Here is a 72089-nt window from a genome sequence, read left to right on the forward strand (position 1 = left end):
CCTAAGATCAACCTGTACCAGGAATGATGGGAGGAAGAAAGTATGGAGATGGCTTGGAACAGCTCATGATCCAAAGCACACTACATCCTCTGTAAAACATTGTGGAGGCAGTGTGATGGCATGCGCATGCATGGCTGCCAAAGGCACTGGGTCAAAAGTGTTGATTGATGATGTAACTTAGACAGAAGCAGCCGGATGAATTCTGAAGTGTTCAGGGATATACTTTCTGCTCAGATTCAACCAAATGCAGCAAGGTTGATTGGATGTCGCTTCACAGTACAGATGGACAATGACCCAAAACATACTGCAAAAGCAACCCAGGAGTTTTTTTAAGGCAAAGAAGTGGAATATTCTGCAATGGCCAAGTCAATCACCAGATCTGACCCCGATTGAGCATGCATTTCACTTGCTTGAGACAAAACTTAAGGCAGAAAGACCCACAAACAAGCAACAACTGAAGACCGCTGCAGTAAAGGCCTGGCAAAGCATCACAAAGGAGGAAACCTAGCGTTTGGTGATGTCCATGGGTTCCAGACTTCAGGCAGTCATTGCCTGCAAAGGATTCTCTACAAAGTATTAATAAAAACCATTTTATTTATGGTAATGTTAATTTGTCCAATTACTTTTGAGCCCCTGAAATGAGGAGGCTGTGTAGAAAAATAGTTGCAATTCCTAAAGGTTTCACAGGATATTTTTGTTCAACCCCATAATTAGAGCTGAAAGTCTACACTTCAATTGCATCTCAATTGTTTCATTTCAAATCCAATGTGGTGGCATGCGGAGCCCAAATCATAAAGATTGTGTCACTGTCCAAATAATTCTGGACCTAAATGTATGTCTATGTAGGAGATATGGAGCTCCGTATTACCACTGAATTTTTCAAACATTTTATAAAACAAAATGTCATTTAAAAGCGGACATTCATTTTGCTCTAAGGCTACATTGAAATTACTGTACTAGGGCTCTGTGTGTGAGATATACACTACCGTTCAAAAGTTTGGGGTCACCCAGACAATTTTGTGTTTCCCATGAAAACTCACACTTATATTTATCAAATGAAATGCAAAATGACTAGAATATATAGTCAAGACATTGACACGGTTAGAAATAATGATTTTTATTTAAAATAATAATTTTCTCCTTCAAACTTTGCTTTCGTCAAAGAATGCTCCATTTGCAGCAATTACAGCATTGCAGACCTTTGGCATTCTAGCTGTTAATTTGCTGAGGTAATCGGGAGAAATTTCACCCCATGCTTCCAGAAGTCCCTCCCACAAGTTAGATTGGCTTGATTGGCACTTCTTTCGTACCATACGGTCAAGCTTCTCCCACAACAGCTCTATGGGGTTGAGATCTGGTGATTGCGCTGGCCACTCCATTACAGATAGAATACCAGCTGCCTGCTTCTTCCCTAAATAGTTCTTGCATCATTTGGAGGTGTGCTTTGGGTCATTGTCCTGTTGTAGGATGAAATTGCCTCCAATCAAGCGCTGTCCACAGGGTATGGCATGGCGTTGAAAAATGGAGTGATAGCCTTCCTTATTCAAAATCCCTTTTACCTTGTACAAATCTCCCACTTTACCAGCACCAAAGCAACCCCAGACCATCACATTACCTCCACCATGCTTGACAGATGGCGTCAGGCACTCTTCCAGCATCTTTTCAGTTGTTCTACGTCTCACAAATGTTCTTCTGTGTGATCCAAACACCTCAAACTTCGATTCGTCTGTCCATAACACTTTTTTCCAATCTTCCTCTGTCCAATGTCTGTGTGCTTTTGCCCATATTAATCTTTTCCTTTTATTAGCCAGTCTCAGATATGGCTTTTTCTTTGCCACTCTGCTCTGAAGGCCAGCATCCCGGAGTCGCCTCTTCACTGTAGACGTTGACACTGGCGTTTTGAGGGTACTATTTAATGAAGCTGCCAGTTGAGGACCTGTGAGGCGTCTATTTCTCAAACTAGAGACTCTAATGTACTTGTCTTGTTGCTCAGTTGTGCAGCGGGGCCTCCCACTTCTCTTTCTACTCTGGTTAGAGCCTGTGTGTGCTGTCCTCTGAAGGGAGTAGTACACACCGTTGTAGGAAATCTTCAGTTTCTTGGCAATTTCTCGCATGGAATAGCCTTCATGTCTAAGAACAAGAATAGACTGTCGAGTTTCACATGAAAGCACTCTTTTTCGAGTCATTTGGAGAGTTTAATCGAACCCACAAATGTAATGCTCCAGATTCTCAACTAGCTCAAAGGAAGGTCAGTTTTATAGCTCCTCTAAACAACAAAACTGTTTACAGCGGTGCTAACATAATTGCACAAGGGTTTTCAAGTGTTTTCTAATCATCCATTAGCCTTCTAACACAGTTAGCAAACACAATGTACCATTAGAACACTGGAGTGATGGTTGCTGGAAATGGGCCTCTATACACCTATGTAGATATTGCATTAAAAACCAGACGTTTGCAGCTAGAATAGTCATTTAGCACATTAACAATGTATAGAGTGTATTTCTGATTAATTTAATGTAATCTTCATTGAAAAAAACTGTGCTTTTCTTTCAAAAATATGGTAATTTCGAAGTGACCCTAAACTTTTGAACGGTAGTGTATACTGTATTTAGTGGCAAAATAGCATCAGATACTATCATGGAAAAACAGTAAAACCTTGCCCATGCAATAGCTGATACAGGAGCAAAAAATGGGGCTGGGGGGGTAAATTAAAAATATGGAAATAACAAAGGATGTGGAGGAGAAATAGGTAGCGAAAGAATAGATAGTGGAAGCAGAAAAGAAAACTGGTAAGAGAAGGAACCATGGGTGAAGACAAAGTAAAAGTTGGGCATTAGTGAAGGGCAATGTTTCTGTTTGCAGGTAAACATATACAGTGTTTATAAAAAATATCCAACTTCGTTTGGACTTTTTAATCTTTATTGTGTATCAAGAGTGAATCAGATGGGTTTTAGTTACAACTTTTTGGCACTGACCAACAGGAAAGGCTCTTTAATGTCAATAAAAGCTAATCTCTACAAAAAAATCTACATTGTGATTCAATATTGTTATACAATAAAACATGGTGGGGGTTAATACTTTTTTTTATAGCCGCTCTCTCTCTCTGTCTCTTTATGTATAAATATATATATATATATATATATATGTAGCGTCCATGGTCGTGGACCGGCGGGTTTACTCACCACCCCGGTGACGGTAGCCATGGATTTGTGAGCGCTGGCTCGCATCTCCTTCCCAGGAGACACCAGCGTTCACTTCCGCTCCGGTCCGCTGTGTCCCGTAGGGTGTGTGTGCACGCTCGTGCCCGTCCACACATGGGAATCATCATCATCAATTAGCCATGATTCTCTGGACTATAAGAAGGGCCCTGCCCCTTTGCTCATTGCCAGTTTTTGTTAGTATTCCCATAGTCAGTCTTGCAAATGGTCCCTTAGTGTTATCCTGTTCGCGTTGTTTCCCGTGCCCTGCTACATGTATCCTGTATCCCGTGTTGTGTCCTTGTTCCTGAGCCTGTTAGTGTTGGAGTCGTGTCCTAGTGCACCTGCTGTCATCTGCCACGTCTGGCAACCTGCTGTACCTGCTGTCATTCGCCACGTCTGGCGTAACCTGCTGCACCCACCTCCATCCGTGCTAAATCCTCAGCCAATGTCTGGACTATTCAGGTACCCTAGGGCGGGGCTTTGTATTGATTGGGTGCTCTGTTGCTTGGCCAGCTGCCCCCCCGCTATGGAGGTGTGGCCTAGTGGGTCCACGTACACACAGACCGTGACAGTACGCTCAGGCCATGGATCCCGCTGGTTAACATGAGACCTTGACAACACAAGCCATGCTGGCAGAGATGCAAGACCTTCAGTCACGGCAAGACCAACTCCTCCTGTCGGTGAACACCATTGCACATCGGCTGGTTGCTCAAGCCACAGTTGTCACCGCACCTATTCCTGCTGTTCCTCCTGCTACACCTCCTGTCTGTACCAGTGCCGATCCCCTATGCTTCTTGCTGCTACCTCCTCCTACGACCGAGACACGAGGTCCTGCAGGGGATTTCTGAATCAGTGCCAGATCTACTTCAGACTACATGCCAGGGCCTTCTCCTCTCATGACGCTAGGATCACCTTCATAATCTCTTTCCTTACTGGCAAAGCCCTGGCATGGGCAAATCCTCTGTGGGAACATCAGGGACCAGATACTCATGACTTGTGGTGCTTTTTACGGATTTACCGTTTGATACTTGAAGAACCTGGGAGAGTTTCTTATGCTGCTGCATCCCTGTTGACCCTACACCAGGGAGACCTCTCTGTGGGTGAGTATGCCATTAAGTTTCGTACCCTGGCTGCTGAACTAACCTGGAACAACGAGGCCTTGGTGGCCACATTCTGGCAGGGACTGTCTTCTGGGATTAAGGATGAGCTGGCCACTCGTGATCTGCCACCTACCCTGAATGATCTCATCCTACTAGCCACCCGGGTTGACAGGAGGATCTGGGAGCGTTCCCAAGAGGTTCTCCGGGAGAGAGGATTTCCTAGGCTGGCTTCTACTTTCCAGCAATCCCTACTGTTTTCTTCAGTTGTTCCACCAGAGGAGCCTATGCAGATGGACCGGGCCAAATTGTCTACCCAGAAGAGACAACGCAGCCGCACTTCAGGACTTTGTCTGTATTGCGGCCTCGGAGGCCATGTTGTGCATTTGTGTCTCCAGAAGCCAGAGAGACCCCAGCGCTTAGGATTGGTTGGAGATACAACCCTCCGGGGACGACTTTTACTCGGGTTGGAGACAGGAAAATAATTCTCCGTTGGGGACACAGCTCTAAACTGGCTGGGCACGCTTGTGTTCGTAAAACCCGAGACCTGATTATTCATCATTTCTGGTGGCCCACGCTACCCAAATATGTTGTGGACTTTATCTCTTCCTGCACGGTGTGTGCTTCTAACAAGGTTGCTCCCTCCAAGCCTGCCGGCCTGCTCCAACCTCTGCCTGTACCCAATGTCCCCTGGCAGCACATTGCAATGGACTTTGTCACATACCTTCCTCCCTCAGCAGGATGCAACACTGTCTGGGTGTTGGTGGACCGGTTTTCGAAGATGGCACTTTTTATCCCGCTGACCGGCCTACCTTCTGCTCCCCGACTGGTGAGTGTCTTCATTCAGCACATCTTCCGCTTGCATGGCTTGCCCCTTCACATCGTGTCCGATCAGAGGGTTCAATTTACCTCAAAATTCTGGAGATCCCTCTGTAAACTCTTGGATGTGCGATTGTAATTTTTCTCAGCCTATCACACCCAGTCCAATGGGCAGGTCGAGAGGATTAACCAGATCATGGAAAATTATCTCCGCCACTTCATCTCCATGCAGCATGATAACTGGGTATAGCTTCTTCTATGGGCCGAATTCTCATATAACAACCACACAAGAGAGTCCACCACTTCCACACCATTCTACATTGTATACAGCCAACATCCTAGAGTCCCTCTTCCTGTGCCGGCTACATCTCAGGTACCCGCTGCTGACTATGCATTTGGGCACTTTCTGCAAATCTGGCAACAGACCAGGTCCTCTATTTTGCTAGCAGTCAATCGCATGAAGCAAAAAGCGGATATAAAAAGAAGAGAGCCACCTCAGTATCTTCCAAGTACCAAAGTCCGGCTGTCCTCACGGAATATTCATTTAAAGGTGCCTTCATACAAAGTTACTCCCAGGTTCCTCGGACCTTTTGAGGTACTACAACAGATAAACCCTGTTTCCTATAACCTTCAGCTGCCTCCTACCCTCAGAATCCCCAACTCCTTTCATGTGTCCCTCCTGAAATCAGTGGTCCTGAACCGCTATATTAAGACTCCCAGTCCCACAGTTGCTCCCAGTGATTCATCTGATGTTTTTGAGGTGAGTGAGATGCTGGACTGCAAAAGGGTAGGAGGAAGGACTTTCTATTTGGTGGACTGGAGAGCGTTTGGTCCTGAGGAGAGGTCCTGGGAGCTGGAAGAGAACCTCAGTGCCCCTGCTCTCATTAAGAAGTTCCTCTCTCGCTCTGGCCCCAAGAAGAGGGGGCGTAGGAGGTCGCGCACCCTCGGGTTTACTCACCCCCCAGCGGCCGCAGCCATGGATCTATGAGCGCTGGCTCGCATCTCCTTCCGAGGAGACGCCAGCGCTCACTTCTGTGTCCCGTAGGGTGCACGCGTACGCTCCTGCCCGGCCTTAAAGGGCCAGCAAGCGCACACGGGAGTCAAAATCATCAATTAGCCATGATTCCCTGGACTATAAGAAGGACCCTGCCCCTTTGCTCATTGCCTCATTGTTAGTATTCCCATGTCAGTCTTGCAAATGGTCCCTTAGTGTTATCCTGTTCCCGTTGTTTCCCGTGCCCTGCTACCTGTATCCTATATCCCGTGCTGTGTCCTCGTTCCAGAGCCTTTTAGTGTTGGAGTCATGTCCTACTGCACCTGCTGCATCTGCCATGTCCAGTGTCATCTGCCACATCCAGTATTATCCGCCACGTCTGGCGTAACCTGCTGCACTCGCCTCCATCTTTTCTAAATCCTCGGCCACTGTCTGGACTATTCAGGTACCCTAGAGCGGGAAGTTGTATTGATTGGGTGCTCTGTTGCTTGGCCAGCTGCGTCCCAGCTACGACGGTGCGGCCTAGTGGGTCCACATACCCACAGACCATGACAGTTTATATATATATACCAGTGGTCCTGAACCGCTACAGTAAGACTCCCAGTCCCACAGTTGCTCCCAGTGATTCATCTGATGTGTTTGAGGTGAGGGAGATCCTGGACTACAAAAGGGTAGGAGGAAGGACTTTCTATTTGGTGGACTGGAGAGCGTTTGGTCCTGAGGACAGGTCCTGGGAGCTGGAAGAGAACCTCAGTCTACACTAGTCCTTCTCAATGAATTAGAATATCATCAAAAAGTTATTTCAGTAATTCAAATCGAAAAGTGAAACTCATGTATTATATAGATTCATTACACACAGAGTGATCTATTTCCAGCATTTTTTTTTTTTTAATGTTGAAGATCATGGCCAACAGTTAATGAAAACCCAAAATTTTGTGTCTCAGAAAATTAGAATATTATATTAGCCCAATTTCAAAAATTATTTTTAATACCGAAATGTTGGCTTACTGAAAAGTATGTACAGTATATGCCCTCAATACTCGGTCGGGGCTCCTTTTGCATGAATTATTGCATCAATGCGGTGTGGCATGGAGGCGATCAGCCTGTGGCACTGTTGAGGTGGTATGGAAGCCCAGGTTGCTTTGATAGCAGCCTTTAGCTCGTCTGCATTGTTGGGTCTGGCATCTCATCTTCCTCTTGACAATACCCCATAGATTCTCCATGGGGTTTAGGTCAAGCGAGTTTGCTGGCCAATCAAGCACAGTGATACTGTGGTTATTAAACCAGGTATTGGTACTTTTGGCAGTGTGGCAGGTGCCAAGTCCTGCTGGAAAATGAAATCAGCATCTCCATAAAGCTTGTCAGCAGAGGGAAGTATGAAGTGCCCTAAAATTTCCTGGTAGACGGCTGTGTTTACTCTGGACTTGATATAACAGAATTGAATTTCTGAAATAAATAAACTTTTTCATGATATTCTAATTCATTGAGAAGGACTAGTATATATACAGTATATATGTAGCTTGAGAAAGGCAGTTGCATCTGCCGAAACGTCGCTCACTTGAGGTAAATAAATCCACCCTGTTTCAACTATTCTGAAGTCCTGGTGCCGTTACTTTGTTCTATATCTATCTATCTATCTATCTATCTATCTATCTATCTATCTATCTATCTATCTATCTATCTATCTATCTATCTATCTATCTATCTATCTATCTATCTATCTATCTATCTATCTATCTATCTATCGATATATATCTATATATATCTATATATATATCTATATATAGATCTATCTCTCTCTCTGTCTATATATATAGCAGAAAAAGAATGGCGACAGCACACTGCGACACTAATGCCACCTAAACCACTAAATATAAATAAATATGCACTAAAGCTAAATCTACTTATAATTGGGAGGTTCTTAGTGTTTGCCCATCTGCCACGACAAGGCAACCTCTGTAAGGTGGGAAACTACGCTGCACATACACCCAGAACTGGGACTAAGCCTACATATATACCTGGGGATGGTAGGATCCAGCATTGAACTAATTAAAATCACCCAGGGCAGAATGGGAGGAGTGAAAGAACAAAAATGGAGGCAGTCACTAACCCCACATATATGAATCATATAAACACAACAAAAATTTGAACAGCACATTCCAACTAAATGATACAAAATGTGTATGCAGGTGCAGGTGTCTATATATATATATATATATATATATACACACTAGTGTGTTTATATATATATATATATATATATATATAAATATATACATACACTACTGTTCAAAAGTTTAGGGTCACTTAGAAATTTCCTTATTTCTGAAAGAAAAGCACAGTTTTTTTCAATGAAGATAATATTAAATTAATCAGAAATACACTCTATACATTGTTAATGTGCTAAATGACTATTCTAGCTGCAAACGTCTGGTTTTTAATGCAATATCTACATAGGTGTATAGAGGCCCATTTCCAGCAACCATCACTCCAGTGTTCTAATGGTACATTGTGTTTGCTAACTGTGTTAGAAGGCTAATGGATGATTAGAAAACACTTGAAAACCCTTGTGCAATTATGTTAGCACCGCTGTAAACAGTTTTGCTGTTTAGAGGAGCTATAAAACTGACCTTCCTTTGTGCTAGTTGAGAATCTGGAGCATTACATTTGTGGGTTCGATTAAACTCTCAAAATAGCTAGAAAAAGAGAGCTTTCATGTGAAACTCGACAGTCTATTCTTGTTCTTAGAAATGAAGGCTATTCCATGCGAGAAATTGCTAAGAAACTGAAGATTTCCTACAACGGTGTGTACTACTCCCTTCAGAGGACAGCACACACAGGCTCTAACCAGAGTAGAAAGAGAAGTGGGAGGCCCCGCTGCACAACTGAGCAACAAGACAAGTACATTAGAGTCTCTAGTTTGAGAAATAGACGCCTCACAGGTCCTCAACTGGCAGCTTCATTAAATAGTACCCTCAAAACGCCAGTGTCAACATCTACAGTGAAGAGGCGACTCCGGGATGCTGGCCTTCAGGGCAGAGTGGCAAAGAAAAAGCCATATCTGAGACTGGCTAATAAAAGGAATAGATTAATATGGGCAAAAGTACACAGACATTGGACAGAGGAAGATTGGAAAAAAGTGTTATGCACAGACGAATCGAAGTTTGAGGTGTTTGGATCACACAGAAGAACATTTGTGAGACGCAGAACAACTGAAAAGATGCTGGAAGAGTGCCTGAGGCCGTCTGTCAAGCATGGTGGAGGTAATGAGATGGTCTGGGGTTGCTTTGGTGCTGGTAAAGTGGGAGATTTGTACAAGGTAAAAGGGATTTTGAATAAGGAAGGCTCCATTTTGCAACGCCATGCCATACCCTGTGGACAGCGCTTGATTGGAGACAATTTCATCCTACAACAGGACAATGACCCAAAGCACACCTCCAAATGATGCAAGAACTATTTAGGGAAGAAGCAGGCAGCTGGTATTCTATCTGTAATGGAGTGGCCAGCGCAGTCACCAGATCTCAACCCCATAGAGCTGTTGTGGGAGCAGCTTGACCGTATGGTACGCAAGAAGTGCCCATCAAGCCAATCCAACTTGTGAGAGGGCCTTCTGGAAGCATGGGGTGAAATTTCTCCCGATTACCTCAGCAAATTAACAGCTAGAATACCAAAGGTCTGCAATGCTGTAATTGCTGCAAATGGAACATTCATTGACGAAAGCAAAGTTTGAAGGAGAAAATTATTATTTCAAATAAAAATCATTATTTCTAACATTGTCAATGTCTTGACTATATTTTCTAGTCATTTTGCAACTCTTTTGATAAATATAAGTGTGAGTTTTCATGGAAAACACAAAATTGTCTGGGTGACCCCAAACTTTTGAACGGTAGTGTATATACTGTATATACTCAGTTAAACGGGATCTACTCTGGTTATAAATGAACTGACATAGAACATTGTAATTTAGACTGTCTTAGAATTTTTAAGCAAACAATGACTCTGAGAAATCAGGATTGGTAAGATGCGTCATATTGAACTCAGCAGCGCCAGTATATGTAGCTTCGTCCCATACATAAATACATGATACATTTGTTGCAGTTTCTAAGCATGGTGGTTGGAATATAACTATAGCTGCAATTACTGTTACAGCAGTAAATTATATTGACTTCTACTTTACTGTAGGTTACAGGGTTTAGTTCGCACCACTGGTTTCTTGCTATGAGGCATTAAACTATCTTAACAACCTTGAAAAGAACAGTCACATTTCATGTGGGCGATCAATGTCTATAAAGTCAATGTCTTGATCAGGATATGTTCAGATGGATTTAATCATTGTACAAAACTGCATATTTAACATCTATGAAAAAACATAGAGCGTCGTACAAAAAGCCTTTAATTACACGATATTGTAGCACATTTATTTCACAATTTGTGTTAACAATATATTTCAGAAAACATAAAAATAATTTTACAAATGGAACTCGTACAGTGTGGTAAATTGTTTCAATAAATTAACAATATATACATATTAGTCCTTTTAAGTGTAGAACTGTATTGACAATTCATATTATTTCTAAGCCAGTCTTGTATGACATGGAGTCCTGGACATGTGTTTATTTAAATTCCTAGATTTCGGTATTATCTTGAATTGTTAGATGCCATTGCTTGGCTTGTCATCCAACTGGAACCCTGAATTTGCCTCTCCATTAAGTGATTCTGGTTTAGTTACTTCATCGTTATTCTCTGTCTTGTTTTTACTAAAATACAAGATCAGTCGGTATCCTAAGAGAGAGGTTATAATTCGTTAGATAATAATTTAGACATCTAGAATGTAATGTGTTTTATAGATAAAAACAAGAAAATGACCTGTTGAAAAAGCAGACATTTCATAGCAATATGCCCCTGGCTTTCAGCTAAATAATGATATATTTGAGTGTTCAATAAAATTAACCTAAGCACAATATGATGAGACACACACGTTTCTATGATACTAAACTATATTTGACTACACAGTGCTTTAAATGTGTTCAGAGAGAAAAACGTTGCATTATTTCTAATTGTATCAGGCTAGGTGTAGTGAAACATATAGTGCAGTAGAGCATGGAAGTTGAGCTAGATTATAGGAGTAGGGGGTTGTCATCAAAGAAGAGGAAGTCATGTATGAGTGTTTGCCGATAGGTTGTTCACATGTAACTTCCTGTCAGTCAGATGGAGCACCTCAAAAGAATAAAGTGTCACAGGGACCATAGAAGTAGTGACTGTCACAGGGCCTACAAAGGATGGTGTTGATCCATGGTGTTGCCAACTGATTTGACATGAAGCTAAACTGGGGAGCGGAGTCTAAGAGATAGCTAGGAGTTCACCCTGTGTACATAGATGTGTACTTGGCCGTTAGTATCCCCAGGTCGCTACCTCAAGAGTAGTTTCCGTAAGGTACAATAACAGCAGTCAATATGCAGGGTCTGGTATAGCATAGTTTAGGGCAGGCGGCAGACGCTCACTCATAGTTAGCAAAGCCAGAGGTCAGGGCAGGCGGCAGACAATCATCACAGTAAACAGGCAAAAAGTCAGTGCTGGTGGCAGACTGGGTTGGTCAAGTACAAGCAGGGTCAGTAGCAGTAAATCAAATACCAATCGCAGGAAAGCAGAACTGGCTACCTTGACAAAGAAACCTAATTGCTCAGGCATAGTGTAAAGTGGGAGGTACCCTTATATACTCTGGAAAGCTGGGCGCACTAGAGGCAGCAGGAGGATAGCCAGGAGGAGAGCGGCAGCAGGTAAGGATGCCAACAAAGTGGAGGAGAGATGCGACGCCGGGCAGGAGGCAAAAGATGCTGCTGACTGATGAGTACAAGGCGGCGGAAGTGGGCAGCGGCCATTACATAATGCAAGTAAGTGTTCTGTTCTTTGTAGTAATACTATGGCTGACTTTTAATGGGTCACTACAGCTGTAACTACACTGTCTAATTTTTTTTTTAAAGTGCACTGGCTGACAAATTTGTGCTATTGATGTTATTATGTGAGTACCATGACTATCATTATTATAAATGCAATATAGCTGACCCCACTATGCATACTATGGCAGATATTATTTTTAAGTATAACAACATTGACTGACTCTCCCAATATATGTTAATGTAGTGCTGTGGTGTCTTTTAATACGGTTATACATTTCAGCATTATAAGGAAGAATTGGGTAAATCATTATAAGGGCAAGTAAGACTGCTCAAGCTTCCAACTAAACAGGTTATGTAAAGTAACTCACCGAGTAGTAGTAAAACTGCAAACAGAATCTGGAAAATGCTGTAGATAAGTGGGAAGGTGAACATCATGCTAAGCTGCTCTGGAGTAAAGGAAAGCTGGATAATTGTAGTACATAGTTGAGTATTTTGCATTCCAGTTTCCAAAGAGACTGTGCGGCATCTAAATACGGAAAACAAAAATTAAGAATTTTGTGTTAAGCATTGTAACCTAGTCTAATATGAATATGCATCATTTATATTAATCTATAGTATAACTTTTAGGGCATACTAGGCCAACATTAGCTCTGATTAGGACAAGTATCATACTGGCCCTCCATGGGACTAGAGGTCTTATGAAGTTAAGAGGGAAGACTCTGGCAAAAACATTACAAAACCGCGACTGTCAGATAATACTAAGGTTACAAACAAAACACAAAATGCCCTGAAAACAATATTTTTGTCCATTCCTGGGCAACTGTATTATGCAGGGAGGAATTTTAAATAAAGTTGCTCATTCTGACAAATGGAACATTTCTGAGAATTATATTATTTTAGTGAACCGCTAATAAGCAATTGACTTCAAAGTAATAATAATAATAATAATTTTTGTATAGCGCCAACATATTCCATAGCAATATACAATTCAGAGGGATCATGTACAGACAAAATCAGACATTACGTGACAAAACAAATTAACAATTCAAACAGAGGAGTGAGGACCCTGCTCACAAGAGGTTAATATCTAATTTTGAAAGGGAGAGCCTCATTTTAAAAATGTGGACAGGAATAAAAAGCAGCCACGACTCATAGGCAGTTATTTACACACTAGTTTTGAGATGATAAAATATTTCACAATATTATATTATAAATATGTATATAGTTGGCATACCTGCTCCATGTCTGATTAGATATATAAGCCAACAAGAAGCCAAAAATATAACCAGCAGCTGGAAATATTGTTCCTAAAATCCACAGTTTAGGGGCAATATCCCATGATCCTTTGTATAGAACTCCACCTATTACAGCAATAAGTACAATAAGGATACCTCCTGTAATGGATCCTACCTGCAAGGAAAATAGCATTATTAATTTATGTTACATCGTATTGTAGTAACTTTGAAGCACATAGCATGTTTATATTACTAAACTAACACATTTGTATTTTTTGTGTGACACGACTATACAAAAGAGACCAATGAGATCAGGGGGATCTGCCATATAAATCCACACCCTCTGGGGCAGAGATAAGGGTAGCTGGAGTAGATTGGACTTTCTGGCACTCGGACGTCCAGAGACGGCATGCACCTCTTAATAAATTAGGCGCCTTTTAATCCAGTGATCTTTATATTAAGACTCCCCCCAAGTGTTTATTAAGGAGGGATACATTGATACCTGTCTCCAGGAACCTAAGAAGACCAACTAGATATAACAGTGGTCCATAATGACATTTGGGTTCTATCTTTTGGTCTTCAGATGCCATTATAAAGTCATAGACAATGGGGAGTGCACTTCAAAAACTTGCATTACGCTAGTAATAATCGGACCACTTTGTTTGAATAAGATTTTTTTACCGAATAATAAAACTGTCTTGACAATTTAGAACATAGCCGTATTACACACCCTTAATTATTCTTCTGTAGCAAGGCTCCTCTTTTACTAGGCCTCTTATCCAAGTTGCATAGGCTGATATAGCTGAACCTAAACGTATATATATGAGAACTACATAAAGAGCATGTGGAAGTGCCAGCTGCCCTGTGAAGTTATTATCCAAACCTTTCCATTAATAAAGTGAGCAACAATAATAAATAAATATGTTAAAAATTATAATTGCTGTTTATTCTATTGCCCAATAGATAAGTAAAAACCACTCAGCCATAACATTAAAACCACCTGCCTAATATTGTGTAAGTACCACTCGTGCCGCCAAAACATCTCAGACCCGTCGAGGTATGGACCCCACAAGACCTCTAAACCTGTCCTGTGGTATCTGGCTCCAAGACGTTACCAGCAGATCCTTTGAGTCCTGTGATTTTCAAGGAGGGGCCTCTATGGATCTGACTTTTTTTTCCCAAGCACAACCCACAGATTCTGGATCGGATTAAGATCTGGGAAATTTGTAGGCCAAGTCAACACCTTGAACTTTTGTCATAGTTATAAAACCATTCCAGATCAATTTTTGCAATGTGGCAGGGCATATCATCCTGCTGAAAGAGGCCACTGCCACTAGGGAATACCATTGTCGAAGTAATATTTACATGAATTTTAGGATTTTCCAGCAGAACATTGCCCAGGGCATCACACTGTCTCCGCCAGCTTGCCTTCTTCCCATAATGCATCCTTGTACATGTAACGATGCTGGTTCACACTTCTGGAATCCAATAGGAGGTCAAATGTTACAGTACTCAATTATAGTCCAATGTAATTGGGCGGTATTGCCTTGTCGCCAGTTCACCAATTGTCCTTCCTTGGACCACCTACGGTAGGTGCCAACCACTGCATACCAGAAACACCCCACAAGACCTGCCGTTTTGGAGATGTTCTAACACAGTCGTCCAGCCATCATAATTTGGCCCTTGTCAAAGTCATTCAGATCCTAACACTTGGCCATTTTTCCTGCTTCTAACACATCAGTTTTAAGAACTGACTGCTCAATTGCTGACTAATATATTTTACCCCTTGACAGGTACCATTGTAACAAAATAATCAATGTTGTTCACTTCACTTTTCAGTGCTTTTAATGTTATAGCTGACTATGTAGATTCACTAAGTCTGGGCTCACATGTTGCAGTCATGTTTGGGAAAATCGAGGCAATATGCCACGATTTTGCCACCAATTGCCGCACAAAAATGCATTTTGACTGCAACGTGAAAACCCAGCCTAAGGTTGGTTTTGCACATTCCATTTTGATGCAGTTTACACACACAGCATTTGGGTGCATTCTTCATAGCCAGATATTCGCTGTTAATTTATAAGAAAATGTAAATATCCCTACACACATAAGCCCACATGTATCAAAGGGGTGTAAGTTTAGCCAATGCCAAAGTTTAAGGGGTTGTCCAGGATTGGAAAAACATAGATGCTTTCTTCCAAAAACAATGCCACACTTGTCCACAGGATGTGCGTGGTATTGCAGCTCAGCCCATTTACTTCAGTGTCACTGAGCTGCTACACCAGACACATCCTATGGACAGGTGTAGCACTATTTCTGGAGGAAAGCAGCCATGTTTTTATAATCCTGGACAATTCCTTTAAAGCTTGGCTAATTTATTAACATTTGCAACAACAAATTTATGATTGCCTATAAAAAAACAAACAAACAAACATATTTCTCTACCATTAAAAGGGCTTGTTCACATCAGCATCGGGCTTCCGTTCATCGGTTCTGTTGGACCTTTCCGTCGGTGGAGCCGATAAACGGAAAGCCAAATGGAAACCATAGCTTCCGTTTGCATTATCATTGATTTCAATGGTAATGCTTACGTACCTGTTGGTCTCCGTTTGTTTCCGTTCCGTAAGGTTTCCATTTTTTCTGTGGAAACAATAGCATAGTCGACTGCGCTATTGTTTCCGCAAAAAACCCCAGAAACTTTATGGAACGGAAACAAACGGAAACTAACTGCACCGGAAGCATTACCATTGAAAACAATGGTAATGCAAACAGAAGCTATGGTTTCTGTTTGGCTTTCTGTTTATCGGTTCCTCCAACGGAAAGGTCCAACAGAACCGATCAATGGAAGCCCGATGCTGATGTGAACATGCCCTTAATTCTAGTCAAACAGTAAGTCATGCCCACTTTTCACTACTACTTTTATCCATTCCCATCACAGCCATTTTTTCGATTTTGGTTTTCATTTTTTCTTCCCCACCTTCCAAAATCCATAACTTTTTTTGTTTTTCTGCGATAAAGCCATTTGAGGTCTTGTTTTTTGTGGGACAAGTTGTAGTTTTTCACGGCACCATTTATTGTACCATATAATGTATTGGGAAACTGGAAAAAAAATATTTGTGGGGTGGAATAGGAAAATAACAGTGATTCCTCAATCTTTTTGAGGGGTTTTGTTTTTACGGCTTTTACCGTATGGTAAAAATGTCATGTTAACTTTATTCTACTGGTCAATATGATTAATGCGATACCAAATTTATAACGTTTTTTTTATGTTTTACTACTTTTACAAGGAAGAAACTAATTGTTAAAAATAAAATTTGCGCTTTGTCGCCGCATTCTCAGAGCCGATTGAGCGTTATGAGGGCTTATTTTTTGCGGGCCGAGCTGTAGTTTCTATTGTTTGTGTTTTAATTTTTAATTTTTTACGATGTTCACCATGCGGGTTAAATAGTGTTATAGTGTAATAGATTCGATTTTGATGGATGCAGCGATACCAATTTTGTTTATTTTCTTAATTTTTGACATTACTTTAGAGAAAAAATATTTATTTATGTTTGTTACACTACTAAAAACTTTATGAATTTTTTTTACACAGTTTATTAGTCAACTAGGGAATACTAATGTATTGCAGTATATTGTAATTTTTACAGGCTCCTGTTATGCCCTGCCAGAAGTAGAGCTTAACAGGAGATGAAGAAAGGCAGACCTGAGGGCCTTTATTAGGCCCCTGGGCTGCCATAACAACCATCGGCACCCCGTTATCGCGATGTGAGGGGGGGTGATGAGCTGTCGGAGGGGGGTGCCCCCTCTTTCTAACGTCTTAGATGCTGCAATCGTGATTGATCGCAGCATTTAAGGGGTTAAATGGCCAGGAAAACCGCAATCGCTGTTCCTGGACGTTAGTCCCTGGTGTCAGCTGTAATACACAGCTGACACCCGCACCATACATCCATACACATCCATACATCACTGCCCACCCCGCACCATGACGTGCTATTATGTCGTGGTGCGGGAACAGGTTAAAAACGTACATGCATTTGCAAATTTTTGCAGAACTTTCACTGCAGATGCGCTGCAGAATTGTGGAAAAGTCCGTGGAGGAAAAAGTCTGCTACTTTGGTCCCTAAGCCTGAATTCACACACAGCGTTTTACTGCATTTTTTTGTCGCATTTTCATTGACATTTTTTGCAGCGTTTTTACTAGTTAAAAAAAAAACCGCTGTGGCCAGATGTTACTTTACAGTCTATAGTGAATTATTGAAAAGGCAACATAGTGTTTGAGTTTGTGGCGTTTTTGGTTTTAGGAGCATTTATTTTTTAAAGCGCGTCAGGCTCTCTGTATAGAAATTATTCCGGCGTTTTTCTCTTAGACTTCCCTATAGGACTCGAAAACGCCACCATGCACAAAATAAGAGTAAATAAGAAAAGCCACCAAAAATGCATGTGAATATGCCATAAAAAACACATTACCGTTAAAAAACACTGGCTGATTTTTTTTACTTGCGCTTTTTTTATGCAGTTTAAAACCCCAGACAAAAAAACCTGTGTGAAGGAGGCCTAATACTACTGATATAGAAGGAATCTTTCCTAACAGAAAAGATCATTTGAAAATATAAAATGGTTGCTTGGCAATTACACATCCTAAGGCCTCATGCACACGACCGTAAAAACTCCCGTTATTACGGGTCGTAATTACGACCCCTAATAACGGGCTCATAGACTTCTATTGGCGACGGGTGCCTTCCCGTTTTCTCACGGGAAGGTGCCCGTGCCGTTGAAAAAGATAGAACATGTCCTATTTCAGGCCGTAATAACGGCACGGACAGTCCATAGAAGTCTATGGAGCTCTCGTAATGACGGGTGGCTACATATGTGCACCCGTCATTACGGCAGCGTTGCTAAGTCAGTAAATAGTCACTGTCCAGGGAGCTGAAAGAGTTAACTGATCGGCAGTAACTCTTTCAGCACCCTGGACAGTGACTACCGATCAGTATAAACCTGTAAAAAATAAAAATAAAAGACGTTCATACTTACCGACAACTTCCTGCTTCCTCCAGTCCGGTCTCCCGCCCGTTGCCTTGGTGACGCGTCTCTCTCGACATCCGGCCCGACGTCCTGGATGACGTTTCAGGCCATGTGACCGCTGCAGCCAATCACAGGTCAATCACAGGCTGCAGCAGTCACATGGACTGCCGCGTCATCCAGGGATGTCGGGCTGGATGTGAAGAGAGGGACGCGTCACCAAGACAACGGCCGGGTAAGTATGAATTTCTTTAACTTTTATTACAGAAAAGGCTGTCCCTTCTCTCTATCCTGCACTGATAGAGAGAAGGGGCTGCCGATTAGTGCAGTGCTATTTTGCCGCCAAAAACGTGCTCGTAAATACGGGTGGAATACGTGTGACACCGGACCCATATTTACGAGCACGGGTTCGTAAATACTGGTGCAAAACAGGTGGAATACGTGTGACACCGGACCCGTATTTACGCCAGTATTTACGGGTGGGAAAAAATACGGTCGTGTGCATGAGGCCTAAGCGAGTTATTCCTGTATATGATTGAGTGGCTGAACTTTTCAACAAGAACTGAATCCACAATTGACTTCTTCTGTGATATGCTGCTGTACAAATATAATGGTAGATCTATTTTCCTTTCAAATGACTGTGGGCACAACTGCTGTGTAGCTTTGTTGTACATGTGATAAACTTCAATGTCTGGAATTTTCGGATGGTGAAATCAGTTTTATTTGTGAGCAGTAAATTTTGTGTTTGTAATATCTAAAAAATTATTTTACTCACCTTAAGGATTTTCTTAGCTTGTCGTGGCCATTTATAATTAACAAAGATTCCAAATCCAACTGGAACAACAAGAGTCACTAAAGCAATACCTGAAAGTAAGAATGTGGTCAATGCAGTACTTTCAGAATAAATACACAAGAATCAAATATTACACATGAGTTAAATGTTAACAGTTTTCTGACATACATGTATTAGAAATTCTGCTTACATAGATGTCTTACAATGCATGAGGCCCCTGTCACAGTAGAATGGTATAGACCACAGATTAGTCCTGTGTAATTGTGACCACCGGCATTCCCCTCTTAACTGCAGCCGCGACTGCTGGCCTACCAGGACTTGCCGGCGTCTCCTCCTCCAGAGACGCTGGCACACACTGCTCTCTCCTTCTTTACTGCTAGGATGCCCCCGGTCTTACAGGGCCAGCGCATGCACCTGCAACTTAGTCCAATCCCTACACTCCTGGGACTTTAAAAAGGTCTCTGCCCACTTCCGCCTTGCTTGAGCGATGTTGTTTCTTTCCTACATTTGTCTTGCAAATGGTTCATTGACTGTATCCTGTATCCTGTATCCCGTATCCTGAATCCTGTTTCCCATATCCAGTAGTTGTGTTTAGTTCTAGTGCCTAAGTTGACTGTCCGAGATGACTTTACCATCTGTGTCCGGAGATGTTGTGTCTTCCCTACATTTGTCTTGCAAATGGTTCCTTAGCTGTATTCTGTATCCTGAATCCTGTTTCCCGTATCCTGTAGCTGTGTTTAGTTCTAGTGCCTAAGTTGAATGTCCGAGATGACTTCACCATCTGTGTCCAGAGCCCGTGCAAAACCGAGTGTCCGAGACGACTTCACTATCTGTGTCCGGTGCCCGTGCCAAACCGAGTATCCGAGACGACTTCTCCTTCTTTGTCTGATGCCCGTGCCAAACCGTGTGTCCGAGACGACTTCACCATCTGTGTCAGGTGCCCGCGCCAAGCCGAGTGTCCGAGACGACTGCACCATCTGAGTCCAGTGTCCTAGCCAAGTCCAGTTTCCGAGATGACTGCACTACTCCAGTCCGGTGTCCTAGCTAAGTCCAGTGTCTGAGATGACTGCACTACTCCAGTCCGTAGTCCTAGCCACACTACATTATCCTGCACAGGCCTGCTCCCTAATGACTGTATGGCATATACCCACTTCTGACCTCCCAGGTACTTTAGCCTTACTGACTCTCACAGACTCTGTTGATCAGCAGCTGCTCTGTTACAGCGGAGTGACCCAATGGGTCCACATACATGTAAGTTGTTACAGTTTGCTCAGGCCATGTATCCCGCTGGTCAACCCAAGACAGCAGTCCAGTTGATGTAAGTGGACATGCGTGACCTCCGTGCACGACAGGATCAGCTCCTACAGGCTGTAAACTCAATTATTACTCGTTTGGCTCTTCCTTCTGTGCCTTCTGTGGCTGCTCCCACTACTCCACCACTTGCTATCCCTCCTGCCCGTTTTGGTCCTGGAATTTCATTGCCCCTACCACCTCATTACAATGGAGTTGCAAAAACCTGTAGAGGCTTCATCAACCAGTGCCAAATCCACTTTAGATTACACGCTCATGTTTTCCCATCTGATGTGACCGAGGTCACTTTTATTGTCTCCCTTCTCTCTGGCAAAGCCCTGGCATAGGCAAACCCTATCTGGGAACGTGAGGGGCCGGAAGCTTTGAACCTTCAATTGTTTCTGAAGACTTTTCATATGGCATTTAAAGAACTGGGCCGAACGTCTTTTACAGCTGTCTCTCTTCTGACTCTCCATCAAGGGGAATCGACAGTAGGAGAATACGCCATTCAGTTTCGTACGTTGGCAGAGGAACTGTCATAGAATAACGAGGCCTTGGTAGCAACTTTTTGGCAAGGGCTAGCTCCTCAAATAAAAGATGAGCTGGCAGCTCGTGACCTACCTTCCACCTTGGATGCTCTAATTCTGCTGGCAACACGGATCGACATGATGGTCCAAGTACACGCCCAGGAAGATCGTCGTGAGAAAAGGCCCTATAAACGGGTGACTAGGTTCCAGAGAGCCCTACTGCTTCCTCCGGTTGTTTCTCCTGAAGAGCCTATCCAGGTAGACAGACTCAGACTGTCTGACCAGGAGCGGCAGCGCAGACGCTCTACAGGATTATGTCTGTACTCTGTCTACAAGGGTAATTTTGTGTGACAATGTCCACAGAAGCCGGGAAACTTCAGCACCTAGGACAACTGCAAAATTCCCTCCCAAATTATCTACAGGGTGGGCCATTTATATGGATACACCTAAATAAAATGGGAATGGTTGGTGATATTAACTTCCTGTTTATGGCACATTAGTATATGGGAGGGGGGAAACTTTTCAAGCTGGGTGTTGACCATGGCGGCCATTTTGAAGTCGGCCATTTTGTATCCAACTTTAGTTTTTTCAATGGGAAGAGGGTCATGTGACACATCAAACTTATCGAGAATTTCACAAGAAAAACAATGGTGTGCTTGGTTTTAACGTTACTTTATTCTTTCATGAGTTATTTACAAGTTTCTGACCACTTATAAAATGTGTTCAAAGTGCTGCCCATTGTGTTGGAATGTCAATGCAACCCTCTTCTCCCACTCTTCACACACTGATAGCAACACCGCAGAAGAAATGCTAGCACAGGCTTCCAGTATCCGTAGTTTCAGTTGCTGCACATCTCGTATCTTCACAGCATAGACAATTGCCTTCAGATGACCCCAAAGATAAAAGTCTAAGGGAGTTAGATCAGGAGGCATTTCTTCTGCGGTGTTGTTTCCCAAATGGAGTCACTTTTTGGGAAACTACACCCCTAGAGGAATTCAACTAGGGGTGTAGTGAGCATTTTGACCCCCCAGGTGTATCATAGATTTCATTAGAATTGGGCAGTAAACATGAAAAATTTTATTTTTTTCACTAAGACATAGCTTTAGGTCAAAATGTTTCATTTTCTCATCAAATAAAGAAGAAAAATCACCATAACATTTGTAGAGCAACTTCTCCAGAGTACGGAAATACCTGATATGTGGTAAAATGAATACACGTCAGGGCTCAGAAGGGAAGGAGCGCCATGTGGCTTTTGGAGAGCAGATTTTGCTGGATTGGTTTTTCTGCACCATGTCGCTTTTGCAGAGCCCCTTAGGTACCAGTACGGTGGAAACTAACCAAACGTCACTCCATTTGGCAAACTAAACCCATTGAAGAATTAATCTAGGGGGGTAGTGAGCATTTTGACCCCACAGGTGTCTCATTGATTTTATTAGAAATGGGCAGTGAAAATGAAAAATTACATTATTTTCCAATAAGACGAAGCATTAGTTCAAAATTTTTCATTTTCTCAACAAATAAAGGAGAAAAAGCACCATAACATTTGTAAAGCAACATCTTCAGAGTAGGAAACTATCCCACATGTGGTCATAAACTGCTATTTGGACACACAGCAAGGCTCTAAAGGGAAGGAGCGCCATTTAGTATTTGGAGTGGAGATTTTACAAGATTCGTTTTTTGACACCATGTTGCATTGAGATATAGTACCAGGACAGTGGTACCCCTGAAAAATTACCCCATTTCTGAAACTAGATCCCTCAAAGAATTTATCTAGGGGTGTAGTGAGCATTTTGACCGCACAAGTGTTTTACAAAAATGAGTAAACGATAGATGTTGCAGATTGAAAATTGCAGTTTTCCACAGATATGCCATTTCAGTGCCCAATGTGTTGTGCCCAGCTTGTACCACCGTAGACACACACCCATAAATTGTTAAGCGGGTTATCCAGAATACAGTAATACCCAATATGTGGTCATAAATTGCCGTTTGGGCACACTGCCAGGCTCAGTTGGACCACCATTTGGCTTTTGAAGCGCAGATTTTGCTTGGTGTTTTAGTGGTATTTTATCTTATAATGTGGGGGCATATGTAAACTGGGCGGAGTACATCAGGGTATATGTAAGCTGTGCGTAGTACATCAGAGTATACACTACCATTTAAATGTTTGGATTCACCCAGACAATTTTGTGTTTTCCATGAAAACTCACACTTATATTTATCAAATGAGTTGCAAAATGACTAGAAAATATAGTCAAGACATTGACAAGGTTAGAAATAATGATTTTTATTTGAAATAATAATTTTCTCCTTCAAACTTTGCTTTCGTCAAAGAATGCTCCATTTGCAGCAATTACAGCATTGCAGACCTTTGGCATTCTAGCTGTTAATTTGCTGAGGTAATCGGGAGAAATTTCACCCCATGCTTCCAGAAGCGCGTCCCACAAGTTGGATTGGCTTGATGGGCACTTCTTGCGTACCATACGGTCAAGCTGCTCCCACAACAGCTCTATGGGGTTGAGATCTGGTGACTGCGCTGGCCACTCCATTACAGATAGAATACCAGCTGCCTGCTTCTTCCCTAAATAGTTCTTGCATAATTTGGAGGTGTGCTTTGGGTCATTGTCCTGTTGTCGGATGAAATTGGCTCCAATCAAGCGCTGTCCACAGGGTATGGCATGGCGTTGCAAAATGGAGTGATAGCCTTCCTTATTCAAAATCCCTTTTACCTTGTACAAATCTCCCACTTTACCAGCACCAAAGCAACCCCAGACCATCACATTACCTCCACCATGCTTGACAGATGGCGTCAGGCTCTCTTCCAGCATCTTTTCAGTTCTGCGTCTCAAATGTTCTTCTGTGTGATCCAAACACCTCAAACTTCGATTCGTCTGTCCATAACACTTTTTTCCAATCTTCCTCTGTCCAATGTCTGTGTGCTTTTGCCCATATTAATCTTTTCCTTTTATTAGCCAGTCTCAGATATGGCTTTTTCTTTGCCACTCTGCCCTGAAGGCCAGCATCCCGGAGTCGCCTCTTCACTGTAGACGTTGACACTGGCGTTTTGCGGGTACTATTTAATGAAGCTGCCAGTTGAGGACCTGTGAGGCGTCTATTTCTCAAACTAGAGACTCTAATGTACTTGTCTTGTTGCTCAGTTGTGCAGCGGGGCCTCCCACTTCTCTTTCTACTCTGGTTAGAGCCTGTTTGTGCTGTCCTCTGAAGGGAGTAGTACACACCGTTGTAGGAAATTTTCAGTTTCTTGGCAATTTCTCGCATGGAATAGCCTTCATTTCTAAGAACAAGAATAGACTGTCGAGTTTCACATTAAAGCTCTCTTTTTCTAGAGATTTGGAGAGTTTAATCGAACCCACAAATGTAATGCTCCAGATTCTCAACTAGCTATATACACTACCGTTCAAAAGTTTTGGGTCACTTAGAAATTTCCTTATTTTTGAAAGAAAAGCACTGTTTTTTTCAATGAAGATAACATTAAATTAATCAGAAATACACTCTATACATTGTTAATGTGGTAAATGACTATTCTAGCCGCAAATGTCTGGTTTTTAATGCAATATCTACATAGGTGTATAGAGGCCCATTTCCAGCAACCATCACTCCAGTGTTCTAATGGTACATTGTGTTTGCTAGGTGTGTTAGAAGGCTAATGGATGATTAGAAAACACTTGAAAATCCTTGTGCAATTATGTTAGCACCGCTGTAAACAGTTTTGCTGTTTAGAGGAGCTATAAAACTGACCTTCCTTTGCTAGTTGAGAATCTGGAGTATTACATTTGTGCGTTCGATTAAACTCTCCAAATGGCTAGAAAAAGAGAGCTTTCATGTGAAACTCGACAGTCTATTCTTGTTCTTAGAAATGTAGGCTATTCCACGCGAGAAATTGCCAAAAAACTGAAGATTTCCTACAACGGTGTGTACTACTCCCTTAAGAGGACAGCACAAACAGGCTCTAACCAGAGTAGAAAGAGAAGTGGGTGGCCCCGCTGCACAACTGAGCAACAAGACAAGTACATTAGAGTCTCTAGTTTGAGAAATAGACGCCTCACAGGTCCTCAACTGGCAGCTTCATTAAATAGTACCCGCAAAACGCCAGTGTCAACGTCTACAGTGAAGAGGCGACTCCGGGATGCTGGCCTTCAGGGCAGAGTGGCAAAGAAAAAGCCATATCTGAGACTGGCTAATAAAAGGAAAATATTAATATGGGCAAAAGCACACAGACATTGGACAGAGGAAGATTGGAAAAAAGTGTTATGGACAGACGAATCGAAGTTTGAGGTGCTTGGATCACACAGAAGAACATTTGTGAGACGCAGAACAACTGATAAGATGCTGGAAGAGAGCCTGACGCCATCTGTCAAGCATGGTGGAGGTAATGTGATAGTCTGGGGTTGCTTTGTTGCTGGTAAAGTGGGAGATTTGTACAAGGTAAAAGGGATTTTGAATAAGGAAGACTATCACTCCATTTTGCAACGCCATGCCATACCCTGTGGACAGCACTTGATTGGAGCCAATTTCATCCTACAACAGGACAATGACCCAAAGCACACCTCCAAATTATGCAAGAACTATTTAGGGAAGAAGCAGGCAGCTGGTACTCTATCTGTAATGGAGTGGCCAGCGCAGTTACCAGATCACAACCCCATAGAGATGTTGTGGGAGCAGCTTGACCGTATGGTACGCAAGAAGTGCCCATCAAGCCAATCCAACTTGTGGGAGGGGCTTCTGGAAGCATGGGGTGAAATTTTTCCCGATTACCTCAGCAAATTAACAGCTAGAATGCCAAAGGTCTGCAATGCTGTAATTGCTGCAAATGGAGCATTCTTTGACGAAAGCAAAGTTTGAAGGAGAAAATTATTATTTCAAATAAAAATCATTGTTTCTAACCTTGTCAATGTCTTGACTATATTTTCTAGTCATTTTGCAACTCATTCGATAAATATAAGTGTGAGTTTTCATGGAAAACACAAAATTGTCTGGGTGACCCCAAACTTTTGAACGGTAGTGTGTATATATATATATATATATGTATATATATATATATATATATATATATATATATATATATATATATATATCATCATTTTTTATTCTTGGTTTTCCTTTAGCTGTCATTGCATCAAACTCTGCTACTGTACTGTTCTGAAAAGTCGGTAAAATGCTTCCTCGCCATTTTGTCAACATTTCTTGTTCTTTCTTTAAAGCAGAAATGGTTAACGAACTCCGAATTGAAGCATATATTCTCTGTTAGCACATCTGTTTAATGCACAGTATTCTCTGATATTACATTGTGTAATAGAATCACTTACCAATACTGTCATAAGGGATAACAATGGAAGCGGAATCAACCCATGTTTTAGTGTAGAGGAAAAGGCAGAGCGGCATCATGCCTAATGCAAGGAGCGTGGAACAAGTTGTCATGCTTATACTGCAAAACAAATCAATAATCGTTGTTACAAAACATACATGACGTCTATTAAAACCAAATGCATAATAACAGCCAGGCCACAGAGCAAAAACACATGGAGAAAATCAGATTTTGCACTCTAGTCTGCTCAAACAATGCATTGCCTGTGTCAGTGAATATAGTCTGCTGTAATAATGGTACATGAAGAATCTGGGTTAAATGCACTCTTTAACATACAATTCAAATATATATAATATTAAGGCCTTATTCACACTAGCGTATTTCTCGTCCGTGTGCTGTCCGTTTTAACTAGTGGCGTAACTACCGCTGTAGCAGCCGTAGCGGCTGCTACGGGGCCCGCGGAATGAAGGGGCCCGTGTCGCCCACCGGCACAGGCCCCCACCATGGCCGGAGGCTCCGCTAGCAGCCGCTATGGCTGCTACAGCGGGACGCCACTGAACACTACGGCAGAGCAGGGAGGTATCTCCCTGCTCTGCCATTTAACAAAAGACATGTATCCCCTATCCACAGGATAGGGGATACATGTGTGATCACTTGCAGCGATTGGGAGAACGGGGGACTGAAAGTCCCCTGAAGTTCTCCATCACAAACCTCGGACTTCCGGGGTCTGTGTGGGCAGCTCCGTAGAAATGAATGGAGCGCCGGTCGCACTTGTGCGCATGCGTGACCAGCGCTCCTTTCATTTTTATTGAGCTGCGCAGACGCCGGAAGTCAGAGGTTAGTTATGGAGAACTTGGGGGACTTTAGGTCCCCCGTTCTCCCTATCAGTGCCAGCGATCACACATGTATCCCCTATCCTGTAGATAGGCGATACATGTCTTTTGTAGGACACACTTTAGGTCGCATTTTTTTTGGGAGTTGGGGACGCTGTATGGCGTTCCCTACAGGGGGGAGCTGTATGGCGTTCCCTACAGGGGAGGGCAGTATGGCGTTCCCTACAGGGGGGGCTGTATGGCGTTCCCTACAGGGGGGAGCTGTATGGCGTTCCCTACAGGGGGGAGGTGTATGGCGCTCCCTACAGGGTGGGGCTGTATGGCGTTCCCTACAGGGGGGGCTGTATGGCGTTCTCTACAGTGTGGGCTGTATGGCGTTAGCGCCATACAGCCCCTTCTGTAGATAACGCCATACAGTCCCCCCTGTAGATAACGCCATACAGTCCCCCCTATAGATAACGCCATACAGCCCCCCCTGTAGGGAACACCATACAGTCGCCCTGTAGATAACGCCATACAGCCCCGCTGTAGATAACGCCATACAGCCACCCCTGTAGATAACACCATACAACCCGCCTGTAGATAACGCCATACAGTCCCCGCTGTAGATAACGCCATACAGCCCTCCCCCTGTAGATAACGCCATACAGCCCTCCCCCTGTAGATAACGCCATACAGCCCCCCTGTAGATAGCGCCATACAGCCCCCTCTGTAGATAGCGCCATACAGCTCCCTCTGTAGATAGCGCCATACAGCCCCCCCGTAGGGAACGCCATACAGCCCCCCTGTAGATAACGCCATACAGCCCTCCCCCTGTAGATAACGCCATACAGCCCCCCCTATAGATAACGCCATACAGCCCCCCCTGTAGGGAACACCATACAGTCCCCCTGTAGATAACGCCATACAGCCCCCCCTGTAGATAACACCATACAACCCCCCTGTAGATAACGCCATACAGTCCCCCCTGTAGATAACGCCATACAGCCCTCCCCCTGTAGATAACGCCATACAGCCCTCCCCCTGTAGATAACGCCATACAGCCCTTCCCCTGTAGATAACGCCATACAGCCCCCCTGTAGATAGCGCCATACAGCCCCCTCTGTAGATAGCGCCATACAGCTCCCTCTGTAGATAGCGCCATACAGCCCCCCCCGTAGGGAACGCCATACAGCCCCCCTGTAGATAACGCCATACAGCCCCCCTGTAGGGAGCACCATACAGCACCCCCCTGTAGGGAACGCCATACAGCATCCCCTGTAGGGAACACCATACAGCCCCCCCCTCTAGATAGCGCCATACAGCCCCCTCTGTAGATAGCGCCATACAGCCCCCCTCTAGATAATGCCATACAGTCCCCACTGTAGATAACGCCACACAGTCCCTCCTGTAGATAACGCCATACAGCCCCCTCTGTAGATATCTACAAAGGGGGCTGTATGGCGCTATCTACAGAGGGGGCTGTATGGCGCTTTCTACAGGGGGGGCTGTATGGCGTTATCTACAGGGGGGCTGTATGGCGTTATCTACAGGGGGGCTGTTTGGCGTTATCTACGGGGGGGCTGTATGGCATTATCTACAGGGGAGGCTGTATGGCGTTATCTACAGGGGGGGCTGTATGGCGTTATCTACAGGGGGGCTGTATGGCGTTATCTACAGGGGGCTGTATGGCGTTATCTACAGGGGGGGCTGTATGGCGTTATCTACAGGGGGGGCTGTATGGCGTTATCTACAGGGGGCTGTATGGCGTTATCTATAGGGGGGGCTGTAAAAAAGACACTATCTACAAGGGGGGGTTGTGTGACACCCAGGGGAGGGGGGGCCCCAGTCAAAAGTTTGCTATGGGGCCCAGTCTTTCCTAGTTACGCCCCTGGTTTTAACCCATGCAATTCAATGGGGCTATTTACACAACCGTATGCTGTCCATTTTTCATGGATCAGATGTTAAAGAAATGCAGAAAAAAAAAAGAAAAGTAAAACCAGGAAATGCTTGAAGAGGAAAAAACAGGTGACACACGTAAACCAGAATGACGTAGCACAGACATTCTTATGGATAAAAAAACGGTCCTTTTTGTTAGGACGTAAATCGGACATGCTCCAGTGAATAAGGCCTTAAAAAGAGTTGTCCAGGCACGCGGCTGTTTTTCATACTGATGACCTATACACAGGATAGGTCATCGGTATATGATTGGTGGGGGCTATGCAGTGGTTGGTAACGAAAACAGCTTACTCCGACCACAGTATAACAGCCTTGCTGTAGTACTGCAGCTCTGCTCCTATTCAAGTGAATAGGAGCAGAGCTGCAGTAACCCAGCATGACCACTATTCAGTGTACGGAGCCATCTGCTTCCGGCACCGACCACTGCATAATTTCCGATGCCTGGGGGCAGCCAGAACAGCTGATTGGTGCGGGGTCCGGATGTCGGAGCCCCATGGATCATATACTGATGACCTATCCTGTGGATAGGTCATGAGTATGAAAAACCGCCCCCTACATGGTCAACCCGTTTAATATGCAATTTGCAGGTGTAACTAAGCTTTGAGTTAAAGTAGAACTTTACTTTTGAACAACAATTCAATCGCATAATTCCAGTTTTAATCTCTGAATTAAAACATTTTATAACTTTATAAATATTTTATTATTCTTTTTGTAACAATCTTGAGCTACATTGCGTTTTGCTGGTTTCATGTAACCAGAAGGCAGTGGATTGTGGGTGCTTAGATGACTGTAAGGGCATGGCTAGACGTGGCGGGTTTCTGCAGACACTGTCCGCATCAATGCCGCACATAATCTGCGTTGCAGATTCTGTTGCGGCTTTGCCTAAAATGTGCAGTAAATTGATGCAAATTAGCCGTTGCGTATTCAGGTGAAGAGTACATCCTGGTGTCTTTTAAAACATTTCATTTCAGTCTAGTTATAGACCTAGAAATACATAGGTCCAGCCAGAATGAAGATATATCCTGTTTGTAAAACCAATACGCAACGCAACACACATAACATCTGCGGATTTCATTGCGGAATTTTGAATCTCCATTGAAGTCAATGGAGAAATTCCGCAATATATCCGCAACAAGTCCGCTACACGTCCGCAACAGCCAGTGTATGCTGCGGACACCAAATTCCGCACCGCAGCCTATGGTCAGCAGCGGAGTTTTCAGCAACGTGTGCACGAACCTAACTAAAAAGGTGTGGAAACCGATGGAGAAAATGTCCGCTGCGGATTTCCAGAGCAATTCCGCCACATCTGGCCATGCCCTTAGGCCTCTTTCACATGGAAGTATCTTGGTCACTATTTCACATCAGTATTTGTAAGCCAAAACTAGGAGTGAAACCGATACAGAGAAAAAGTATGATTGAAACATTTGCACCTCTTCCATGTTTTGATACCCCTACTGGATTTGGATTACATATACTGATGCAAAATATTGACAAATGAAAATGGCCTTTGGCCTCATGCATATTAGCATATTATAAGGCCCCATGCACACGACAGTAGAATTTGTCCATAATTACAGACTGTAATTACGGTTCGCAATTATGGACCAATTCACTTCTATTGAGCACGGACACCTTCCTGTATATTTGGGAAGGTGTCCGGGCTGTAGAAAGCTTCAGCAAAAGGACACAGGCCAAAAATGCTGCCGGCTGTGCCTGTAATTGCAGACCGTGATTACAGGCATGACCCTGTGCATGAGACCTGACTGTACAATCTTCCAGATTTCTTTGCTTCTGTACGCCTAAATGGCAACGATTTTATATGAAATCCTCAGGAAAAAAATTGGACGCCATATTACGGAAAATAATAGTGCTGCAATATGGTGCCATACAGAGTGTCTCTAGCTCTATTGTATGATCCACAAGGCATCCAATTTTTCCCTGTACAATCTCTGAACATACAGAGATCTTCTGTATTACTTAAAGAGGAAACAAGAAAGTTTTCAGCAAGGCACTCTGATATTTATTTGTAAATTTTAACATGAAGTTGTTATGGAGGCAAAGTTTGTCATTGGAATACAATTTTCATGATGTCGAATGAAAAAATAAAATTCTCTTCATTCCCTTTTAGAACATTTTCCTTTGATCTGTTTTATTGAAGCAATATATACATGGCCCATATTAACATAACTGTACTAAAGTGTTATGACCTACATTTTGTTGTTTCCAAATACATCTGTAAAGCCTCCAGTTTAGTGACACACAATAAACTGAAATGCAGTAAACTGCATGGATTTGTAACCTGGCGACCAGATAATGGGATACCAATCTATCCATATTACTGTGTCCTTATATTCAAAAAGTGAAAGTCATATATTATATAGATTCATTACACAGAGTGATCTACTGTATTTCCAGCATTTTTTCTTTTAATGTTGAGGAGTATAGCTAACAGTTAATGAAAACCCGAAATTTAGTGTCTCAGACAATTAGAATATTATATAAGCCCAATTTTTAGTACCAAAATGTTGGTTTACTGAAAGTATGTCCAGTATATGCACTCAATACTTGGTCGGGGCTCCTTTTGCATGAATTACTGCATCAATGCGGCGTGGCATGGAGGCGATCAGCCTGTGGCACTACTGAGCTTTTATGGAAGCCTAGGTTGCTTTGATAGCAGCCTTCAGCTCGTCTGCATTGTTGGGTCTGGCGTCTCATCTTCCTTTAGACAACACCCCATAGATTCTCTATGGGGTTTAGGTCAGGCGAGTTTGCTGGCCAATCAAGCAGTGATACTGTATATACAATACAAATGCAAGGTTGAAATTATATATTCATTATTAGATAGATAGTTTCAGAAATTTCTGCTACTATAAATCAGTTCCATACAAATGAATGGGGTTGTCCATTTATCCAAATACTCATTTAGATGAATGGAACAGTCGCAAAATTTCTGCAACAAATCTGCGGTGTGTCAATATACGCTAATGGGTACAACCAAAAACTGTATCTCCCACGTGTCTTGACTGAGAACTGATGGTCTATTGAAAACATACCATAAAACCTATTTAAGCTGGATTCACACATACCGTTTTTTAGCGCTTTTTTCTTGCAGTCAGATATTACATAAATGTCTATAGTGCACTATAAAACGCAGTACATGCAATTTAGTTTTGTTTGTGGGGTTTTGGGTTAGTTTTATGGGGTCTGTAGTGTTTTTTTTATTTTTATTAAAACGCATCATTCTTTGGGTGTGGTGTCATTTTTTGCTTTTTTCCCCATAGGGTTCTCTATAGGACTTCAAAAACGCCACAAATGAAACAAAATAAATATGCAACCAAAAAAGAATGACATGAAAAACAATTAAAATTGATGGCATTTTTTTTACAAGCATTTAAAAATGGTGAAAACAAAAAGTGTGTGTGAAAATATTTGAACAAGAGCACGGTATTAACTGCCATATAAGCACTTAGAATGAAATACAGAACAAGTTTGGGATCCAAATATATATATACATATATATCTTACCTTAAGTCCATGTCTCCATCTACCCAGTATGCCAGGATGTTAGAGCCAGTGCCACCAGGACAACAGCCCATGATTAAAATAACAACAGCTTGGACGGGATGAACGTTAAATGCCAGAGACAATACAAAGGCAGTGAGGGGCATTATCCCAAACTGACACAGGAATCCTACTGCTATGCCCCAGGGGCGTCTTATGTGACCCCAAAATTTCTTTACCTCCACAGTGCAGCCCATTGAAAACATGACTAGAGCTAACATGATGGTGATGACAGTACTTAAAACTATGTTTAGAGTAGCATTGAAATTGTCAGGGGGCAATACACAGGAGGGTCCCTTACAAATGGTTGTATTTTCAGGACATGTTTGCCCACTGTTCAGAATCCGATGTGTTAAAATAATGGAGCCTTCCATTCTGATAGTCAGAGAAAATGACTGATGTGGGAATTTGTAAATTAGTACTAAGGACGATCCATTGAAGCCTGTTCTCTGAATCTGTCTATATACTTCTCCTGCTAAGCCTCCTACTTAAAGAGGACCAAACGCAATAAAAAGCCATAAATACTTCAGTTGTGTTGGTGCATGTCCAGCTCCAGTATCTCCAATTATACTGTATGAAGTGTAAGAGTCATACCATAAAATTCCACAATTGCGTATATTTTAACTTTTATGACTTGGGATTAGGTTTAACCATTTATATATTTTCTAACAGCCTGTAATTATGTCAGCTATGCAGGTCTCTGACCTGTCTGGTATAGCTGTTATTTCGGCAGAGATCTTAAGTTTAGATGCTCATTTATCCGAAATGGAAACCGTCCTCTGTGCTTTGTAATGGTGGATTCACACATGGCAGAATTTTTGCAAACATTTAGTGCTATTCATTTGAAGTCCATGCAGAAATCTATGTGCTTGATGTAGAAACAAACCACTTTAGATGAATTGAAGTGATCTTTAGTCGTAGAAATTTCTGCAACAAAATCTGCCGCGTGTGAATCCATCCTAATACTCCATGGAAGCATTTGTAAAGCAATTTGTCAGCAATTGTAAAGAGGATGTGAACTTTTTACACATATGAATAATAGAACTGAATGCTTCACCTTTTAATATGGATTGTGTTGAAATTAGTTTGGGCATCACAACTAAATGGCATGCTTGCAAAAGACAGAAAGAGACTATGATCCAGCGCTAATTGTTTTAAAAGGAAGCAATGTTCCAATTTTATTCAAAAAAAGTTACAATTCCATAATTAATAGGGGTGGTTGCAATGGTAGTTGTGCCTACGCGTTTTGGACAACTCTCGTGTCCTTACTCATGGCATATCATAAATGGCATGCTGCAAGTGCATGATGATATCAATACATGCACTGCTTAAATGGTGGAATTTCAAAACATTGGGCTCCAAAACTGTTTAACAATAAGACAGAGCCATTTTTCATAACAAGCCAGATACAACATAGCAGCAGCAGCCTAGCATTACCAGGGTGGGAAGGGCCGCAGTTTTTTGCCCTTCCCAGCCTCATAATACTTGCCTGTGACCTCCTCAGTGCCTGACCATCACTACAGATGGTCGGGTACTGGATTGTACCCAGCCCTTCCCGATACCCCTGGTGGCGGTGGGTACCAGGGTAATAATGGGGGGGTTACTACTAGCCTTTTTACTGGCTAATACTAAGCCCCACCTTAGTAATGGACGCCGCCTAACAGACAACTGCCATTACTAAGGCACTAATAAAGTATTAAAAAAAACCACAGAGACATAAGAAAATATGAGAAAACTCCCCCACAAGACCCTCGTTAACTATTTTATTTATTTTTTAAAAATGTTTAAGTAGTCCAACGAATTTACGATGTAGTCCAATATGTACAGCGAAACCTACAAAACAAAAAAAAGGGGGGGGGGGTGCAGCCCAAACATGCAGCAACGCCACACACAACCCCCCCCCACACGCACAAAACACACACACACACACACACACACACACACACACACACACACACACACACACACACACACACCTTACCTGCAGTTGGCCGGTCTTCACCAAAATGGAGCTGGCTTTTCCCCTACAAACCAGCTTCTATGCTGGGTCACTCTGAACTGTGCCTGCCACAGAGCATGCGCAGTACAGAGGTATACGGCACAAGCACAGGATATAATGAACGGCTCCCATTTATTATGTCTTATGCCCTGTAGCTGCCATATTTCATCTGTGTATGTGTCGTGAAGTGACACATACACAGATTAAATAAAAAATGGCAGCCCCCAGTACAGTAAAAACATGTAAATAATAACTACATTTTGTGACAAAAATAAAGTAAATATAATATTTTATTACATAAAATCACATAAATTAATAATAAATAAATAAATAAATAAATCATGACACCTTTCCTTTAAGTCAAAACCAGAAATATACAGATTTTTCAAGGCCAAGCTGTTATGCATTGTTCATCCTATACTGTCCCAGCCAAGGACCATTAAAATAATGAGGCAGATTTATTAGACCAGACCAGGCAGTCAGAAGATGCGCTAGTGGCGCATGCTGTACAATAAATTTGGCTCATCTTGCGAGACACATTAGTCACATTTCCTTATGCCACCTCTTAGTTGGCGTATCTTAGACCAATATTTTGCACTATTTTGCGCATTTTTGGTGCACTTTGGCACAGTTTAAACCACGCCCTCTTTTGCTAAGCCACACCCTTTCTAGAAATGTTTTGAAACAGTCTTGTGAGACGCAAAATGTGTCTAAAACACATAATAAATCAGGTGTATGTTGGCAAATATTTTGTGCAAAATGATCCAGAATTCTGGCTCATTTATCTCCCCCAATGTGTTTTTGCCTGAAAATGTGAACACCCATTTACACCAAAAATTACTTTTGAAGTAAAACAAACCATTGAAACATGTAAAGACCTTGACATTGTTTTTACAGGTTTCTCCTTTATAGGCCACATGTCCCTGATTGACTTTGGTTTTGTTTTATTGATGCCATGGCATACCGCCATGTTTCATTTTGCAGCTTCGACAAATGGAGTGCAAAAACCTCCTTTTTAGGCCAGATTCACACGAACGTGGGAAAACTCGGATGTGATAAACGTGACGTTTTTCACGTCTGAGGTTCCACCGTACCGGTTCCGTTTTCACGGACCCCCATAGACTTGAGTCTATGGAGGGATTCGTGAAAACGGAACATAATAGGACATGTTCTATTTTTCAACCGACCCTTCAAACTGTCCGTTGAAACAATGGCCGTGTGAACGACCCCATTGAATTACATATGTCCATGTGACGGATGTTGTTTTAACGTCCGTAACACGGACGTAAAATACGCTCGTGTGAATCAGGCCTTAGGGTGTGTTCCCATCAGCGTCACCCTTCTGTTCATGGGTTCCATCAGACCTTTCCATCTGAGGAATCCATGAACTGAAAGGCAAACGGAAACCATAGCTTTCCATCCTCCGACGGAAAGCTGCAACGGAACCCATGAACGGAAAGCCTACGCTGATGTGAACAGGACCTAATACTCACTATTTATTGGGTTATTAACCATAACAGAACTGAACGGAGAATGCAAATATAAAATATAGAGAAGTTAATCAAACAAGTAATATAGACTATACACATATAAAATATCTACATGTAGAAACCAATTCATACCGCAATCCTTCTATTTAGCAGTAAAAACTCCAATACATAACTAAATAATCTCTACACTACACAACTATTGATCATGTACAGTTAGGAGGTATAAGTACTGTACTTTATAAAAAAAATAATCTCTGTCAGGCGCTGTGAGGCAAATCAATAAAATCAATTTAAAGAAAAACAAATAGCTTTCACGCATGGTCCCGTTTTACAGCCCAGTATAATGCTGCAGGCCTTGTATGGGGGGGGGGGGGGATGTATGAAAATCAGACCCCTTAACTCGCTCCCTTGGCTCCTAACCCCCTTCAAACCCTCCTAGAACAGAGGCATACTAGACGTGTAGCTTATCTGTCACCCGTTCCAAAATAAACCACCAATCTGTAAAATAGCGTGGTGTGTGGGGTAATGGTGGTGATGGTCACTTCAAAAATCAAGCTTCTCTTCCCCTATGTGCCCTATAGCAACAACATGGCCTACATTTATGACATGAACACCACCATAGGTCAGGTGGAAAGCCATTATGGAGCCCATTGTATTCTGGCTTATTATTCAGGAAAGGAATGGGAAAGGAAGTAGGAAATTTTTTTTTTTTTTTGGACAACTATAACAACCAAGCTCTAAAAGAAGGTCCAGTACAATAAGTGTACACAGTGGCACATAAATCAAATAGATATATGCAGCACCATCTAGTGGGAGAGGAAAGAAATGCGCCGCTGTATATTCACTGTGATATTTACTGTACATTAATAGCTATCATTACATTGCATTCATGAAAAGAAATACAACAAAGCGTCACTAATTATTAAAATAAATCAATACTTCCGTTATAGTTTTGAGGTTTATTTACCGCTTGATTATGACTGATCTGTAAATTATGTTTGTTTTTTTTCTTTTTTTGGTTTAGGTATATGTTAGTGTTTTATATTATCCATTGTGTAGTATTGTATTTTTGGTCTACTCTCATAAATTCTAATTACTCTTTAAATAATGGAGAAGTGTTTTAGGTCACCTTGTGGTGAAGGACCAATCACTGGCAAAGATTAGGATTACTAGCTATCTGCATGTTATTTTTGGTTTGGCTGTTTTGTACTGTTGGTCATGGAGCTCCTTGTCACTGCGCCTCTTACTATTTATCATTAACTTGAGTGTGGTTTAGATTTCACATTCTAGCACGTTATAATGGTAGTAAGTCGTTATTTTAAAACTAAAATCTGCTAATAAGTTACAACATGATTATGAGTACATTGAGGCACATGTATCAATATTGAAGATGGATACTATACAAAGGGAGAACAAGTCTATTTCTTTGGAGAAAATTTCACCAGACTTTTCAAAATGACACTCACTAAATAATAAATTTTTGCCTATTCTATCGAAAAAAAATGTATGCAAAAAAAAACAACTCAATATATCTCGCACAATCATTGTTCAGCTATACCCCTATGATGCATCTTTTTAAAAATCTGTCATACTTGTAACAAAATTGCATCAAAATTATTTAAATAACACACGCTACCTAATGTATTTGGCACAATTTATGAAATACTGGAAACATTTTCCTTCCTTATGCCACCTATTGATTGCCAATATTTGCCACATTATGCCACTTTTCTGGCACTTTTTTTTGTTGTAAATGTGTCCTATTCTGTGTAGTAAGATGAATACGCCGTGGTAGCAGGCAGTAGAAAAAATACACATAGGCCTTTTCTAATGTACAGTGAGGACAACTGTATTCATGGAAAACATATGTTGCCTGTATTTCCGGTTTATTAATAGAACCATAACCAACTGTGGAAATTTGTGCCAGGGGGTTCCGGAGAAACAGTTATTGGGATTTGTTTATGGAGACACAAAAGATGTACCATTAAAATATGATTATGTGGGACTAATACATGTCTTTCTGGGCTCCCATTATAACCTTCATGTTGGTCCAGAAGGGAAGGCGATACAGATGTGCGCTGGAACCAGAACGGCTTTAAGGCATCACGGCAGCAGGGATCCTGTATTTCCGTGCTTACTACCAAGAGAGACATTATTAAGCTGCTAATCAAAACATATTTGCTTTATGTCTGTTAATCTTATGTTCTCATAATTTTATATTAGTCCAAAAGTCATTTTAATTCACAGGCAATGTTTAGATGGAAAATTGTAATAGAACTGAAGAGTGACTGGGTAAATTTTTGTGACTTCCGAGACAAAGTTGGCAAAAATGTTCTTGTTAGGCCATGTCCAGCTGTGGCGGAATTTTTGCAAATGTTGGTGCAGTTTCGAAGCAATTACACAATGAATCTGCAGCAACATTTGCATATCTGACAGGTAATTCAGACGTTGCAGATATCACAGCGGACTTGCCACAGATTTCTGTTTTTGCATTGTAAAGGCTGAAATCCGCAGTGGAATTCCGCTTCTTCTCCGCAAAGTAATGAGCATGCTGCGGAGGGAAAATTCTGCACCGCAGCCGAAATTCTGCACAGTTAGTTCAGACGTTGCGGAAAATAAGTTTCCTAAAATTGTATAGAAACAAATGTAAAAAACGGCTGCTGCAGAATTACACTGCAGACTGAATGTGCCCTTACCAGTATTATACTCTGCCTTCTGAGGGACCCCACACCGATAACTAGAATGAAGAGTGCAATATATTAACCCTGCCGCGATCCAGGACTGTCTCTCCCTGCTGGCCCCTGCAATTATTATCTCGGCGGGGCTGGCAGGGATCCTCACCCATAAGGAGAACAGGTGACAGTTGACCTGTTTGCTGATTCCAAGCAGCCGCAGTCTCCGTACAGATGAACAGAGCGGTGTGGAGTCATCTCCATTGAAATCTATGGTAGTTAGCGAAAGAGTCGATCATTGCTTGTTTCTATTTTTTTTTCTGTAACTCACATAGATTTTAACGAAGAGGGCCGCGTGAAAGTGCGGCCGCCTCTCAATTGAACCTTATTCCTGTCTCCTGAAAGGTGGGGTACCAGGGGTGGGACCCGCACCTATAAGGCATTTATTGTTTATCTTGTAAATATGCCATAAATGTTGAAGATAGGAATACCCCATTAAGGGTTACATGGTCTGAAGCATCATGGAAAAGACACTCTCCAAGGCTACTGGTTAGTTGTGGCCATGGGAGGGAATTTTCCAATATACAATTAGTTTCGATTGTCCTACTACGACTAGTTTTTGAATTTTAAGCCATTTGCAGGGTTCTAAATTAATCCTGTTATGTTTCAAGAATTAAAAGTTGAGCAGTTGGATGCACAGTTGTAAATAATTTTTTACACCAAATGAAATCAATAAAGGAAACTTTGCTTGAAACTTAAACATGAAGAGAAATATCGTACGATGTTGTTAAATAAGTCGTGTTTGTGACCATTTATTCTTAAAAATAAATCAAGGATAAAATCAAGGATAAAAACACACAGTATACATTTACATTTTGCACAAGTGATCTGTTTGGTTATATGTGATTTTTTTAAATAGCAATGACGACGTGAATACCAAAAGCATTCAGCTGGATACTGTACATTTTTAGAGACTGCAGGATTGAATGGACACTGTGTACAGCAGACCGTATGTCGCAGTGTGTTAGTTGTTTTTTTTCAGACTTAAAATAACCACAAAATCCACATAAAGGAACCATAGCACAGACTGTCCATTTTTACAGTAAACATGCTTATTTGCCCCTGTGAATTTGATACACCATACAAGAATGCCATGCCGAGATCTGTAACATTAAAGACTCTAAGAAACGTTAAGCTTTTTCCTAAAATATATACGCAACAGTGGCTAAACTGGTCAAGGGGGAAGCTGGCATGATTCCATTTACACGGCCATACAGATTGCACATAAATATTAAAACACTTTTGAGTTTTGAATGACTTTTGTTATTTTTCCAGAAAAATAAATCTCACTGAGAATAACCTCTACATTTATAAATAATGGCCTTAAAAGTCCATAATAACATGATGTGCAGAAGGACTTCTTCACGGATCACCAGACTTGTAACATAAATGGGTGAGATTAAAAGCTTCTAATGGAACCTACATTCATATATACTAACTCCTTGTGGGACTATTCTAAAGTATTTAACCCTTTAACGGCAGGATTATTACAGTCAAGACACTTTTAGGGTTCTTGTGCACATGGTTAAACAGCCCCAACTTTATTATTTGTTACCAATATACTTTTTGCATAGTTTTTGTTGTGACATATTGGGCTGTTTTATATACCACTTTTAGGCTGGGTTCACACGACCTATTTTCAGATGTAAGGGTATGTTCACACGGCTTATTTAAGGACGTAATTCGGGCGTTTTACGCCTCGGTTTATGTCCGAAAATGCGCCTCGATAGCGTTGGCAAACATCTGCCCATTCATTAGAATGGGTCTTACGATGTTCTGTGCACACTTCTTCAGACGTAAATGGAGCCGTTTTCCATGGACTCCATGGAAAACCAGCTCCATTTAACGTCCGTAATGGACGCTGCAAAAAGCGCCTCAACATGCCATTACGGCTGAAATTACGGAGCTGTTTTCTCATGAAAACAGCCCTGTAATTTCAGCCGTTACGGACGCTTCCGTGTGAACATACCCTAAGGGTATGTTCACACACACTAATTATGGACGTAATTCGGGCGTTTTTGCCCCGAATTACGTCCGAAAAATGCGCCTCGATAGCGTTGACAAACATCTGCCCATTGAAAGCAATGGGCTGACGTTTGTCTGTTCACACGAGGCGTATATTTACATTTCAAATGACGGCGCGTAAATGGACGCCCGCGTCAAAGAAGTGACCTGTCACTTCTTGGGGCGTAATTGGAGCCGTTATTCATTGACTCCAATGAAAAGCAGCGCCAATTACGTCCGTAATGGACACGGCGTTCAAGCGCCTGCACATGCCGTTACGGCTGAAATTACGGGGATGTTTTCTCCTGAAAACATCCCCGTAATTTCAGCCGTTACGGACGCTGTCATGTGAACATACCCTAATGGAGGCGTTTTACACCTCGAATTACGCCTGAAAAAACGCCCCTAATACGCCTACAAACATCTGCCCATTGCTTTCAATAGGAATTACGATGTTCTGTTCCCACGAGCCTTTATTTTTTACGCTTTGCTGTCAAAAAACGGAGCGTATAAATACGCTCTGTAAAAAGAAGTAGCATGTCACTTCTTGAGGCGTTTTTTGGAGTTGATTTTCCATTAAACACTATGAAAAACGCCTCAAAAAACGCCTCAAAAAACGTCTGAAAAGAAGCCTCAAAAGAAGCTCCAAATTTAATTCTCAGCTTCAAAAACGCCTGAAAATCAGAGGCTGTTTTCTCTGAAATCAGCTCCGTATTTTTCCAGATGTTTTTTGTTAAACGTGTGAACATACCCTTTGGGTATGTTCACACGAGGGCATTACGTCCGTAATTGACGGACGTATTTCGGCCGCAAGTACCGGACCGAACACACTGCAGGGAGCCGGGCTCCTAGCATCATAGGAGTCCCTGCCTCGCTGCCGGACAACTGTCTCGTACTGAAAACATGATTACAGTACGGGTCAGTAGTTCCACAGAGAGGCAGGGACTCCTAGCGTCGTACATAAGTATGATGGTAGGAGCCTGGCTCCCTGCAGTTTGTTCGGTCCGGTATTTGCGGCCGAAATACGTCCGTCAATTACGGACGTAATGCTCTCGTGTGAACATACCCTTAGGGTATGTTCACACGACAGCGTCCGTAACGGCTGAAATTACGGGGATGTTTTCTCCCGTAATTTCAGCCGTAACGGCATGTGCAGGCGCTTGAACTACGCGTCCATTACGGACGTAATTGGCGTTGCTTTTCATTGGAGTCAATGAATAACGGCTCCAATTACGCCCCAAGAAGTGACAGGTCACTTCTTTGACTCGGGCGTCTATTTACGCGCCCTCATTTGACAGCGGCGCGTAAATATACGCCTCGTGTGAACAGACAAACGTCAGCCCATTGCTTTCAATGGGCAGATGTTTGTCAACGCTATCGAGGCGCATTTTTCGGACGTAATTCGGGTCAAAAACGCCAGAATTACGTCCATAATTAGTGTGTGTGAACATACCCTTACAGTAATAATTTTTTTATTTCTTTGGAGTAAGTTGTTCAACAAATCCCAAAATGTTTAAATGTTTCTTATTGTTAGCTCTTTAATATTTGATTTAGTACATTCACACAAAAAAAGTGCCAAAACGGCTTCCCCATTTATTAGGGTATATAGTTTCCGGCAATGAGGGCATTTGGGTAGTTGCCTACGTGTTTGTGTTTTGTTTTCGTTCACTTTATTTGTTTCTGGTTTTTGTGTATCTATCTACACAAACAGAAATGAGCAGCACTCAATATTCAATTCCAAAATGGTAGTGGGCATACCTCCCAACTTTTGAATTCGGAAAAGAGGGATATTTTTAAGCCACGCCCATAAACCACGCCCCAATATCCCACATAAACACATCAAATCACAGCCAGATCCTTCTGCAAATAACAAGCGCACATTCTCACTGCGGATCTCTGGACCGTCTGGATATCACAGATATTATGGATCAGGTTATATCGTCCTTATGTTACTTTTCCTATCTTGGGTATAACATTTGCTCATCACAGCGGCAGCAGCTGAAGGACAAACCAAAAGGCTGAGAACAATGAAAGTCAAGAGGGAGACCCTGTGGTGGATGACTTTTCAATTGACAGGTAGCAGAGTTACATGATGGGGATTTTTTTTTCCAGTTGTGTAACTCTGCTACCGGTCAATGGAAAAATCATCCACCAGAGCCCCCCTGTAGATTGCTCCACACACAACCCCCCTGTAGATAGCTCCACACAGAGCCCCCCTGTAGATAGCGTCAGATACAGCCCCCTGTAGATAGCGTCAGACACAGCCCGCCAGTAGATAGCGCCACACACAGCCCCCTGTAGATAGGTCCAGACACAGCCCCGCTGTACATAGCTCCACACACAGCCCTCCTGTACATAGCGTCAGATACAGCCCTCTGTAAGTGCCACACACAGACCCCCTGTAGATAGTGCCAGACACAGCCCCCCTGTAGATAGCGCCAGATACAGCCCCCTGTACATAGCGTCAGATACAGCTCCCTGTACATAGCGCCACACACAGCCCCCTGTAGATAGCTCCATACACAGCACCCCTGTAGATAGCTCCACACACAGCCCCCCAGTAGATAGCTCCACACACAGTCCCCCTGTAGGTGCCACATTGCCGCCAGAGCGGAGAGCGGTAGAGGTAGGCTTTAGCCCTAATGCACACGACAGGGTCTCCCGGCCTGGTGACGGCCGTTCATAAAATGGCCATCACACGGCTGCAGTACGAACAATAGACCCGTAATGGGGCTATTCAGACGACAGATTTTTTGACGGCCCGGGAAACCTGGCCGTCAAAATATGGGACATGCCCTATTTTCGGCCGTTTACCCAGCCGCCCTGCTCCCATAGAAATCTACCGGGCCGGGTAATACACGGCCATCACCGGAATGTGTCCCGAGTGACGGCCGTGTCTTCCGTCGCTCGCGCTCTCGCTCCTCCTCCTCACAGTGCAGAGTGCATGTGAGGAGGAGGAGGGTCTTTTTTTGCTCACTGTAGGAGTCGGAATCCCCAATCCCCGGCCGGGGATTGGGGATTCCGCTACAGGAGAAGTGAGTGACTACATTGTCCATATGTGGACACAGCGACGTCACTTACTTCTGATGCGAAATCCCCGACCCTGTGGCCGGGGATTCCGCTACAGGAGAAGTGAGTGACTACACTGTCCATATATGGACACAGCGACGTCACTCACTTCTGAAGCGGAATCCCCAAGCCTGTGGCCGGGGATTCCGCTACAGATGAAGTGAGTGACCACACTGTCCATATATGGACACAGTGACGTCACTCACTTCTGAAGCGGAATCCCTGACCCTGTGGCCGGGGATTCCTCTCCATATATGGACATTGAAGTCAGTGACTTCTCCTGGAAGGGGGGGGGGATGGGTGCAAAACAGGGGGCTGTGTGGCATTACCTACAGGGGACTTGGTGGCATTACATACAGAGAGCTGGGTGGCATTACCTGTAGGGGGCTGGGTGGCATTACATACAGGGGGCTGTGTGGCATTACCTGCCGGGGGCTGGGTGGCATTACCTGCAGAGGGCTGGGTGGCATTACCTGCAGAGGGCTGGGTGGCATTACATACAGGGGGCTGAGTGGCATTAACTGCCGTGGGCTGGGTGGCATTGCATACAGGGGGCTGGGTGACATTACCTGCAGTGGGCTGGGTGGCATTACATACAGGGTGCTGGGTGGCATTACCTGCAGGGGGCTGGGTGGCATTATCTGCAGGGGGCTGGGTGGCATTACCTGCAGGGGGCTGGGGGAGCTACACTGGGGGAGTCAATTGTTGAGAAGGATCTGGGTGTACTTATAAATCATAAACTAAATTTCAGCATGCAGTGTCAATCAGCTGCTTCAAAGGCCAGCAAAATATTGTCGTGTATCAAAAGAGGCATGGACTCGCGGGACAGGGATGTAATATTACCACTTTACAAAGTATTAGTGAGGCCTCATCTAGAATATGCAGTCCAGTTCTGGGCTCCAGTTCATAGAAAGGATGCCCTGGAGTTGGAAAAAATACAAAGAAGAGCAACGAAGCTAATAAGGGGCATGGAGAATCTAAGTTATGAGGAAAGATTAAAAGAACTAAACCTATTTAGCCTTGAGAAAAGACGACTAAGGGGGGACATGATTAACTTATATAAATATATGAATGGCGCATTCAAAAAATATGGTGAAATCCTGTTCCATGTAAAACCCCCTCAAAAAACAAGGGGGCACTCCCTCCGTCTGGAGAAAAAAAGGTTCAACCTGCAGAGGCGACAAGCCTTCTTTACTGTGAGAACTGTGAATCTATGGAATAGCCTACCGCAGGAGCTGGTCGCAGCAGGGACAGTAGATGGCTTTAAAAAAGGCTTAGATAATTTCCTAGAACAAAAAAATATTAACTGCTATGTGTAGAAATCTTTTACTTCCCCTTTCCCATCCCACTTCCCCTTTCCCATCCCTTGGTTGAACTTGATGGACATGTGTCTTTTTTCAACGGTACAAACTATGTAACTATGTAACTATGTAACTATGTAACATAGAGGGGGCTGGGTGGCATTATCTGCAGGGGGCTGGGTGGCATTACATACAGGGGGGTGGGTGGCATTACCTGCAGGGGCTGGGTGGCATTACCTGCAGGGGGCTGGGTGGCATTACCTACAGGGGGCTGTGTGGCATTACCTACCACGGGCAAGAAATGTAAATGAAATTCATCCGATTTTAAAACGGACAGAGAAAAAAACGGATGCAACACGGGTCAAAATCAGCCGTTAAAAACGGCAACACGGCCCGGTACGGAATCGGAACGGATGCAAAACAGCCGGGAAAAACGGCCCAAAACGGCCGTTTTTATCGGCCAACACTCGGACCCTGTCGGGTTTCCCGGCCGGGGGACGGCTGTATTAGGAACACTAGACCCCTAATGGGGCTATTCACACGATTCAAAAAATGGGACATGCCCTATTTTCGCCCGTTTACTCGACCGCCCAGCTCCCATAGAAGTCTATGGGGCCGGGTAATACACGGCCATCACCGGAATGTGTCCCGAGTGACGGCCATGTATTCCATCGCTCGCGCGCTCTCTCTCCTCCTCCTCCTCCTCCTCGCAGTGCAGAGTGCATGTGAGGAGGAGGAGGAGGGTCTTTTTTTGCTCCCTGTAGGAGTCGGAATCCCCAATCCCCGGCCGGGGCTGGGTGGCATCACCTACAGGGGGCTGGGTGGCATCACCTATAGGGGGCTGGGTGGCATCACCTACAGGGGGCTGGGTGGCATCACCTACAGGGGGCTGGGTGGCATCACCTGCAGGGGGCTGGGTGGCATTACCTGCAGGGGGCTGGGTGGCATTACCTGCAGGGGGCTGGGTGGCATTACCAACAGGGAGCTGGGTGGCATTACCAACAGGGAGCTGGGTGGCATTACCTACAAGGGGCAGGGTGGCATTACCTACAAGGGGAAGGGTGGCATTACCAACAGGGAGCTGGGTGGCATTACCAACAGGGAGCTGGGTGGCATTACCTACAAGGGGCAGGGTGGCATTAACTACAAGGGGCAGGTTGGCATTACCTACAATGGTCAGGGTGGCATTACCTACAGGGGGCTGGGTGGCATTACCTGCAGGGGGCTGGGTGGCATTACGAACAGAGAGCTGGGTGGCATTACCAACAGGGTGCTGGGTGGCATTACCTACAAGGGGCTGGGTGGCATTACCTACAAGGGGCAGTGTGGCATTACCTACAGGGGGCTGGGTGGCATTACCTGCAGGGGGCTGGGTGGCATTACCTGCAGGGGGCTGGGTGGCATTACCTACAGGGGGCTGGGTGGCATTACCTACAGGGGGCTGGGTGGCATTATCTACAAAGGGCTGTGTGTGGCAACAAATTTAAATGAAATGTATCCGATTTTAAAACGGACAGGGAAAAAAACGGATGCAAAACGGGTCAAAATCGGCCGTTAAAAATGACAACACGGCCCGGAACGGAATCGGAACGGATGCAAAACGGATGTAAACCGGGCAGGAAAAACGGCCGATTTTTAATTCACACGACAGGGTCCGAGTGTCGGCCGATAAAAACGGCCGTTTTGCATCCGTTCCGATTCTGTTTCGTGCCATGTTGCCATTTTTAACGGCCGATTTTGACCCGTATTGCATCAGTTTTTTTCCCTGTCCGTTTTAAAATCCGGCCGGGAATTAGTGATTCCAACTCCTACAGAGAGCAAAAAAAGACCCTCCTCCTCCTCACATGCACTCTGCACTGTGAGGAGGAGAGAGGAGCAGGAGGAGAGAGAGCGCGAGCGACGGAAGACACGGCAGTCACTTGGGACATATTCCGGTGATGGCTGTGTATTACCCGGCCCCATAGACTTCTATGGGAGCCGGGCGGCCTGGTAAACGGACGAAAATAAGGCATGTCCCATTGCTTGACGGCCAGGTTTCCTGGGCCGTCAAAAAATAGGTCGTGTGAATAGCCCCATTAGGGGTCTATTGTTCCTACTGCAGCCGTGTGATGGCCCTTTTATGAACGGCCATCACCCGGCCGGGAGACCCTGTCGTGTGAATAAGGGCTACTGCTGCCACTCTCCACTCTGCTTTGACGTCACTCACCATCAGAAGAAAGCAGGAGTCTTGCAGCGGCGTTCTCACTGGTGTCGATGCTAGCCCGGGAGTGAACCAGTCCAGTCACCTGACCGGTGAGGTCAGATGACAGGTCAGGTGACAGGTCAGGTGACTGGACTGGTCCACTAACGGGGCGGCATCGATCCCAGTGAGAACACCGCCGCAAGACTCCTGCCTTCTTCTGATCGCTGCTGCAGTCAGCAGCGATCAGCTGTTCTGATGCAGCGCCCAGCGGGACATTTACAGACTGCCCAGGACGGTGGGACAGCGGTGTGAAACCGGGACTGTCCCGCCGGACCCGGGACAGTAGGAACTTATGGTAGTGGGTGCAGGCAGGTAATCCCGATCCAAGGGATATAGGTAAATATAGAAGAAATCTTGTGCTGACTGAATAAACCACTTTTTCTTATTACATTGGAGTGCTGTGGGATTTCTTCTAGATATATATATATATATATATATATATATATATATATATATATATATATATATATATATATACACTAGTCCTTCTCAATGAATTAGAATATCATGAAAAAGTTCATTCATTTTAGTAATTCAATTCCAAAAGTGAAACTCATATATTATATAGATTCATTACTCCTAGAGTGATCTATTTCCAGCATTTTTCTCTTTTAATGTTGATTATTATGGTAACAGTTAATGAAAACCCAAAATTTAGTGTCTCAGAAAATGAGGATATTATATAAGTCCAATTTCAAAAATGATTTTTAATACCGAAATGTTGGCCTACTGAAAAGTATGTCCAGTATATGCACTTAATACTTGGTCGGGGCTCCTTTTACATGAATTACTGCATCAATGCGGTGTGGCATGGAGGCGATCAGCCTGTGGCACTATTGAGGTGTTATGGAAGCCCAGGTTGCCCAGGGGCCCCCCCATTGCTAGCGATGCCATCTGGAATGAGGGGGCCCACGCCGCATGTCCTATAAAGGTTATGTGTCGGGCGCCCCGGGTCCCCTCATAACATGGGCTCTGTAGCAGCCAGTACGACTGCTAAAGTGGGCAGGGGGCCCTGGGCAATTGCCCAGTTTGCCCTCCCCCTAACGCTGGCCCTGTGTTCATCCTGAATATAAAACTGCAAAAAGTTAGACTAATGAAAACAATTTCCTACAATATCCTATTTACTGCATAGGGTATGAACATGAATAAAAGGTCTTGGGTATCAGTTTTAATAAACCATGCAGTTTCACATGAATCCTAGCTTTCCTGGAGGGTAAGTTGAAGACTACAGGAGCCACTCCTCAGGCAGGGATAAAGTGAAGGAATTTCCGCTCTATACTCCAATGGTTTTTCATATGCCTGGGCTCAGCACAGCTATAAATTTTTTTTAATTAACCTTATTTAAACCTTTGTGACCTATCGCTTTTAACCTTGTCACCTCTTGTAACGCAGCTTTGCCGGGAGTGTCCAGCTTTAAATCCACACTTTCTGCCATTGCCAACAATCTGCATGTCACGAAGGGTCTGTGGACCTACTGGGCCGTATCACCTTGGCGGTAAGGCAGCTGGCCAACAGGGAGCAGGTGAATGTCTATAGGTACCTGTGACAGCTCAGACAGCGGCAGGGCAGGCTCAGCTGGGACTAGGTAGCAGGCGGACGTCAGGCGAGGTAGAGCAAGTCAGATGTGGATGCAGCACAGCACGACTTTGGCACAGCTCAGTACTAGACCAGGGATGTATCGATTGCTAGGAACAGGAACTGGAAACAGGTATAGGTACAGGGACAGGGACTGGAACAGGGAACACACTATGAGGCCATCACATAGACAATCTAGGGAACACAACAACGCTCAGACATAGAACTAGGGGGCTGGACCCCTCTTATAGTCCAGGGTACTCACGGGTCAAAGTTCATCAACGCGGTTCGGTGCACGCGCTGCCCCTTTAAGAGCAGGCACGAGGTGAGTGGACGCGAGCGCTGGCGTCTCCTGAGGAGGAGGCTGGGGCCAGCGCTTGCCGACTCGTGGCTGCGGCTGTCAGGGGGAGGTTGGAGCTGACAGCCCGCAGCCACGGATATTACACTGAATCAATATGCCTACAATGATATCTGTACTCTATCGCTATAGTGTGTTGTTCTGTCTGGGGCCTGCCAAGAACCTGTGACCCGAAGTGATATCTATTGAAATGAAAGGGCAGTCCTATAGGCATAATGCACAATCCTTTGAGCTTTTTTCCTGGAAAAACTAGTAGAACACTGTTATTGAAATAAGGTCTACTGAATAATTGAGAAAATGATAAAACTTTGACTGAGGCAGTCCACACGTTTAAACTAGAACCCAATGAAGATGCTATTGCAGAACTTGAAACTTAATAATGTGTCTTAAGTAAAGCAGTAGTCCAATGAAGAGTGGGCGAACGTTCTACAACTGATACGACTGATAATATAAATTTAAAGGAAGCGCTTCATTACAATTATAACTGCTGAATGTAGTGCAACCAGTTAGTCATTATCACCAGGACAGGCCTGACCCTAAGAAAAACCAGCTGTGTTCCTTCACCCATTGAGCCGTCCCTGATCTCAGCTTATTGGCCAAGTATGACCACAGGGGCAAGTCAATGGCAACTTACATGCTAAAAAGCTATAGATTTGCAAACATGTAGTACTGCTCAAACAATTCCCACACATGGTGCAGTTTTTAGCCGTGCCCCGAATACATTTTGTTTTTCTTAAAGTTCTGATGCCCTAAGTTAAAAAGGTCTGTCCAGGATACAGACTTCTTTTAAAGGGGCAGTTATTATTTTATGTATTTTTTATTTTAAGAATTTTCTAATAATTCAAAATCTTTGTTTCCCATAGTCTAATATTAGATTTTAAAGAAACCATTCAGTGTGACAAATGTGCAATGATAGGAGACATCTGGGAAGCGGAAAATACTTTTCACAGAACTGTGTATATTTATTTACTAAAACAAACATCATTCTGATTAGGTCATTAACTTTTAAGGTCATTTGCTCCATCAAGTTTTATATTAGGGAGAGATAATGATGTGTTGTAAGATATCAAAACACTTTGGAATGGTGAAAGTGTTGTCTTGCCAGGTGCTAATGATCTAATTAAATATTTTGGAAAGCTTTTTGTTACCATTGAATAGAATATTTGTTTTATTCTTCTAGAAGTTGGTGCAACTTAAAGTAAATAATATAGATATTGAAATCTCAAGAAAATAAACCAGTATTGTTGTATTTTCTACCAGCAATCCTGCCTTACAGCACTTGATGAGGTTCTTCACCCAAAAAATCTGATTAAATTGGTCAAAAATTTGTCTTTACATACAACATTTTTCATTCTAACTAGCTTTATGGTTTATTGTCGATCATTCCCTGAATTCACAATGAGCAATTATTGTTATGCTCGAAAATTATTAAATCAGAAATGGATAAAAGAGTACTTTCAGTACCGCAAGCATTCCTGCCCGTGTCTGCCATGTACTCCTACCCATCCTATATAAAAGGCTGTAGCTATTTGGCAGTGTATTCAAAGCACCCAGTCTTAAAAGGAAGCTTTAACTTACTAACAACTTTTCAATAACAGTATTGAAATTATATGTCTTTCTGTACCATATTTAAATTACTTTATAGTACCTTTTATAACAGTGCTAGTTGTATAAGGGAGACAGGGAGATTGATGATGATTTAACAAAGAACTGGACATAATCTTTGAAAGTCCAGGATCCTACTCTATAAAGCAGAGTGAAAAGGTTTTACAAAGAATTTCTCTCACTCTGGAGGACCTGTCATGCCCATGTATTATATGCTTTCTTTTTATGTGAGAAAAATCTAAGTAAACATACAATTTACATTTCAGAAATAAGGGGAAAATGTTGCCATGTTGAATAACAAAGCAAGATAATAAAAAAATAGGTAAAAAGTTCTCATAAACACAGCTCAAGGAGTTTTAGAGAACAGTTAATTATTTTTGGCCATTTACAAAGAAACACTGCACTTGCTAGGTAATTACTTTTAACAATGTTTAATCATAAAAAAACGTTCACAATTATCAAGGTACTTATAGTTGTTCAAACATGACTGTTTATTGCATTATAAATTGAAAAAGGAATAATAAAACTGCCAAATACTGTTCCTGTCATACTGTGTGTATGTATATATATATATATATATATATATATATATATATATATATATATATTGTACATTGCTCAGTATTTTTCATGTCTTACTGACATTATGAACCTTTACTTTTGTGTACTATATAAGAGCAAAGGCTACAAATGATGAATTTTCTAAAAGAAAAATCTAATAAAGCCAAAGTAAACTAAAAATGAATGAAATTAAGACATTCCTGAGCAGAAGAGGATACAATTATGGTAATAGATTGGTATATATTCACACAGTCCTTAGCCAGTCTCACACTGCCCAACTAGGGCTGACAGTGTCAGAGTGTGTAGACAGTTGTTGACAAAGGAGATCATGCCTATTTTTTAGCTCTGCTACCCACTCATGCTAAAACCAACGCAGTAAGGGCCTGTTCACATCACCGTTCATTTCCGTTCCGGGGTTCCGTCTGAGGTTTCCGTCGGATGAACCCCGCAACGGAAAGTGAAACTGAAACCACAGCTTCCGTTTCACTCACCATTGATCTCAATGGTGACGGAAACATCGCTAATGGTTTCCGTTCGTCACCATTCCGGCAGGTTTCCGGTTTTCCGACGGAATAAGTAGCAGAGTCGACTACGCTATTGATTCCGTCGGAAAACCGGAAACCTGCTGCAATGGTGACGAACGGAAACCATTAGCGAGGTTTCCGTCACCATTGAGATCAATGGTGACTGAAACGGAAGCTGTGCTTTCACTTTCACATTCCGTTGCGGGGTTCACCCGACGGAAACCTCCGACGGAACCCCAGAATGGAAAGCGAACGGTGATGTGAACAGGCCCTTACACTCATTTTTGTAACTGCATTACAAAAACAACTTACATTTACTTTCTGACACAAACATCATTTTTTATTTGTTGGGAGACACCTTACTTTCATTAACATATTACTCCTCTTTTAATTTTAGAACAGTGGCAGTGAACGATGCCTGGTGAGTCTTGATGTGCAGTAGGTTGTATTTTGCAAAGTCATGTGCTGTGTTGGGAAATGCTATGCACTTTATAAAGTACCGGAATCTAGAACCTGTATCTATCAATGTTTTCCCCAACACCAAATAATTCAGTGACTGATTAATCCCACCATAGAATGAGTCACTACCTTACAGGGACTGAATAATACCAACATACAGTGGCAAAATAAAAGCACTATATGAAAACCAATATTACCACTATACTGTAATTCTTTATTACAATAATGTAACTGAATGATATTATGATACAGTGACCATACATTCGTCAGATCCACACAGGCACTTTGCAGCGCATCATGCTGCAGACTGGACAAGTGAATACAGTACTGATCAGACGTAGTCAGAGGCAGAATACACAACCGTTAAATCCATGTAATACATTCCAGGCCCTACAGAGCTTATTTCCATTATAAAGTAATATCCAGGGACAGGGTACTGCTGAGCCCGTGTATCTAAGGCTCTGCTCACATCTCGTTCACAGCTCCTGGTGCATATGCTGAACGTAGCCATATGTCTCCATTCACCTGACAAAGGCCAAAAGAGTGGCCTCTGTCAGGGTGGTATGTGTCAACATACCATTTTTTTTTCATATAAAAAAAGCGCAGAATGATCTTTCTTACACAGTGGCTAACACATGGGATACTTTTTTTTTTTTTACATTGGGGACAATGAGTGAAGTATGCCACTGTTTATCTGTACAATTGCTTAAGTTGGAGTCTTCCGTCAGAGGTGCACATCGGGGAATACTCCCGACCTATACCTCAGTAAGCTCTGATGAAGTGTGAACTGATCCTAAGCCTGTCATGTTGCTTAAAAATTCGTTTTATTGCCATACTGCAATACTTAAATACTTTTTTTGAAGCTGTGCTGATACATGCGAGCTAGTGAAGGCTGTAGCATCCTGGACACACAGACCTCACATTCAGCATTTATTACTCAGAGGGACACGAACACAGGAGTAAATTGTGAAACTAGAGCAGCTTGCAAACGGAATATTAGGGGGTCCGAAAATGAATAAAGTAATGGAGATTGCAGCCTGAAACTTAGTGCAACTATTTTTTAATTCCAGGTAACCACAAACATATATAAAAATAAGTTGAAGGTGTCCATAGCCTTTAAATATATTTTATTTAGCCCTGGTAGGCAAATAATATTTTAAGAATATTCTCTATGACGATTTACCATTTTAACCTACATTATCACATTTGTTAAATTACAGGAACAGTTATTAATGAACTTTGTAACTTTGGTGAACATTATTTCCTCGGACTTGAACCAAACAGCACCTTTGAGGATAAAAAATTCTGAAGACCCATAAAATTTGGCTTTTGTATTATTCATCAACTAGCTGGTTAAAGCTTGACGTAAACTGACATATCTAAATCTGTTCTTGTGAAAAAAAAAATCAATAGTCTTATTTTGGGTGAGTGATACAAAACTTCTTAATTACCTCCCACAGGAAGTTTTAGGGGAATTAGCTCAATTAATAAGATAAAATAGGACATCTAAACAGCAGGCGGTTTAAGGAAATAGAGAAGATGGTGCTACATAAAATGCAATTGATTTTCATAACCAGCCTGAAGCATGTTGAGTGTTTTAATGCCATCTGCCCCCTTCTCAGCAGGGCAGCACTATAGAATGCCAGATCTGTTTAGAAATTAGAAATGCATGAAGAAAGCAGCAAAAGTTCTTTCACACTGACTGACTGCTAAAGCACCCTGCAGACCGACAACTGCTGTATCTAGGACTAGCAGTTCGAATCAACATCAGCTAGATAATCTGCTTTATTTCTTTTTAACAAAGTACTAGTACCTGTTTAAAGTTTTCTAACTGATATTTATAGTGCTACATTGCCATTGCAATCCTGCAATTTCATTAGTGTTTTATTTTTTTACATGCGTAAACCTGTTTATTTTTATGCGTGGAAGATATTGGATTATTTAAATCATTTCATGTGACTTTTCAAAGTCAGCTGTCAAGTGTACAGTATGTACATGAGGAATAACACCCCTTTCCTGATCATTATATGACTTGTATTCTGCATTTTTCATCAGTTTAAACTCTGCAAGACCATATCTAATCGTCAGTTGTCCCTGTTTGGCACATGACCACTGCAACTAGTGATTGACGGGAGAAGTCATGTGCCAGCTCTAGACTGTGTAAGAAGAGACCGGCTCTGGAACATATAGTCACTATTACTTTACACAAAAGACATTATAACGAAATGTATACTTTTAGGCTAAAGGGTTAGGGATAGCATCAGCTGTTTTAATTCCTTCAGCTCATAAAAACAAACAGGGTTATGTGTCCAAATAAGATGCTGTTGTGCACGTAGCCTTAGGCCACATTTAGACGGCTGCAATATGGTGATGTATTTTCAGTACCATGGATAAAATTCTGACACAGTCAGAATAAAGCAGGGAAGCCTTTAGCAAAGATTTCATTATAATAGTGCCAGCAGAATGTCCCCTATATAGAGTGTTTGCTGAGTTCCCCCCATACACAATAGTACCAGCAGAGTATCCCCGAAACAATAGTGGCAGCAGAGTGTAGTGGTAAGACTGCATGTAAAGTCCGTACTTATATATTTCCTTAGCCCATTCGCTTTGTAACTTAACTAAAATAAAGACCAGGACACTTCTTTATGGAAAATCTGGGGGATGGCCACAGCTTTATTCAACATAAACATTTAACTTAAACACTTGGCCTGAAGGCATATTTATCCACTCATGTATCTTTTCTTATCTCTTGATACGCCCCACCTGCTGTCCAGCAGTGGGCATGTAGGGTGTCCTATCCCGCCTTCTAGACCATAATTCCGCCACGGAGGGGAAGCAAGACGCTTCCTCGCTTCACCGACCACCCCCACCCAACATAGCCAAACCCCTTTCCGCACCTTCCAAAAGCCCTAACAGGGAAATGTCTAAATCAAATTTTGTTAAGGTGCATGCCATCCGGACCCAGCAGATCGGCGTTATCCCCCTCCAGCTCGCGATGCCGGATCGCGACTCCTGACAAAAACGTACAAAACGTGAAATACAAACATTCAAAAGGCGACGTGCCCTTTCAATGCCCGCGACGTCCCTCGCGTTTCTCCAAAACCTGCGAGCAACCACCTCAGACCACACTAGCACACATGGCATAAATAGGCCCCCCATGCGATCCAAATCAGTTTTTATCAGGGACAACAACTCGGCCAACTTGATCTGATCCAAGTCATTGCCCCCCGCATGAATAATGAGAACCACCGGCCCCCTCACATCCCTGCTAATGGACACTAGTTCGGGCAACAGTTGTACCCACTGTAGACCCCTAATGCCTCTCCAATGCACGTCGCATTGCGCGAGACCCAAATTGGAGCCAATGGGGTGCCGGGCAGTGCGCCTGGAGGCCCAATGGATATATGAATGTCCAACAATCCATATCTGTGGCCTTGAACAACCTAATCAAAACAGAAATTAAGAAAATGAACAAAAACTAAAAACATTAACACAGTAAATCAGGCTGCACATACGATTTATAACAATCTGGCTTCCACTTACCTACACGCCTGATCTCCCCCTCACACAAACCCAGCGAGGCAGCCTCTGTAGCCGCACCTATGCGAAAAGAGTGAGTCCCAAACTCTGCAGCCGACAAGCCCAGCTTACCCAGGCAAGACTTAAAAACCGCCGTAAACTGAAAACGGGTGAGAAGGAGGCCATTGACGTGGCTCAGATATTGCAGACCGGAAGTCCGCCGGGACCCGAAGTCCCGGACGGCCGATACAGAGCACGTCTCCCCCCTACCCAGCCGACTGACAACCATTCACCTCTACCCATCTGATCCGTTTTGGATTTACGAACTCGGATCCGAACCGCATCTTGTAATAAGATCATGTCGTCCGCCAATAAGGCCCCCACCTTACTAACACTGGGGGCAACCAGCTCACTAATGCGAAGCGCACAGAAAAATGCTAGTATGAACGCTGTCTTAAATAAACACTGTTCGTACTCATCTGTACAAACGACCCCCTAGCCACCCACGATTCTCACCAGCAATGCAAAGGACACGCGCTGCCGCATATCACGCGAGACATGCTCTTTTATCCAACCCTTCAAAGCCTGGCGTACTACAAACTCTTTTGTGACATCACGAGCACCCCACAACTTCAACATAAAGGCTACCCCAACCAAAAACTTGTTCGCCACTGATGCGCTGCTACCCACCTTCCTCAAATGGACCAGTAAATCCAGCGTGATGTCAAGATGCCTAGTCGCAGCACTCGGGAATACACCGCCAGCAAATTCCAACCACTTAAACCAAGCCCGACAATGACTTTTCCAGGTAGATGAAACCACTGAACCTTCCAGCAGGCTCACAAGTTGTTCTCGACCAGGGTACACAAGTGAGTGGGGGGGGGGGGGAAAACCCCCCCTCCCTCGCGGCCTGTGGATGCAACTCCCGAAAAACCGACATCTGCGAACGAGATAAAGCGTCAGCTAATTTGTTGTCAATGCCAGGTACGTGCTTCACACGGAAACATACATTGAGACACTAACATTTCAGAACTAGACGACGTAGCAGTGCTAACACGGGCAAAGAGCTGGAAGACAAACTATTAACTGCCTGGACAACTGCCGTATTGTCAGTCCAAAAACAAATGCGTTTGTTAGCTATATCTGCACCCCATAACTCCAGAGCCACTACAATAGGGAAAAGTTCCAACATAGTGATGTTCTTAGTCAACCCGAGGGACTGCCAATGCACTGGCCAGGGTGCGTTGCACCAGCGCCTACCTAAGACTGCTCCAAAACCCCAGCTACCTGACGCATCGGTGAACAAACGAAAATCTACATTGGAAACCTCACTGTCCTGACAAACTGCACGACCATTGAATGAATGTAAGAAAGAGCGCCATATGATGAGATCCTCCCGCATACTCTTGGACACCCTAATAAAATGATCCGGTTTAAGGACGCCCTTAATAGCTTAAGACAACCGACGAGAGAAAACCCTGCCCATGGGCATAATCCGACAAGCAAAGACTAAGAGACTCAAGAGAGACTGTAGCTGCCTAAGTGTAGCCTTTTTAGACTTAGCTACCTGATCTACCTGCGACACCAATCTCATAAGCTTCTCAGCCAGAAGTCTAAACACCAATTCGCGCGTATCTATCTCAATACCTAGGAAAGACAAAATCGTAACTGGGCCCTCCGTCTTTTACTCGGACACTGGAACCCCAAAACGCAACATGATCTTCCTGAACGTGCTTAGTAACATAGCGCAAACCCCGCAGTCACTTGGGCCTACAAAAAGGAAAACGTCCAAATAGTGTATGATGGAAGACACACCAGTTTCAGAACGCACTACCCATTCTAAAAATGAAACAAACATCTCGAAATAACAACATGACATAGAGCAACCCATCGGGAGACAAATATCTACATAAAACAGCCCATCCAGGCAATAACCTAATAAATGAAAACAGTCCAGGTGAACCGGCAACAGAGGAAAGGCAGATTCTATGTCGGATTTAGCCAATAGCGCCCCAGGGCCCGCACTACGAACTAGGTGTACTGCTACATCAAACGACGTGTACGACACTGCCGCCTCCTCTTTCGATATCCCATTGTTGACCGAGCCCCCACGAGGAAATGATAGATGGTGAATCATCCTAAATTTAGCACTACCTTTTTTGGGGACCAAGCCAAGATGGGAAACCCTCAAGTTTGGGGAACGGGGCTCCTCAAAAGGGCCAGCCACCCTACCCAACACAACCTCTTTAGGCCTAACCACTTCCATATTATCCCAAGCAGATTTGAAGTTATCCGACAACAGCATAACTGACGATTCTTCAAAAGGAATAACGAAACCCACGCTAAAACCGTTAGCGAGGGTCTCGGCCTCCTGTCTCCTGTGGTACCGCTCTGACCAAGGTCCCATCGTGAGGACGCCCACCGGCGTTCTCTGCTGTGCTGGCAGCGGCCCCTTTACCAGGTTGTTTCCCCCTGCGGAAGCATCGAAGTGCCGCGTGAGCACCCCCGCAAATGGAGCATTCGTGACGAAACTTGCAGGTGGCAAAGAACCTGCAATGTCCCTCGATGTAAAGCCAACATGCTCCTGTAGGGCATGCGGCCGTGGTCCCTGGAGCTACTCACGAACCTGCGGCCCCGCTGGGAAAGGGAGTAACCTGTTTACCACTTTGCGCTAGAATCAACTGCAACCATACATCCGTTGCCTTCGACGCCCAGCCAATTTTGGGCGACAAAGCCAATCGGCGACAAAATTCTTTGTCGTAGCGCCACCACGCTGCACCTCCGTGCAGCCTGTGGGTGCTAAAGATGGTATCGAAGTATATGAACAACTCCGCACCCTTCTCAGGGTGTTGCTGACATGCTATATGCGCCAGGGTAGCAAAACCCGGGAGCCAATTGCCAAACGTTTTTGCAACATTCACCTTTTTATCCGACCCTCGCTCAAAAGTGCGCTCCTTGTCCACCGTCACCTGTTCCACTGAGATCAAGGACCAAATATCCACAAATTCGTTCCTACCAATTTTTTCCTTGATCTCAGCAGACAGATGAGTGCCGAGAGGGGCTACACCACACAACAGGGAATCCCTAAACATTAAACAAGCGATTCTGGATTCCCTCGCAGACAGGGGCTTGCCCCCCTGGCGGAACAGAAGGTGCAGTAGCACCATCACTTTTCTCCAACCTGGTCACCACGGCCTTCAATACAGACACCAAGTCATTATCAGCCATTAATGATTTTGAAAGCCATGCGTCACCGCATGAGGACTCACCGAGCGCAGGGGTCCCCGCCACTCCCAAAGTCGCTGCCTCCACCACTGGCGCCGCCGGAACCGAGGATCGCTCACCACCCAGTGCATGAGCTGAAGATCCTCCTTGGGACGACCTGCCCAGGTCCTCCCCGGCACAACGTGTGTCGACACGATGCCGCCTGTTTTGCCTCCCTTCATCAGCATGGCTCCACGTCCTCGGCAGGGAGTACGAAGTCGATGATGACGGTGAAGAAGAAGAGGAGGGATGTGTACCAGAAGACGACGAGGGGGATCTCACCCTCCGAGAACGGCCACTTCTGCCGTGCCGACGTCTGCAACGATCGTGCCTATGACCACCTCCAGACCGATGTTTCGTCCCTCTCCTTGACAAACTTCTTGCCGAACCTGAAACAGAAAAAAGGGACAAGGCAGACAAGTGACCAGTATCACGCGGATTCCCCCTGGCACCTGCATTAGAAACATCCCCGCTCTGACCCCCATGTTGCAGGCCAGAACCAGACGGAACACATGGTAAAGGCTACAGTTTCCGATGATCTTGCAGCCCTGGCTGATGGCACACATCCAATCCTTCTCCAGCTCCTGCAAGAGCAGGAGGGGAAGAATCTTGCAGCACTCCTGCTATTGCACCCCTGCGGCGCTTCCTCTGCCAAGCCATCCTCCTACGTACAACCCCTTGTGCAGACACCTCTGCCCCTGACACCTCACCTGTTCTCCGATGCAGCGGAGGTGCAGCGGTAAAGGTTAGGGGTCCACTGTGTTATATCAAGTCCAGAGTCAACGCAGCCGTCTAACAGGAAATTTTAGAGCACTTCATGCTTCCCTCTGCTTACAAGCTTTATGGAGATGCTGATTTCATTTTCCACACTGCCAAAAGTACCAATACCTGGTTTAATAACCACAGTATCACTGGGCTTGATTGGCCAGCAAACTAGCCTGCCCTAAACCCCATAGAGAATCTATGGGGTATTGTGAAGAGGAAGATGAGAGACACCAAAACCAAGAATGCAGACGAGCTGAAGGCAGCTATCAAAGCAACTTGGGCTTCCATAACACCTCAGCAGTGCCACAGGCTGATCGCATTCATGCCATGCGGCATTGATGCAGTAATTCATGCAAAAGGAGCCCCAACCAAGTATTGAGTGCATATACTGTACATACTTTTCAGTAGGCCTACATTTCGGTAGTAAAAATAATTTTTGAAATTGGGCTTCATATAATGTTCAAATTTTCTGAGACACTAAATTTTGGGTTTTCGCTAACTGTTACCATAATCATCAACATTAAAAGAAAAATGCTGCAAATATATCACCATAGCTGCCTTAGATATGTTCGACCAGTGCGGTCGCACAGGGCGCCAGCCGCCACACAGCAAGAGGGGCGCCAGCGAGTGTGTGTATCCCCGCGCCGTTGCAACTACCAACGGGGATACACACACTAACTGCAGTCGCCTTTTCACCCAGGCGCTTCTTCACTTAGTGGCCATCGCTACCGCTGTAGCAGCCATAGCGACTGCTAGCGGTGACACCGGGCATGAGGGCGGTGGCGCCGCTAGCAGCTGCTGCAGCTGCTATAGCGGTAGCGGCAGCACTATAGCAGAGCAGGGAGATATCTCCCTGCTCTGCTATCTACTAGCGCCACTGTAGCTCCCTGAAGGAGTGGAATCCCCATGTGGCCGGGGATTCCGCTCCTGGAGCGCTGCTTGATGTTTCTGTCCATATATGGACAGTGACATCAGGGGAAACTCCTGAAGCGGAATCCCCGTCCACAGCGTTGCAGACTCTATGACCGAGGATTCCACTCCAGGAGAAGCCAATGACGTCATGGACACAGATGACAGGAGCTTCTCCTGGAGTGGAATCGATGGTCATAGCGTCTGCAATGCTGTGACCGGGGATTCCGCTTCAGGAGTTTTCCCTGATGTCACTGTCCATATATGGACAGAGGTATCAAGCAGCGCTCCAGGAGCGGAATCCCCGACCACATGGGGATTACGCTCCTTCAGGGAGCTACAGTGGCACTATCTATACTGGAAGGGGGGGGGGGTTGCAATCTACAGGGTGGGCACTATAGAAGAGCAGGGAGGTATCTCCCTGATCTGCTGTCTACTAGCGCCACTGTAGCTCCCTGAAGGAGCGGAATCCCCGGTCACAGCGTTGCAGACTCTATGACCGGGGATTCCACTCCAGGAGAAGCCAATGACGTCATGGACACAGACGACAGGAGCTTCTCCTGGAGTGGAATAGATGGTCATAGCGTCTGCAATGCTGACAGAGACATCAAGCAGCGCTCCAGGAGCGGAATCCCTGGTCACACGGGGATTCCGCTCCTTCAGGGAGCTACAATGGCGCTATCTATACTGGAAGGGGTGGGGTTGCTATCTACAGGGGGGCTGTGGGCTGTGTTGCACTACCTACAAAAAAAGGACAACTGTGCAGGAGCACACAAAATACCCAGCTTTCCCGGGAATAAAAAAAAAGGTGTGGAAATAAACTAAGGTATAACTTTTATTTAATCTAGCTGAAAGGATTAATCCTTTATTCAGGCTAAATAAAAGTTATATCTTAGTTTATTTCCACACATTTATTTGATAGCTGGGAAAGCTGGGTATTTTGTGTGCTCCTGCACAGTTGTCCTTTTTTGAATGTCAGTTGCCTGCCAGCTATCAGGGTCATTTCGTAGTGCTTGCTCTACCTACAAGGGGGCTGTGGGCAGTGTGGCACTACCAACCAGGGGGCTGTGGGCTGTGTGGCACTACCAACCAGTGGGATTTGGGGCATTACCAACCAGGGGGCTGTGGGGCACTACCAACCAGTGGGCTGTGGGGCACTACCAACCAGGGGGCTGTGGGGCACTACCAACCAGAGGGCTGTGGGGCACTCCCTACCAGGGGGCTGTGGGCTGTGCGGCACTCCCTACCAGGGGTCTTTGCGACACTTCCTACCATAGGGCTGTGCGGCACTCCCTACAGGGGGCTGTGCGGCACTCCCTACAGGGGGCTGTGCGGCACTCCCTACAGGGGGCTGTGCGGCACTCCCTACAGGGGGCTGTGCGGCACTCCCTACAGGGGGCTGTGTGGCGCACTCTACAGGGGGCTGTGTGGCGCTATCTACAAGGGGGCTGTGTGGCGCTATCTACAAGGGGGCTGTGTGGCGCTATCTACAAGGGGCTGTGTGGCGCTATCTACAAGGGGCTGTGTGCCTCTACCTACAAGGGGCTGTGTGGCGCTACCTACAGGGGGAATCAGTGAGCGGCGGGCTGATGGTCATTTGCTGTGAGTGGGGGGCTGATGGTCATTTTACTGTGAGTGGTGGGCTGATGGTCTTCAAGTGGTTCCCACCTCTGACCTCCAATTGAAATTAATAGGAGGCAGAAAATACCTGCGGCACCCGTTTCAAGCTTTTTTTCTTGCGTCTTTTGCATTCGCTTCAACAACTTAAGAAAAAACACAAAAAAAAGGTCACACAACGCTGTCAGTTGCTGAAGGAATTTTGAGGCAGATTTTTTTTGCCTTACAAAAAACGTGTGTGAACATACCCTACGAGTGGAGTGCTTGTTCTTAGCCGTTTCTGTCTTTCTCTAAACAATTTTTGGTAGGGGCGCCCTGAGTAAATTTTGTTTTTCCAGCGCTGCCTCGAGTCCGAAAAGGTTGGGAAAGTCTGTACTAGGCTACAGGATCCCGTCATGGAGTAGCTCAGTTCGTCATGGGTACAGGGCCTAGGTGAGTACAATTCTTGTTTTTGTTTGGGGGCACTATCTACAAGGGGGAGGTGCGGGGACTGTATGGCACGATCTACAAGGGGGAGGTGGGGGACTGTATGGCACTGTCTACAAGGGGGAGGTGGGGGACTGTATGGCACTGTCTACAAGGGGAGGTGTGGGGGGCTGTATGGCACGATCTACAAAAAAGGAGGTGGGGGATTATGGCACTGTCTACAGGGAGGCTGTATGGCAAAATCTACAGGGGGCACTATACTGTGTGGGGGCCACTAAGCGGACATTATACTGTGTAGGGGTACTACAGATGGCATAATTCTGTGGGCACAATTAGAGGACAAAATACTGTGTCCTTGAAGGGGTTGTAATATATTATATTATTAAATATTATTATTATTATTATACTGTATGTGGGCACTAAAGGGGTATTATAATTTTTTTATGGGGCATTTTTTTTAATGATGGGGTGGGGCGCCGAAAGATCATTTCGCACAGGGCGCCATCTATCGTAGAGCTGGCCCTGTATATCACTCTGTGGGTAATGAATCTATATAATATATGAGTTTCACTTTTTGAATTGAATTACTGAAATAAATTAACTTTTTGATGATATTCCAATTCTTTGACATGGACTAGTATAGACACGCACATACTGGTACATATATACTCTACATACATAAAGGCAGATATTCAGACAAACAGGCAAATATATATACGCACACTCTGGAATATATACATACATAGAGGTAAATATATAGACATACTCATATATATATATATATATATATATACACACACACACACACACACACACACACACACACACACACACACACACACACACACACACACACACACATACACATATAAATATGCAGACAGGAGCATATTCAAATACACATACAAGCACAAAGACACATTCACATACAGACCCATATATACCCACACAGGCACAAATATACACAGTGCAAATAATGTAGTAGATTTCACATGCAGTCCTATGTAACACCATAGATAACACACAGTGATAACTGTCTGAGTACAGATAATGTAGTAGGTGTTACCTGCAGTCCTATGTAATACCACAGATAACACACAGTGATAACTCTCTGAGTACTGATAATATAGTAGTGTTACCTGCAGTCCTATGTATCTATCTGAGAACTATACCCACACAGGCACATATAAACACACACAGAGACAAATATACACATATATATATATATATATATATATATATATATATATATATATATATAAGGGTAGAGTATATAAAGGCCAGCAGATTATATAAGGGCCAACAGAGTATATAGGGGGAAGCAGAGTATATAGGGGCAGCAGCGTATATAGGGGAGGAGAGTATATAAGGGCCAGCACAGTATATAGGGGCAGAAGAGTATATAAGGGCCAGCAGAGTATATAGGGGCAGCAGAATATATAGGGGCAGCAGAGTATATAGGGGCAGCAGAGTATATAAGGGACAGCAGAGTATATAGGGGCAGCAGAGTATATAGGGGGCAGCAGATTATATAGGGGCAGAAGAGTATATAGAGGCAGCAGAGTATATCAGGGGCAGCAGAGTATATAAGGGGCAACAGAGTGTATAGGGGAAGCAGAGTATATAGGGGCCAGCAGAGTATATAGGTTACAACATAGCATATAGGTTGCTGCATAGTATATAGGGGCCAGCAGATTATATAGGGGGCAGCAGAGTATATAGGGGCAACAGAGTATATAGGGGAAGCAGATTATATAGGGGCCAGCAGAGTATATAGTTTTCAGCATAGTGTATAGGTTGCAGCATAGTATATAGGGGCCAGCAGATTATATAGGGGCAGCAGAGTATATAGGGCAGCACAGTATATAGGGCAGCACAGATATCTTCATTTTGTCTGTTCTTCTTTAATATTGAAAACACACTTACAAAGAGACATAAACACATGCAGACACATATATAGACAGACACACATGCACTCACGCGAACATACACAGTAGAATATATGTACACACAAACACAGAGACACTTACCATCCCTCCTTGCTGACAGGATCACAGGCTTCTTGCAGGACGGGCTGTAGGTGGAGCTTCCTCCCCTGCTCTTGCTCCGTGGCGCCTCTTTACTCTGTGTGTGTAAATAAGAGCAGAGGATGGAGCAGAGCAGAGCCCAGTGGTGCCCCCTACACCCCTAAAGCCGGCCCTGATGAGCACATCCCTGATTATCTAAAGTAGTAAAGTTACAGTGCAAATTTCTTTCTTTCCTTTGCAGAGTCATAAAGTAACGCGATACAAATTCTGCCTGACGTCGATTTTGTACAGAGGATTTGTTTGTTGGATTCCATTATACGGGTTTAAAGAGGTTTTCCCATCAGAACAACCCCTTTCCATAAGCCCTATTTTTGAATATGGACATCACAGGAGTTACCCTGCTTGCACTCCCCCTGTTAGCCAGAGTTGAGAAGAGCTACTGCAAAGATAAATTCCCACTCTAAAGGGTCTCATATGAGGATGTATTTACATGGGGCTCGGTGGTGGTGGTGGTCTATTGTATAATAGTGGCATATTATGCAACAAACTGGTTGATAATAGTTTATCGTCTGTTGCAAATATCAAGGTTTTCATAGGACTCTATCTATATGTAGTGACTCACTGAGTGTATACTTCTTGTTCTTGAAAGTTTACCTGATTTATTTTCTGTGATTGTGATACATACTGGTGACATTATAATATTGTTGTGAATATTGTGCTTCTTTGACCACCACCATATTGTTTTACATTGTGTATGTCCTATTTTTTAGGTCTTGATGGCCAATTGCTTTTAATTCTTTTTCAATAAAAATGAATTTTTGTATGGTACATATGGTGTGCTGTAGGTTATTGTACAACATACGAGTGTGTCTACACATATGTTGATGGGTATTATATTTATGCATTAGTATGTGCAGACTGTTATAGGTTTTGGGGCTAAGTAGGTATAGGTATTAATGTATTTACATGATCACCTGTTGAATTTAATCAGTGCCGCTGGGGAAATGTGGATGTGCAGACAGCAAATTGTTGGGGGCTCTAGAAGTTGTATCCATGACAATCAGCTCACTGTAGAGGGAGCAGATGAACGTAAGTTGGTTGTCCTGATGAGCCAACCCTTTTATAGCTGAGGAGATGGACCATGAACCATATATTTACACCTCTTGCACACAACCGAGTTCGGGCCCTGAAAAGCGTGTGTCAGATGGATTTTCCGGCCCGACCACGGTACAGGTGAACTGGACTTCTGCTATCATAGACATTTATTATGGTAGGAGGCTCTGCCTCCTCACGGAACTGCTGTTTCGTACTGAACACAATTATACAGTACAGAACAGCAGTTCCGTGAGGAGGCAGAGACTCGTAGCATCATAAATGTCTATGATGGCAAGAGTCCCATTCACCTATACCACGGTCGGGCTGGGATATCCGGCCGAGACACAGACCGATTTTCACATCCCGAACTCGGTCGTGTGCACGAGGTGTTATAGTAACAATATATTACTGTACATTTATACAGTGACTATACAGTAAATTAGTTTTTATATATATATATATATATATATATATATATATATATATATATATATATATATATATATATATATATATATAAATATATATATTATAATAGTTTGATTGAATTCATTTTATAATATTATATTGAATAATATTTCAGATTAAAAACTACGCAGTGCCATTTTTATATACTTTAAAAAGAAAATTAAAAAAATATCGATAGATCAAAATATGAAATGAAAAGCAACACGGTTTTAATTTCCCAGAGGATGAATGCATGTATTTGTTGTGGAAAATTCATACAAAATTTCTGCCCATGGTAAAATTAGTGGATTAAGCTTGAAAGCTGCAGTATATAAACACTCACTTCAGTTAGACCATGGAGGGCTGTGAACGTGATAACCGGCTGGATTTGCAGAATAACTACTTGAAGCAAAGCACACCATTTTCACAGATGTACAATTCATCTTCTACTAAGCTTAATATCTTTTTTTTCCTTCTAAACCTAATAGTACAATGTTAATTATATTTATGTCTTTAATTTACTTGTAAGATTTGCAAAAAGATATTACCATTGCTTGTATTAGTTAACACTGATATACATCAAACTATGAAAAGAGAGAAAAAATGTTTTCCCTGTTAACCCATAGAATCTATATACACAGGAATGGTCAATTACTTTTCTTTTCTCATAAACAGCGCCACTCTTGTCCATGGACTATGTCTGCTATTGCAGTTCATCACTTTTTAAGTGACTGTGACTGAGCTGCAAATTCAGATACAGCCAATGGATAGGAGTGGCACTGTTTCTTGAAAAAAAAGTAGACCTTTTTCCAAATCATGGACAACTTTATTGGTCTACATTATAACAAAAAAATAGTCAAGCTCTGTATCAGATATGGGATAGTAATCTTTGTGCTAAACTTTAGAACTAGATAATTCTGCCCACGTTATGTGATGAGAATTCAGTTCCTATGTTGTACTCTGTAAGCTAGTTGCTTCATCCTGAAAATGGCGGCCTAGCACAAGGGCTCTCCCTCACAGAGTTTCTCTCCCTAGGTGTTTAACCAAATAAAACGGATCAAAGTATAGCTCTGCGTTGCTATGTATCGCTTTCACAACGGTTACTCAAATACTTACAACAGGAGGAAACACAGGAGGCTCATCTTGTAACATGAACTGTGACCGCTGAATGTATCAATTTGCAGTGTTATCTATAAACAGTATATAAAGTTACTATCCCTTATCTAATCCATAACACATGTATATATTTAAGGTGCTGCTTTAATGTAGACCAATAAAGTTTACCCTGGCTATAGATGAAAAGATTTGTCCATGAAATGACGAGTATTTTTTTTATTGTTTTTTTTATTTCTTTTTTTTTGGGACACTTGCCTGGAAAGGAGCATACACAAAAAGATTTGTATAGAGGGAATTTTTGTGCATTTGCATATTTTCTTTCAGACGATAATAAATTAAGTGCTACATTTACCACAAAAAATTTTAAATTTGAAGCATAATCGTTAAGATAAAAAAAAAGGCGTCTGACAGTTTCATTTGAAGTCTTATTTTATATTGAGTGTAATCTTTTAGCGTAAGAATGCTGTGCATTTTTCAAAATGTATTTAACTTTCCCCCGACATTCGGAGTACATGTATGCCATAGTCAGGAGGGGGAAGCGTTGGGCGGATCAGGAGCTGAGCCCGCTCCATACGCCGTAGGTGTCAGCTGTCACCCTGCACAAATGGACGGGATTTGAGATAACACTGATCCCGGCCGTTTAAGCACTTAGATGCCGCAGTCAATGAAGACCGTGGCATCTAAGTAGTTAAACAGAGGGGTGGCCCTCTCTTTTACTCAACCAACCACTCTGTGAGGCAATAGTGGGTTGCACATAGATTGTTATGGCATGTCATAAAGGTCTGCCAAAATGAAAATGAAAAAAGGGGTTAACGTAAATTTTTCATAAAAAGTTTTTTTTTAAAAGAAGAAAACTCTAGTCTAGAGATCATGAGGTGTTCTAAAATAACCAACGCTTAAGACAGAATTTTCATGCTATTATTCCAGGAATCTCTAATCAATTCTGGTAGTACTTGTGATAACAGAAAATTGTTCATTACAAATGCATTCATGCGTGCTTGGTTTAGATGTGCTAAGCAAGTTTTTCTAATGTCATAAATGTCTATTTTATATCTGTCACATAAAATCAGGTAATGATTTTCCCTAAAATTGAAATTATCAGCATTTTATATTACGAAAAATAAATGTGATTTGTGAAGCAAAGCAGAATAGAATGTTATAATTGAAAATAAAGCAAAAAAAAAAAACCCCACCAAACTATGAACATAATTATCCCAATATTATATGTAATAAAATTATTCATACGTTTGACGGTTATGGTTAAGGTGGAAAAAACAAACCTCCATATACAAGAATATACTTACCATTACAATTCCTGCCAGTTTCAGCACCATTACTCTTTGGGTCTCCCTCTGTCCCTCTGTCTTCGTAAGAAATGTCACATGACTGTGGCGGCCAATTGCAGTTGTAGTTGAAGTTGTAATTTGTCATCCATAGTGTTGACTGTGGTGAGCCACTATTAACTGCTGTTGCCTTATGATGTCTTGTCAGAATGGACCACACTTCATTGAAAAATACCACAAACGGAGGGCAGTGCGGTGGCTCAGTGGTTGGCAATTTTGCCTTGCAGTGCTGGGGTCCTGGGTTTGAATCCAACCAAGGACAACATCTGCATTGAGTTTATATGTTCTGCACATGTTTTTATGGGTTTCCTCTGGGCACTCTGGTTTCCTCCCACACCCCAAATGTACCAAAGGGAATTTAGATTGTGGACCCCAATAGGGACACAGTAAGTAAGGACAACCTCTGTACAGCGCTGCAGAATATGTTGGCACTATATAAGTAACAGAAATAAATAAAGTAATATTTTTATTTTATGGCCATAGAGAAGTTTTTCTTGAAACAAGAAAACTCCTGTGAAGTGAATCTCTAGTTACCTGCTGTTTAAGGATCTAAGTGGAAAACAGAGCTTCTGAGAGGCAATAGGAGCTTTGAAGCAGAGGTTTCAGGCTTAGCATGTTTTTCTAGAAAATAGACTCAACCCCTCTGAGCCACTTTGTCTTCCACCGTGAGATAATCGGCTTGACTAAATGTACACTTTAAGGGTATGTGCACACACACTAATTACGTCCGTAATTGACGGACGTATTTCGGCCGCAAGTACCGGACCGAACACAGTGCAGGGAGCCGGGCTCCTAGCATCATAGTTATATACGATGCTAGGAGTCCCTGCCTCGCTGCAGGACAACTGTTCCGTACTGTAATCATGTTTTCAGTACGAGACAGTAGTTCCACGGAGAAGCAGGGACTCCTAGCATCGTACATAAGTATGATGCTAGGAGCCCGGCTCCCTGCACTGTGTTCGGTCCACTACTTGCGGCCGAAATACGTCCGTCAATTACGGACGTAATTAGTGTGTGTGCACATACCCTAAGGCCTAATGCCACTGAGAACTCTCAAAATCGCAGCAGTAGCATATATGTATACTTTCAATCAAGTGTAAATAAACATGTACAGTATATGGCACATTACTGTGTGATTCTGAGGTATAACATAAAAAACATACAAAAGCTGTAATAATTCTGTCAATGGTATATATGGAAACAACCAAGCGAGCCATTGAAATGTTCGGTGGGAAAATTCCTTTAAATCCATCTATCCCAAACCATGTCCTCTGTAACGTTTAAAGAGGCTCTGTCACCACATTATAAGTGCCCTATCTCCTACATAATGTGATCAGCGCTGCAATGTAGATTACAGCAGTATTTTTTATTTAGAAAAACAATCAATTTTGACCAAGTTATGAGCAATTTTAGATTTATTCTAATGCTTTTCATAATGCCCAACTGGGAGTTTTTTTTAGCTTTTGACCAAGTGGGTGTTGTAAAGAGAAGTGTATGATGCTGACCAATCGGCGTCATACACTTCTCTCCATTCATGTACTCAGACATCGTGATCTCGCGAGATCACGATGTGCTGTCACTTACTCACACATTAACTTTACTGAAGTGTCTTGAGAGTGAATAGACATCACCTCCAGACAGGACGCGATGTCTATTCACAATCCCGACACTTTGGTAACGTTTGTGTGGGACTTATAGCACAGCACATCGAGATCACGCTGTGCTGTCATTTACAGTGTGATCTCGCGAGATCACGCTTGCCGTCATTAAGTCCCACACAAACGTTACCGAAGTGTCGGGATTGTGAATAGACATCACATCCTGGCTGGAAGCGATGTCTATTCACTCTCAAGACACTTCAGTAACGTTAATGTGTGAGTAAGTGACAGCATCGTGATCTCGCAAGATCACAATGTCTTATTAAATGAATGGAGAGAAGTGTATGACGCTGATTGGTCAGCGTCATACACTTCTCTTGACTACTTGGTCAAAAGCTAAAAAACGCCCAGTTGGGCATTAAGAAAGTAATAAGCATAAATCTAAAATAGGTCATAACTTGGTCAAAATTTATTGTTTTTCTAAATAAAAAACACTGCTGTAATCTACATTACAGCGCTGAGCCTCTTTATGCTGTAGTTACTCCTTATTAACATAATGCAATGTATCCGAAGCTCTTAAAGACAGTGAACAATGTAGTAGTTTTATATAGGTTTGAGGTTTTACTACTGTTATCTACTGTCATCACTGCAATTATTTAGTATGAATTAGTTTTTTAGTTTGCATTTTGTATGTTTTGTGCTTTATTACCTCAATAACCATTTGAACATTCACATGCGGTATTTTGGAATTCATTGCTCCAAGGTGTCTACATTCAAATGTCATTTTTTTGGCCATAAAAAATGCTGGATATTTGCTTTACTGAAGAGTCTACATATCCAATGAAAATGCGGTCATTAGTGTATATTTAAACCAGATTAGACCCAGACCACCCACTCTTTAGCCCCTCAAGTAGCACAATTTTTCAATTTTTATTAAATCTCTTAGCAGAAGACCTGAGATTTTAGTTGGCTTTGATTTACTTTTTTATGGCACAGCATGACTTTGGGGGTAAATACCAGCCTATCTTAGAAACATATGTTGCTACAACTCCGATAAATACATAATGTGTGTAATACATGGCTGATGTTCATTTTCTCTGCCTTTGTTCTTTTAATCTAGAAGTCTTTTTATAATGGTATTAGCTTTTTATATTTCTTATGGCTTCTGCAGTTTTAGAAAAAAAAAATAAAAAAATATTCCATTGAGCTTCTCCAGTATAAAAAGACACATGTTGGTTTTGCTTATTATAAGGAGACCTTGTTTAGCTCTTTAATGGAAATCAAAATGCAATGTGTTGTTTTTTTTTATGTTCCGCACTGTTCTGTGGATTCATTTTGATCAATGAATACACTTTAAAACATAACACTCTTTCACCAGCTGGAAAGGGCACATAAAAACCTTTTGACAACTTGACAATGAAGACCTTTTAACTAAAATAATTGCATGGAATATCTTCTTTTTAGAGCTCATTCTTGCTTTAATATTTTATTCTGTCAGCAGCATATGGCTGAATTAAG

At 43.1% G+C, this 72089-nt stretch overlaps 1 protein-coding gene across 1 annotated transcript; it reads right to left on the minus strand.

Moving 5' to 3' along the window:
* Positions 1-10646: 10646 nt before the first annotated feature.
* LOC142740860 (ileal sodium/bile acid cotransporter-like) lies at positions 10647-32900 on the minus strand. Its single transcript, XM_075850282.1, has 6 exons — positions 32491-32900; positions 26196-26314; positions 19037-19125; positions 13242-13417; positions 12376-12533; positions 10647-10892 (listed from the first exon to the last, which is right to left on the minus strand). The coding sequence occupies exons 1-6, from the start codon at positions 32898-32900 to the stop codon at positions 10762-10764; spliced, it is 1083 nt and encodes a 360-aa protein (XP_075706397.1). The 3' UTR covers positions 10647-10761.
* Positions 32901-72089: the final 39189 nt, after the last annotated feature.

The sequence above is a fragment of the Rhinoderma darwinii genome, chromosome 2, assembly GCF_050947455.1.
Source record: "Rhinoderma darwinii isolate aRhiDar2 chromosome 2, aRhiDar2.hap1, whole genome shotgun sequence".
Classification (NCBI taxonomy): Eukaryota; Metazoa; Chordata; class Amphibia; order Anura; family Rhinodermatidae; genus Rhinoderma; species Rhinoderma darwinii.

What these genes read in the sequence shown, in the direction of transcription:
- LOC142740860 (XM_075850282.1), bottom strand. Translation starts at nt 32,900, where the DNA reads ATGGAAGGCTCCATTATTTTAACACATCGGATTCTGAACAGTGGGCAA. An exon ending in GATGGAGACATGGACTTAAG is followed by an intron (nt 26,315 to 32,490) that starts GTAAGATATATA and finishes TTTGTTTTGCAG; the next exon opens with TATAAGCATGACAACTTGTT. An exon ending in TGCAGTTTTACTACTACTCG is followed by an intron (nt 10,893 to 12,375) that starts GTGAGTTACTTT and finishes CCTCTCTCTTAG; the next exon opens with GATACCGACTGATCTTGTAT.